The following is a 72,089-nucleotide window of genomic DNA, read 5'->3' on the forward strand; positions in this document are numbered from 1 at the left end:
GCCGAGCGGGTCATTATGCCGGCGCACGGCTGGCTTCCAAGTACTATCTTAGTGATTTAATTTCTCGCACCCACCAGAGTTGCTGTAGTTTGGGAGTATGCAAATTTAAATCTTTTGCTTTGGTGTTAGGTGGGTGAGAGTGGCAAACATTTGCGGAGATGTGTCCGGGGTGAGCGGACTGTTATTGACAGTTGTACAGGAAGTTCAGTGTTACTGATATGTTTTTCATCCAGAATTTTATTTAAGGAAAGAAAAATTGATAAAGGGTATGAAAAACGAGACGTTAAAAAAAAACCAATTACACACAAACGATGATACAAATAATGTTAATAGAATCTGTGACACTGTTGCTTTGTGTATTTCGATACAAGAAAGCACCAGCTATGACGACGTCTCAAAACATTTCTGTTAAGCAACTGCGATACTCACTATTAGAATTATTTTAGACTTACTTATTGCAACAATAATAGTAAAATTTTGTACAGCTTTCTCCCCGATAGATAATGTGGTATCTACATTTAATTCAAGTCTATGTTTTTCGTAAACAACTCGATGGGTACGTTTTGTTTGTGATGATCTCGAGTCCTTTATGTCTGGAGGGGAGCGTCCGGGATCACTGCTTAAGGTCGAAGTAATTCTAAATGTTCATTGACATTGTTTTGTTTGCTAGGAACAAGGACACGCCTGAGAGCATCAGAGTTAACTGTATGAAATAATTATTTTCATAAATTTACTTTACAAGTAGATATAATAGATGATAAGTTTTGCTTTAATACTTCTCTAACTTAAAAAATAATAGAACATCGACATTCAATCAAAGTTATCAATAATTAATTATTTGAAACTGTTTTGTATTGATTTACTACACTGATAGAGTGGAGTCCTGAAACGTTATTGTTTAAGAAAAAAACACAACTTTGGCGTGAGCAAAACATGATATTTGTAGTGAAGTTAAAAGCCGTAACAGAGAGTAACTAGCTTCGAATCCAAACTCATTGACGTGATAGATGGATGACGAATGCCTTTCTCGGAGGCCTTTCTGTTATTGCGGCGTGGCGGACGAGAACACGGGCGGAGTCGGGCGCGGTAACTACCGCTATTCATGAGCTCGAGTCATTCATCATTATATATAAAGGAAGAAACTTATTGACTAATGAATACAGATATAATTTTAACTGACTCTGCAAGTGTTGCTATGTCTACGTGTATATACTCTTACTACTTTATATTTTTTTTTTACGGTACAAAACACACATATTGAGATAGCCTCGAAGTAATTTCGAGACTTTCTTACGAGATACTAACTCAACGATACTACATTTTATAATAAATACTTATATATAGATAAATATTCAAGACCCAGGCCAATCAGAAAAAGTTCTTTTCTCATCACGCCCTGGCCGGGATTCGAACCCGGGACCTCCGGTGTCACAGACAAGCGTACTACCGCTGCGCCACAGAGGCCGTCTGAGGCTTTATATTTTGGATACAGAATTAGTTGACAAAATAACTATTGTACTTCTTTTTGAAACGTTTCATTGTTAATAACCGAAGTATAAAATGTATTTAAGTTTTAAACTGTATCTTTGAAATCTTAAAAAAAAAATTGGAATTAATACAATCTTTTATTTTGACGAAAAACGTCTTAATCTTAGGTTTATTCAGAATGCAGTGACTGAGATGATGTCCAACTGTTAACAGTTGATATAAATTAAACATGCAAAATATATAGCTTCAAGGTTTATTGACCTTGTTACCAATGATAATGAACTCAGAAATTAAATTCTTGTTTCGGAACCCAGGGCGCTGTTAGCGAGTTATAATGTCAGCCATTCATCCGGAGGCTTCATTAGTCGCGACCTCCATTCACTTCGCCTGGGTGCTGTGTGAGCTGTCTACGCATCAATGGAAGGTCACAAAACCTAAAGCTAGGTTAACAATTTTACTGACTTCCAATATACCTTCGGGATCATCGCCAGGAGAAAAAATAAAGCTTCGAAAACAGGATTGAAATATTGATTTTGTGTAATTGATTTAAACCTCAGGCTAAATTCGAAAATTAACTTTAACTCCTTGTTTTAATATATATACACTATGCCATATACTTCCTTACTAATATTAAAAAGAAAAAATATTTGTATTTTTGGTTGTAATAAACTCAAAAACTACTGAACCGATTTTGAAGAAATTTGTCACAGAGAAATTCTTAAGTAGTAACACGATAGTTGAAAATTCCTATGGGAGCGAAGCCCCGCACATGAACTAGTTTATGGATAAATAAAGGAATTGGTGCTACGACTACTCGTAGACTGCTACGACGTAGACATCGTTAACTGCTACGATGAAGCTTTTGTAGAGGGCGCTACGGTGTAGCCGATAATAAAAGATAATCAACGTAGGAGCTACACTATATTAGTCTAAAGCTTCTGTCCACCCCACCGGGAAAGTGATTTTATATACGTACGAGTATGACCTGAATATCGTTCTTACCGCCGCCTGTTTCCTGGAAGAGATGTAGTAGTTAATTGCATCACGTCGCATCGACCGCGGACTAGTTGATTAATTGGGTCACCAACTCACCGCGACCACCACGTATGATAGTTAAGTAGATAAATAGTTATATTTATTGTATTTAGAAGTTATTATGTTGTTAATGGATTTTTGAGAATTAAGATGTCGTATCTCGTATATAGACTTGTTTATAACCGTAATCTTATTTCCATCATGCCATTCAGCTCGATGTGATCTTTTAATTATATTGAGAATGTTGGTTCTGTCTGCCCCGTGAAGGATAAATACGTGATATATGTATGCAACGTCACAGTTACATTTCCAAATTCCGAATACGAGTGGCCAGCGCGAAAATGGAACGAAAACTTTCCGTTGATATATTTGGTGTAAAAATGTCGGGCGCACGAGAAATATGGGTCAGAGATATTTATAGGGCGTTTCATCAATAGTAAATAGTGTTAGGTGTAATAAAAAGCGTTTCTTTGAATGTAGCCAAATAAATAAACGCGGCAATCCGGAGTGCCGATACAAGGCGCGGCGTGCGGCGGCTAGCCCGGGTACAGTCTGCCGCACAAATGTTTGTCAGTAACATGATTTAACACAATGGACAGGCAGAGACAAGGCTGTCAGTTTTGGAAAGACTCGAAGGCTACTTTTAGCAACATGGGTCGGCTATAAAAGCCTCTTTTTTATTGACTTTTATGATCTGGTTGGTAAGAGAAGCGGCTGGCACTAAGTATAAAGTAAAGTGAATATCAATGAACCTTGGGCCCGAAGCATAACGCCTAAATACCTACTTTCATACAAGGCCATGTAATGAACAACAAAGAGTGGAAAGAAGACTGAGAAAGGTGAACAGGATGAGAGGGTGAGTGAGAAAGGTTGGAGGTGACGTAGCGGAGTGTACGGCGGCGCGGGCGGCGACGCGCGGCGGCTCCCGCGTAAATCACGGCACTCTTCGACAATTTATTTTTTGTAGCCGCTGGTGACACAGTCTAACTAAGTAGTAGTGAGCAAAGTACGCACATAAAAGGCGATTTTAAATTTAATATCATTCAATTTTTTTCTTTTAATTTTTATTGTGTACCAATGTGTGATTCAAGTTTCAATATTTACTTAACTGAACAATTGACATGTAATGACAATAAACATTATGTGGTTTTTATATATAAGACCCGCTCAAACACTATATTCATCTATATTCCGCATGCATTTATATTCTCAGACAAGTAATATCTATTTAAATTAAAGAGAGAATTAATGAGTATCTTTTGGAGAGGCATCTTAGTCTTCAAGATCGAAGACTGCCTACCCAATATTGAAAATAAAAGCAAATAAAAGAGTAAAATTAAAAAAAAGACCTGTCTATATGGGAGAAGAATAAAACATTTTTACAAAATTAATATACTTTTTAAAAGCTTTTATTTAGTTTGACTAGTATGTTAACAAATCTTTCAAGTATCACGTCTGCTAAACTTAATATTTGCTTATTTATTTTAAGAAGCATATGACAAGATGGCTATCTGTCATAAGTAACTTGAAGTGAGACTATGTGTCGGTAGACTGTGTCCGCCCCGCTGACGGAACACAGCGGGCCGTTGAGCACACACTATCCGGAATGTCCACATTTGTTTAACTCCAAGCGACGCCGCGTTTGAATTAAGAACGGGTTTATTTGGGAACGGCAAAAAGTATGCGTTTACACGAACACACACACCAAATGTATTTATTTATTGCTGCGCTTTATTCAGACAGGGAGAACTTGCTTTGGTTTGTTGACGAAGAAAAAAACAGCTTTGAAAAAAATCTGGTTTTTAATTTGGAGCGTATTTGGAAAAAATCGTTAATTATATTTTATAAACTGTATTAATGTGTGCGAACTGAAATGAATTAATTTATATGATGTTTTGTTTTTTTTTGTTTGTTAAATATCAATATATGGTAAAAAAACCGTAACGAAATGAAACTTTGTGCCATAAAATTGGTCAAGCATGACTCTTGAAGCAGCACAAGTTCTTTCTTTAAACTATTTTCAAAATTTATAGACATTAGCTGAAAGGCATAAATAAGACGTATGATGAGATATAGAAAGACTTTCTTATTAAAAAAACATTAACTAAGTATTTGATATTCGTAAGACATTAACAAATTAATTCAGGCAAAAGCAAAGCGACGCTTTCAAAATAACCCCCGTATAATACGATGCAGTGTATTTAGGGCACAATGTAAATGGGTCGGTTAGCCGCCGCCGCAATAACTTGCCTCCTTCAAACTATGGCGCGCGTCAGCGATCAAACGGTGATCTCGGCTTGTCGGGGGCGGCTGATCATTTCGGTTTGGAATAATGAGTCGTACAAGACTTGGATGTGATTACGTTGTTCTCTTTATCCTTCATAGAAAAGCAGAAATCCGATTGCATTAAACCGTTTGATTCAATCTTAAAAATCGGTAATCTGTCTGACTTCAGTCCCTGTTACAGCTTACTCGTACTCGGTCAGGTGCGTTGGTTTTTTTGACTGACCTCCACACCACAACCTATAGGATATTGTGATACATCTGTACTGATAACACAGGATTATCAGATAAACGACCCGCCCGCTTTGTTGTCGTCTAAAGAGGAAAAAAATTTTTTTCAAAATTCTCGCGGCTAATGGTAATTATATTTTCACCTTTTGTGGTTATACTCTATTTCGTATATAACATATTATATCCTGGAAGTGACGAAAACACGTAGAAAATACCAGCTGCTTTAGAAACGCCGCAAATAAAAACTTGCGCCGGGGTTGTTGAAAGAGTTTGATTGATTGACGGGACGGGTGGCCCAGGGCTCGCAAAATGAATAAATCGAAGTGTTTTGGGGGTCAGGCCAACCTTTCTCTATGCATCGATCATCGAACGCAACCGAAAAACATTCCATTGATTATTTCGTAATATTGAAAGAAATATTTAACTTAAACTTATGACCAAGTTATGTACGCGTCAAATAGCCAACGTATTGGACTGTATTAGAACAAGAAATTAATTTCTATAAATATCAGAAAGAACAAAAATATCGAGTTAATGCCAAAAATAGTAATGACAAAGTAATGTAACGATATCGTGACTGAAGACGGACTTGGCCGCTCAATACACTACGTTGGTTTTGTGACGAAGGTGTAGGCTGCAAATAGAAGCGGCACAGTGGGTCCCGCGGCTGATTTACGAAGCAATCGGGAGCTCGCTTTGAAAAACTCCGCAATATCCCTCGCCCCCGCCCCCCGCACCCCCGCGGCTCACCCCCGCGCGCCCCGCGCACATTGTGTCGGCATTATTTATGTCAAGTTGATAGTGACGACAAATGCCTGCGGGAATGGAGACAATACGAAGTGCCGAATGTACCTATAGGGAGCACTAACGTTAGCCCGCGGCTTCGGCGCGGGTGAGAGTTATCTTCGTTCGTTAGTTTCCAAAGAAAATGGAAAACGTTAGGTCGATCTGTGTAGGTACTACAAAGCAGGAATAGTTGTTATGACAAATGATGTTGTAATTTACGAATTATTAAATTCTCTCATCTACGTTTTGAGTATAAATTATAAAAAAAAACTTAAGATTCTTCTATATCTACATATATCTTATATATAAACTGAAATCTATGAATCTCAATTCGAAAGTTAGGTTAATTTAGGGATTAAGATTCAGTGATTATAGGAATTCGAGTTCTCTACACGATATAAAATGCGTGGGTGTATTACGTTAGGTATACATGTATAAACAAAGGGATAATCCACGGATGGGTAAGGTAACGATATTAAGATTGATAAAGGTTTAGGTCACTAGATCTTTGAGTATAAGATGATCTTGTTGGCTACGCTAGCAAAACATGCGATTGTTGAATGTGAAATAATCTAGTCTCACCATGAAATTTTATGATTTATACTTAAGTTAATTTTTCAAAATCATGTTACCTAACACCACTATTAGGTTTTAGTTTTTCGAGTTATCACGTCGTCAGTGCATGCAACTACATTTGTTTCAGCCAAAAGAAGATCAAAGTATTCTCTTATGAACCCCACAATAGCTTAAATGCCTTAGCTATCAAAGGTTTGAATATCCCGTCAATGTGAACAAGTATGCGACATCCCATCTGAGCGGTGTCGATCACTGCAGCTCCCGCCGCTATCATAATAGGATCGCGCGGACTTGACCGAGAACTGTTCGCTACATTTGCTCAAACATTACATCGTTTACAAACTCCATACATTCCTCTATCTGCCGCAAATGAACCTCTAATGCCACAAAATAAGGCGCTCGACACACGCACCTCCTCGAGCGCGGCGCCCGCCACTCTGCCGCGGCATTATCGGCTATATCGTATGTCGGCAGCGCCGTCATTCGAATCCTTTCTGACGTGAACGAAAATGATATTTTTTCACATAACATCCACTTTTTTCGCCCAAATCTCCCGGTTTATCCCGTAGATTACGTTCATATTAAATTATTTGAGCGGGGAGAGCGCAATTTTTGTTTTGAAAATATTCACGGAGACCGTGTTTAACGCGAGAGTAAATTCTCATCTAGTCACTATTTGAGATGGCCTTAGATTTAAGCAAGAACGCATGCAATTTGAAATCAAATTATTACATACATACATAAAATCACGCCTCTTTCCCGGAGGGGTAGGCAGAGACTACCTCTTTCCACTTGCAACGATCTCTGCATACTTACTTCGCTTCATCCACATTCATAACATTCACAACAAATTAATAAATAGAAATAATAGGGCCTCGCTTCCACCTTGCACAGTTCGAGATATTGACAAATTCCCTCGATCAAAATAATTTATTAACATTCTAAGTTCAAAGAAAATATCAAATTAAAAATACATTTTAGCAAAAACATATCAATTGGTGTGTTTCAATGTCAAATTAATATTTGTGCAACTAAAAGGGGGGTTTTTCAACAGTGGGGGGAAACAATCACTTCATACAATTGAACGTGAAATGAAATCGTAAAATATGGTTTCGTCTACAATTTGTCGTCGTTGAGTCGTTTTAGTGAACTTCATTTTATTATCGACTTCAATCCAATGTTACATTGCGCTGCTACTTACTTGGTATTTTTACGTTTAAAATTGACAAGTAAGTGCTAGGTTTGGTCTGAAAATGAAGTTTTTTTCTCTTAATAAAATATAATTAAACATGTCTCTTGCGTTTAGTCTGTTTTCTAGTAACGGCGCTAGAAGAACATTCTGCCTGCAGACGGGGCAGTAGCCCGCTGGTTTTCAGTCGCTCGGTGACCACGGATCATTGTAACACGATTCAAAACGTCCGAGATAAAATCAACGTACGTTAAATACCAGTATTATTTATAAGAAGTGTTTTCTGGCAATCGATGCGTGGAATTCCCAAACTCAAACTCACTCAGACAAAAATACCGAGATAATGTTAAAAAAATCTCACAAAACGCACTACAAGATATGAGATCTGTTGTTAGTCTAATTTTTTTTAAACATTTATTAAAAGACTGTATTCTAATGCATCTAACAATTGAGTGTAATCTTTGCAGGGGAACCTAACCCATAAAATAGGTCATAGTTGCACATTTAGTTGCCCCCATATTCCGGTTTCAAGACAATGTTTACCGTGTCGTAACTATGCGCAATTTAGCAGCGTAAAATTAGTTTACTTCTTTATCATCGCATTGTAAAGCAATTACTGCTAGCCGCGCCGCTCACCGCGCCGCTCGATGCACCGCTGTGCCCGCGACATTAATACCGCTATCACTAATGAGATCTTTGGAAATTAGCGGCATTCGCGTTCGATTGCGCGGCAATATCTGCGCGTACGTGACTGCGGCTTTGAGCACACTTTATGGGAGTAATGAGAAATTAAACCTTAGAAATTGCACCTGTTACAGAACATATTTGAAATGACTATTGAAGACCCCCAGTACTATATTGAGTTAATGTATAATATTGTACTACTTAATATCTTTACTTTGACCTAAGTTTATTGATGGAAGCGTGACAAAATATGACATTTGATATTTTGTGGCGGCAGCCATCTTGGACCGATTTCTTAGATAGAATTATATAGATAGATTCGAGTAAAATTTTAAACAAAATCGGTTCATCGCTTCAAAATAACGTTGTTTTGTTTACTTACCGCTGCACATAATGATATTATTTTATTTGAAATATTGCCAATAACTATGAGTATATGGACTCCAAGTAAGATCTGTAACAAATACCGTAGTTTCAACTGGCGCATCAGCGGTAAATGTACCGCGCAATTGTTCGCGTAGTGTCTGGTCACACTAAATATCTCTACGAATACAAGCTATACAATGATCATCATCATTTAATTTCTTAATTTATTACAAAAAATTAAATAAGCATACAGAGGTCGCTGGAGAAATCAATCGATAAATGAATAAACACAAAGATCCCTCCCGTTTAAGAATAAGATATAATTACTTAATTAGTTTTGTGAAGTCACGAATGTCACGATGAAAAGTCATTAATCACGTATCGTGTGGTTTCCGGCATTTTAGAATAGGACCACTCCATATCTTCCTCATGAATGTTGTAAAGGGCGACTAAGAAAAAGTCTAAGCAACTTGGGATATTTCTTGTAGGCGATGGGATAGCAATGTGTCGCTATTTGAATCTCAATTCCATTCCATCAATAAGTCATACAGCTGAACGTGATCTTTCGGTATTTTAAAGACTGTTGGACTCTCTCTAATATCTACCCCTCAAGGGATATAGACGTGATTATATATGTACATAAGTTACAAAGATCCTATTACAAAGGCAATTACTTCGTCATTATTTTATGTTTCCAAATCCAATCTCCACGTCTCATCTCTAAATCTAGAATAAAACGCACGTGTAAGTTACACGTGCGTAGGAAGCCGAAATTCAACCTGCTCGTTCCTTTGAAAACATGAGAAAAATTGGGACCAAAAGCTAGTTCATCATAGAATTCGTGTCTAAGTAGAATCTATGGAAAGCAGAACATTAACGTTTCCGAAAAGATTTACGTAGAATCTCGCGATATAGCTCGTATGTGATGTGCCACCGGCTTGATTCCCGCGCAGTCATTATCGCGCGCCAATTTGCGCCCATTCAGCTCGATGACGACGCGCAGTCCAAAGCGAATTACTGCAATTCCACGCAAAAATATCCACTTGCATCGATACATAAAATTATATGCGCCATTTCGGTAATACCACCATTATATCGGACTTAATGAATACACATTACAATAAAAAGTCGAAAGAAATTCAAGATTCGAAAAGACATAAGGCAGAGATCATTTCCCATTTCGAAAGGTAAATGAGAGTTTGTTTTGAAGACGCGGCGCGGGCAATAAAGACAAAAGGTGAAAGACATCGCGGGAATTGACAATGTCAGCTTTCCTGATCGGAGTTTTAAACTGAGAGATGCAAAATTACTTATATTTTTGTAGTCAAGTAAAAAGTTACCTAATCACAGGTTGGTTTCTTTGTAAACTGTAGCGGTTATCCTAAAATCCGTTCATCTGTTCAATTGTAGCCCTTTTGTGAAAATTGCAATGGAGCTTGACCTAGGCTCCAAATACAAACTGAACGAATAGGATAACTATTTGAACATCACTTTTATCAGTCTGGCACTAAATCAAAAGTTCCAACATTCGTTAATTTTGTCCGTTAATATTCAAGATTTTGATAAAATACTTACGTGCCCTTGTATAAATCTTGTGCCATTAATGTGTCATACCTAGCGATGGCTAAATCGACTAATCCCCTCCGCCGGGGCGGGGCGGGCACCGACGTACTTGCGCGATCAGCCCTGTAATTACAGGCGCGCCGCGACCCTTCCGGCACATAAATCGCGTCGCGCCGCGCCGCGCCGCAGGAGATAGCGACGCGAGCAAAAACCTTTCAGTGGTGCGATCAGGGCAACAAGGAAATGTAGCCACCACACTCTTCTGTTGTCTGTAAGCTCGGCGAGAAACTGGACTTCAATAAATCAAATCATAAAATAGACACTGCGCCACCTGTTATAAGTTGATATAAAAATCATGCAGATATTTTTCCATTTTATTTAAGAAACCCCGGCGTGAGTCGTGCGTTCATTGTCAATGTCAGTCTGTAATTACATTCTAAAAAAGTTTTACTAAAAATACAGCAACACGCAATTATCACGGGAAATCTTGACTGAAAAAGAATTGGGCCGTTTAGTAGCTTAACGAATGAGAAAATATGTTTTTCAAGAAAATATTTTGTTATTTTAATGAGCCTGTAACTATTCCGTAGAAGTAACAGTTCAGTTTAAAATATCTCCTGATTTCTCTGATCATTGGTTAACCCTAAAGGGCCACAAATAACTCATTTGGTTTGTCGTCGCATACTCGGGTTTAACATTTCTGCGATTCTATAATTTTTAAATTTGATAATATATTTATAATTTAGCTCCGGCACCCTTCAGATTAATAATATGTTAGAAAATAAAAGGTTTTAATAAAAAAAACTCGCAATCAAATTAGTCTAAATATATATTTCTTTTGATTTTTCCATATTTTTATTTAGTACCTAACCGAGTATCTAATTTTTATAACTGACGTCATGATAAACTCTAATTTTATATCAAAAGTGTTTCAGAAAGTTATGCTGACTTATCAGGTACAAGACAATTACTTGAATCATATTATTAAAACTAGTGACTCTTTCAAGCCTTAGATTAAAATCAGTAAATTATAAATTAACGATATTAATATCGCCGTATATTAATAACGACTAAATTAATTATAGATTCGATTAACTTAAGGGCCTATTCAATCAGTTTTAATGGTATAGTTAATTATTCAATTGTAATTAGATCAGCTTGCATATTCGATGGTTGTACATCAAGAATTCACTTTGCCTCGTCAACAAGTTAAGCGGCCGTCGTTAGCTCAATGGTACACGTGCCAAACTATCAATGCGAATTATATTATTAGCCGCTGAACGTGGTTTTCTTTTGAAGACTTTGTCTTCCCCGTAGGGGTGAAAGACATGATTTTATGTATGTATAGATATAAGATACTATAATATTTTTTTATTTTAATTAAAATATAAAAATGTAATTTTTTTATTTCATACATATAGTCACGTCATTATCCCTTGCGGGGTAGACAGAGCCAACAGCCTAGAAAATACTGGTAGGACACATTCTGCTGTTTGGCTTAATTATTGAATTGAGTTTCAAATGGTTGCTAGTTCATCGCCAAAATGAAGAATACCACGTCTTAAAATTTCAGGGGACAGCCTTATAAATTTGGGATTTTTATTTTAGACGATGGACTAACAATCTGTCATCAAATGAATCCCAATTCCGTTCTCTACAACCTCAATTCCATCATCACGCCTCCCTGGTGAACGTTCTCTTCGAGTTCGAAAGACGTAGCCGAAAGTCGCACTTAGCGACTTTCGGTTACCCTACGTCTTTCGCATAAAGAATAAAAACGAAAATACATATGTAGGTATATATGTATATATAATCCGAAAATAGTATTTCTGTCTGGTTGTTAGTGAACGAACGCTAGGTCGATAATGAGTGTTATAAATATACGCAAAAAAAAAAATTCAACTAGAAAAAGTATGTGATTCAGTTTACCGAGAAGTGACGATACATTTAATCCATTTGAATAAACAACTAGCAATAACACTGATATGCGCAATATTATTTCAAAATTCATAGCGGACCGCCGAACTCAATAGAATACGGAGCAGAAACATAAAAAATAATAATAACGATGTCGGAAACCTCTTGAAGTTGTTCAATTTGAAAGGTTAGCGGTTGAAAAGTTCCAGAGTCTAGATTTGAAGTGAGATAGGTTTCCAATAAGGGTACTGTGGTGACCCTGGCTGAGCCGCGCGGAAGCGGGCGGGGCGGCAGGGCTGGCGCCTATCATGTTGAACATTATCATGAGTAAAGTGAAGCAAAAGCGCAATTACAATCATTTCGTCTGTTGACTGCAAAGTTCAGGGGTTTGCTAAAGACGCAACTATTTATGCTGTGATAAGCCTTTATTTCACAGTCGGCTAAACGCCTGATTTGTTACCTATATTAAGAATATTTGATGCACTAGTATTTGGGTTTCTATGCTGTTTTCCCCAGACTTTGGCGGTATGTGTTAGATAAATAGATAAAACTCTTTATTGCACTATAAGAGTAAATCATACAAAACAGCATAACACAGACAGAGATGGAACAAAGGCGGACTTATCACTAATGCAATCTCTTCCAGTCAACCTTCGGGTGGAACCAAACGGGAGATTGGCGTTGGCGCAGAGCAAAATAAATAAATAAATAGAAAAGGTGGATAGAGGCGTTAGAGGAGGGGGATAGGTAAATTTCTACTCGGGCGGTTATCTTCTAGACTTATTATATACTTATACGCTTTTTCGTATAGTGAGGTACAAATTAAACTAAACCACTTTTGTCGACGTACTGACAGGTGTTATCTGAATTCTACATAAATATACCTACTAGATTTCTTGCCCTTCGAAACAAGCCCTACTAAGAAAAAAGTTTTCGATGAGTTGGGTTGGGTATATTTACATAGCCGGTAGCCCAAAGTGGTGTGAGGTGTCTTAGGTCTCAATGGTCGAGTAGCGGCCCCGAGGGTCTCACGGGGAGGAAGTCGGGGGAAGGAGGGGTAGGGATGTCACGTGGCGATCAATTTAGAGTTACGACTGGAATCAGCCGAGCTATCCCGTGACGTAACGATCATACGAACTCTATTTGTTTCCAGGAAAATCTATCTAACTTGGGAAATGGCTCGAAGAGATTGCCGATCCATAAGAGGAACGATTTATTTTAAAAAAATTGATTTTTTTTTAATTTATGGAGTACACCCGCAATTATGACAATAATACCACAATCTTCATGTAATCAACTCTATCGCTTAGTCAATGACTGACAGACTTTGCACAAACGTTGAATTAACTAATCAGCACGTCGCGTCGATTTAAATAAACTAATTGGATTTATTTGATTTAAGTAACCAATACAATGTAGCAAGTTTCTTAGTAATGCTTATATAAAAAAATTAACAATAATCTGTAAATCAGAACCCATATTTTAAAATGATTTTGCGTTTATTTATTATATAATTATCATTAAAAATTTATAGAGCCTTAAAGGTACAATAGGTAAACATAATGGTAATAGCATTTTTAGCCAGTCGACCTTTAAAAATAGCAAATAGATAAATAATCAGGTATCAATTTGGGAGAATATTACACAAATGTTTTATTTATAATCATACATGTATATGAATATAGATAAGCATACATAAATATTATTCACATGAGTAAGAAATGCTGTATCATTCCGCCGTTTGCTTTCTGATGAGGAAAGCATTGTTCGATTTTAAAAGGAATGTCAAAAAACCAAGTTTTTTAAGTTTGCGAATTATTAAATTTTTACATACATACATAAAATCACGCCTCTTTCCCGGAGGGGAAGGCAGAGACTACCTCTTTCCACTTGCCACGATCTCTGCATACTTCCTTCGCTTCATCTACATTCATAACTCTCGTCATGCAAGCTCGGCGGTATCGGGTACTTATTTAATTTTTGTAAGAAGATATAAAAATTATAGTGCATTTCATGAAAAGAACATAAATTTTAAAGACAAAATAAATTGTTTTGCAAAATGTAGTAGGTGCGGTCATTTTGGGAAATATTAAAGGATAGATGTTTCTCAGACAAAAAGACGCCGAGCGTCGGCGTCACTGACAACCCTTCCCTCATTCCGATGCAAATTGCCCTTTTTCTAAATTGCTTTATTAAATCGAAACGTGTTCTCCAATAATTGGGCAGCAGGTACCCGTGTCTACAATTTAGCAAAAAAGCGATACTCTCAGAATTTACCGTTTTTATTAAACGGGTTTTAATTAATTCGTGCAAATGCGCATGATATCGGTATGAGGTGGACTGGAACAAGCGAACATTGGCAACAGATACGATTTTATACACCCCTTGTCACATTGTATCTATATTTAAGAAGATATACGATTTACCCTGAATGAACTCTTTTCGACTTTGGTAACATTCAGTTTGAGTTTCTTTTTGTTACAATTGGATAAATAGCATCATTATTGAAATAAAATAATTTTTAAAATCAAGTGCTTATAATAAAGAATATTATTATAACTTATAACTAAGAAAGATTTTTCGGGAGTTTACACAATAGTGAAGTCTAGACCTGGTGAATAAAACAAAATTCTGAGAACTATCATTTTATGAAACAACCATAATTAATAATCTGGTATTGCAAGTACAGAACCCTTGTTAAACAATTTATATATTTTTTCACTTTGGAGCCCAGGGTCTACTTTTCGTACCTAAACTCTTGCAGTCGAGTATATTCGCCAATATTCAGTCTTCCTTCGCCACTTTCAACTTCCATAACTTTTAAACTAGTTGTCTTAGAATAAGCGCAGGTACTATGATCCAAAACAAAAAATAAATAATTGATATCTCTTGAAATAATTGGTCAAGACGCTGAAGGAATAAAATCGCTAACGGATTATTTTTATTTGGATTTAGGCCATTTATCCACAACTGTAATGATGTAACTATTATGAAACAGATGAATACATACTGTTTTTTTTTCATATTCATATAAAAAACACATTATGCGTGTTCATTATTGTATTTTCGAATCAAATCTATAATATTTTTCTCTCAATTTATTCTGTCATCATATTTTGTTTTGATGACGAGGTTCTATACCCGAGTCAGGTATCGTCGACGCTATCATTACATACCATTCCACTCTTCTTACATACATCATACAGTTTATTGTGGTTTAACAACATTGGTTGACGTCAAATAAATTACTTAAAACTAAGTTTACTGCCGCTTCCAAGGCGTCAGTGCAGAAGAAGCGGTAACAAACTGCACTGCAGCATTTTCTTCAACAACGTCAACTTCACAATATCAATTAAACTTAGAATAGAATGTGGTGCAGTGCAGATGACGTTATATCGGACATATATAGAACATATTCTACGCGTAAACATTACATGGCGCAGAAACTTGTTGTGGGTGTCCGATGCAATGAATGGAGTATGAACACCGCTCAGTTACTTCTGTCCCGGGCCCGTCGCACGCGCATCCCTATCAGTGCACACAACGGGTTCATGGCCAATCAACGCTTTTGTTTTGATTCAGATATTAGTCAATATTATTCTACAATCTTCACAGCTATCGCGCTGTCGCGCTAATGGCGGTGTCCTCGGTCGGCAGTCTCACAATTACTGTTTAAAGATGACAAGCCTATTCCGTTTGGCACACATTTCAATATAAAATTCAGAAATGCAAAGTGTAACCAAAGTTTTGGCAGACACTTATTGGAAATACCCGAACGAAAAATCAGTCTGATTGTACTTCGAAATAAGACCCTTATATGAGTGGTCAGAGATTGTAAAGCGAGGTCTAACTTCAGATTTTGCTAATTACTCTAATAGATTTTATTGACTTAATGGATCTCCTATTGGAATGTGGAAAAAAAGAGTTGACGATTGTAGAGTCTATTGAAAAGTGGAATCCAGATGGTACACCACAGTCGGTTTTGTGGAAAAATTGTGATTGCTGCTCAGCAACAAGTTATATGTTGCATGAACTTGCTTTCCATCTTGAAGTACAAAAGAAGTTCAAGACAAAGTAGATAGTAAAGCTCAGAGTGCGCTTTTACTCAGAGTGCGCTTTTTCCTGTACTCGTATGTTATATTATATCTAATGGAAATATGGAAAGGATAAAACTTGAGCATTGGAATTCTAACGTCGATTTTTAAATTTTATAATTATACCTTTGGTTAGAAATTATATAAGTAGCTATCTTTATTACAAAAATAATATCCCTAGAATTATACACGGATGTAGTTATCATAAATTTTGATTAAGAAACCTACGTTAATCGCTATGATAACTTTGATATATCCGAAGTAATTCTTGATTTAAAACATAAAAATAAAGAAGTTAAGAACAGTTATTTTTACAAAGTTGCATAACAATCAGCGACAAATCGTTCACCGAGAAGGGTTGACAAATCACATTATAATTGTGTGTATATTCAAGGCATTCGCATATTGATGTTTTTTGTAACAGTGACAATTATGCGTCCTTTCATAGGCTAGATACATAAATATTACATGAACAGTAACACAGGTTCATTATGTCAGTTCATCATTATTGTGTTTAAAACTTCCTGATCATTGAGCCTAAAAGTTACAACAGGTGGACATAACGCCAAAAGCATTGTCTGCATCCCATTTTTATAAAATGCTTTTGAACCAAAGTATATAATACTGTCACCTTCATTTTACGCAATTCTTGTATGCCATTGTTTTCCTTAAAACCCACACTGGCACTAAACTCTTTATTTTCGCACGATAGTTTGTCATACGCACTGTTTATAACATTCACTCTGAATGTCATCATGTTAACTATAGGTTTTATCACAGTGACACTGACGTATCCTTAAAAACTTATATTTTCGGGGATAGCTAGTTTGTGTATTTTCTACTTCTTTGTCGTATACTCTTGACAGAGCAGCTGTGGCCTATTCCACGCCACTTATCTTGAACAGATGCTGTATTTTATTCCTTTGCATTACTTCTTTATTTAATTTTGTAATTTCCTCAGGTGAGTGACTTGGCCTGATGCAATCGCAAGTGCGGTCGGCTGCAGTTCTGACAAGCTCACCGTGAATCCAGCCTCTAGCAGTCAGCGCCGGCCCTCGGTGGATCCCTAAGGCAGTCTCGTCCAAATCGTGGAAATTGGACTCCCACTCATATTTGAAGAGAGAACTTTGAAGATTCATTAAGTCGTGGCGAACAATTTGGAATTTATTTTACCAATTCATGCAGCTGACTGTACAGCCGACGTCAGGGAGACCTTACCCTGCTATTATTTTAAACTCCTTGAGTTTCTTTTATATAAACAAGGACTAATGTTTCTTTGTCTTTGTACAAAATATATGAATAGGTATTTATGAACTTCGTGTTAAGTTTGATTTGCAACTTTACACACCTAATTATTATCTTTTCATTCATTTTAATTTATAAAGTTCATAAAATTTAATTTATTTTATGAAAATGGCGAACTTTTTATGTGTGTAAATGATAGTTATTTAGAAATTAATAACATTAAGTATCTAGTTCCTAGTGAGACAATAATAATATGCCAAATATACTTTTTATTCTAAGTCTTGACGGATTTTTTATGATTAACATACATGGAGGTAAATACAAGCCTTTACGTACAAGTACAAGGATAAACCTTCTTTGATCATCTTAAAACAGCTCAGTAAATCTGCTTGCATTTGCCCTTCCATTATGCACATTTAAGCATTTCTTTTTTCTTTTCTGTAACTATTATATTCTGTCACATCGCAACATGTAACGAATGTTTTACACACAGGAATAAAAAGGATACAATGCCTCCAAAGAACATAATTATATACTTTACGAAATATAAAAATAGTGCAAAATAAGCACATTTTGTTCAGTTTGATAAGAATTTACTTATCATGTACAACAATGATAAGAAATGACATGTGCGGTTCGAAAATAGAATATGTCTCAGCAACAGCTGAAAATTTCGAATTACCTTGATTTTAAGTCAATATCAATCGTCAGAGAACCAGCAGTTTTAGGAACAAGATTCCCGAAAGCATTTTGATGATGACTTACTGAAAGTCAGGAATATTGGGTGGAATGCCTGTGAACTTAGACTGAATGGTAAGTAGGTTAATATATTTCGATTCAAATGAACTTTATTATGGCGTGACTAAGCATTCTTAATGAGACTTCTCATATTTGGTCGATTTAGTCACTTTGATTGATAATATAATTATACCTATATAGCGGCATTATTAAAATTAGGTACAAGTATGTAGCTGAAGTTTATCTAAATGCCGCCTATATGAAAACAAAAATAATAGTTTAAGCTGGTTCATCCAGTTATACTATACAGTTACTATGCTCAAATAGATAAACTACGGGGGCTCGTATTAAATTCTGATGCAACTTTCGTTCCCATAGCCACAATACCTGTACAATCAATGCTGTGCGGATGACATCATATCAGACAGATAGAACACAATCTACGCGTGAACATCACATGGAACGGTAACTCGTTTCGAGTGTAGTACGATATAATGAATGGTGCAGGAGCAGCGGCAGTTACTCCGCTCCGGCGCCCGCCGCGCACGCATCTCACTGATACCAACTATTGGTTACTATTATTACACGTGTTAAGAGCCATCATGATAACGGTGATCGTAGCTGTCATCGCGTTAATCGCGGCGTACTTGTTTGGCACAAGGTATCACGACTACTGGCTGAAGAAAGGCATCAAACATGACAAGCCTATCCCGTTCTTTGGCACTAACTTTAGTGTTACATTTGGATTGAAAAGTGTAACGCAAGTTTTCGCAGAAGCCTATCGAAAATATCCAACCGAAAAGGCCGTTGGGCTGTATTTCGAGTCAAGACCGATGTTAGTGGTCAGAGATCTGGAGATAGCCAAGCGAGTTCTCACTACGGATTTTGCCAATTATTACTCTCGCGGTCTAAATCATAATAAAGATGTGATCGAGCCCATGGCAAAGAATTTGTTCTTTGTTGACGGCGACACGTGGAGGCTACTACGGCAGCGCATGACTCCAGCCTTCACAAGCGGGAAACTGAAAGCTATGTTCCCTCTGATTGTAGAGCGCGCAGAAAAACTTCAGACACGGGCACTTCAAGCAGCCGCTGCGGGGAAACCGCTAGACGCGAGGGACCTCATGGCGCGCTACACCACCGACTTCATTGGCGCCTGTGGTTTCGGGCTAGATGCTGATTCGCTTAATGAGGAAGATTCGGCTTTCAGAAAGCTTGGTGTTAAAATTTTTAAACCAGATTTCAAAGATATTATCGTAATAGTAGTTAAACAGCTATTTCCAGAACTCTTCAAACATGCGAAGGTTCTTGGAAAAATCGAATTGGAAATTAATGCACTGGTGCATGAGATATTGACTAGGAGAAACTATGAGCCATCAGGCAGAAATGACTTCATAGATCTGCTATTGGAATGCAGAAAAAAGGGTTTGATGGTCGGGGAATCAATTGAAAAAAGGAAGCCAGATGGCACACCCCTGACGGTGTCGATGGAACTGGACGAAGCTCTGATTGCTGCTCAAGTATTCGTATTCTTCGCCGCCGGCTTTGAAACATCGTCATCAGCAACCAGTTACACACTGCATGAACTCGCTTACAACCCCCAAGTCCAGAAGAAAGTACAAGACGAAGTTGATCGAGTGTTAGCGAAACACAACAACAAATTGTCTTACGACGCCATCAGAGAGATGACCTATTTGGAGTGTACTTTCAAAGAGGTATAAATTGGGATTACATTTGCTAGAAATGTTAGTAATCAGGATTGTACATGTGGCCAATTGGTCAGATTATATTGTTTATTATATTTTAACCTGAGATTAGTTTCTTTGTAAAAATTGTGTGTTCTTATTAACGGTTAACGATAAACTTGCATAAATCTTTATTAATTCTCTATCAATATTTAAAATAAAAAAAAATTGATTCCAGGGCATGCGGATTTTCCCATCATTAGGATTCCTTCTGCGAGAGTGCATGGTCAAGACCGAGATCCCAGAACTAGGCATCACCCTGGATCCACGTATCCGAGTGGCGATTCCTCTGCAGGCCATCCAGACCGACCCGCAATACTTCGACAACCCTTGGGAGTTCCGTCCTGAACGGTTTATGGAAGAAAATTCTAGTGCCAATAAGTTTGATTACTTGCCTTTTGGCATAGGACCACGCGCTTGTATTGGTGAGCTTATTAGAAAAATCTAATTATAATTAATTACTATTGGTTTAAATTGATTATGATTTAATGACGGAATTGAAAATTCAGTCTCTTGGATTTATTTTTTTACACGTGTTCATCAAATGCGATAATTCACTTCATACTACTTATCGCGAGATTACTTTGATATTTTGTTATAGATTTATCAATGAATGTTTAGCAAGTCTGCTCCTGGTTCAACGTATAAAATATGAAACATAACGCAGAAACAAGTTTTTATACAAAGTAGGAAAACAACAAGCGGCAACGCGTTTACCGCGGCCGCGGCGTGTCCGCAATAATACGCCTGGCTTAGGGCAAGCGCGCATCGCGGATTTTTGCAGTTATTAATTAAACACGGCGATTTAATTTCTTTTCTGATATTTTAGTTACTTTTTTTAAATAAGGGGTATATGAGCCGTGATTATTTTTTTTTAAAAACATATAATTTTTTTTTGTATACGCGTTTGCGACTTGTGTAATGGATAATTTATTTTAAATTAACATTAATTAACCAAAACACAGCCTAATCAGATAATTTTCGTTTTTCATGCCCCGGCCGGTTTACAGATGCCGATAACTTACTATATTTCTTCCTTAATACTCGTACATTTTTCGATGAAGATTTTTCTACACTTTCCTGATCAGTGAGGGAAAGAACTAAAATAATAAAATGTTGTTCTCGTGATTGTCTTTGCTGCGCGGCGGGCCTTATGTCTACAAGATAATTAGAGGCCGCCTGCGACTTCCTCTACATGCGTACCTCTATTATCTGCCAGCCGGTTCCTACGGCTATCAATATCATTGGCATATTATCATGTTTTTTATCTTCGTCTCCAAGAGCAATTCATGGTCGGTCAGGCAGGTTGGTCGTGAAAACTATCACACTGACAGATAGTATTATTTTCGCGACAAAAGTATTTATGCATTTTGGTGCAATTGAAACGTCATTGCTTACTTATTTAGGTCTTGGGTTCGATTCCCGTAAAGTAAATATGAAAAATTATGTTTGTGATTCTGTCTTTATTCTGAAAAATCTTAAATAAAAATCTCTTCTAAAGCGTGACATCATGGCATTTATTACGTATTTGTATTTAAAAAATACGAACTCCCTTGAAGCTCAGTATGTGATGCATTTTCTTCGTGTGCTAGTTTATGTCGTTTTGTAATTATACATTTATTTCTTGCTAGGTGAGCGCCTCGGCCTGATGCAGTCCCTAGCAGGGCTGGCAGCAGTCCTGGCCAAGTTCACCGTGAAGCCAGCGCCCGCCAGCCAGCGCCGGCCGCCCGTGGACCCCAGGGGGGGCATCGTGCAAATCGTGAAGGATGGGATCCCACTCATATTTGAAGAGAGAACTGCGAGAGTTCATTAAATAATGGTATATTTTGGTATAACATTATTGTTTTTACCTTTTAAAAAAGAAAACCTATGTTTAAGACTGGCATTTTAATTAAATATTTTGTTTCGCATTTTAATTAAATAATTCATGAATTAAATGGGAAACTAAATTTATTTTTAGATGAATGATGATTTTTTTTTTGTAGATATTAAAAATATGCAAAAGCTTTGTACTTAGTTCTAGAGTTTATAAATACGTACGAGATATATTTTTATTACGATTAATTCAACGTTGGCGTTGGCCTCGGAAATGTCACTTCCTTTATTTTAATTCCTCTTTATTTATTTATAACTTTTAGTTCTAGTATTTATGAAGTATAAGGTTCATTTTTAAGTACAAACCTTACTATAGTCTTACTTAATTTGTAACATTTTATGAATAAAGCTATGTCATTTTTTTTCTGTTGTTGTTGTTTTCTGTAGTTCTGTAGTGTTTATGTCGTTGTACAAAAATAAGGTGAGTAGTCGTTAAGTATCCAGAAAATATAATTATAAAATATTTAATTGTAGATAAATGTATTGTTCTATTGTGTTGTGCATCAAATGTATTATTAGGCAAGAGTATTTTTAAGTGCAATTATTGTGATATTGTTTCTATTTGAGATTATTAAGTATAGTAATAGTGTGTGATGTTTTGAAATAAATATAGATAAATTTAATGAGAGTTTCATTCTATTCAATCATTTCGTTGCCAATATACCAAAGGAACACGAAATTAACTCGAATAACTATAAAAAGCCACATTTTATTTCAGTTTTATAAGTCAATATGAAAGCTGAAATAATATGTGATGAAGGACTTATGTACAAGGAAACGATTTCTTTAATTTTAATAATATATTTACAGGAACTTAGATAAAATATAAAAGTTGGTTTCCGGAAAATGGTATATTGAGAGATTTTCAGATTTCCAATTTTGTGAAGTATCTTATTAGCCGCCCGCCTCGGCAGGCAGGAGCGCCAGGGTGTGAGCACCACCACCGGCACCGCACTCCGGCACAATAACGCACCATGTAAGACTTGCCTTGGATCGTGACTCATTCCTATTCCTGTTTGTATGACATCCACATACAATCTTCACATATCATTGAGTACAATTAAAAAAAATTTGGAATTTCTCTCACTAACTTAGTCTGACTTACACATTATTATAAACAGGCATGATTTAGATTTGATTAAATCAAATTCTTGAATGATTTAAACCCTCTAGAATAAATAAGATGACGGGAAAGCAAAAAATTCTGAACTATCGCATACATATAGCGTCGAGTACGGCGAAGAACGTAGCGAACTTTTAACGCGGGCATTAAAAGCTAAACGTGGCATTCCTTTCTCTTCTTTTAGATAATGATGGCTCTGCTACCCCAAGAGATAATGACGTAAAGTTTTTATGTAAAAAATAAAAAATCTGCTCGTATCACCACGTCTATGCTTGCCCTTGTAGACAGAGCCAACAGTCACCTAACGACTGGAAGGCCATGCTTAATGATAGAATGTAGATTCAAATAGTGACAGGTTGCCATTCCATCGCCTAAAAGAAGAATACCAATGTTTGTTTTGTTAATCATAATGCTAAAAGTACTAGTAATGGCTTATGTAATAAAATAGCTCTACTTACGTGTGTATTGTGTAAATATTATAATTATTTGACCATCGGTGCGCCATTCGCACTGTTATCTATGTACAGTCATATCGCGACTCTGAACCGGTTAAATCCGCTTTTTTTCTTTGAAATCGATGAAAATACTAGCTTTAACATTGAGCGCTTCAAAGTCAGACTTAAGAAAAACTTAAAATAGTTTAAATATTTTTAAGATGACATTGAATTTTATGCAACCAAAAATGTGAGTTTCCTTATCACATTCTTTAAGGCAAGATCTACGGCAGCATGAAGCCTTTACGATGGCGATTTTTCTGGAATCAAAGCAAACAAAATGAAGTTAAAGAACCTATCTTTACATAAAGAAGAACATGCTCGATGTTTGAGTTATATCAAAGTATAATAAGTGAACCTCCATAAGAGATCAAAAAAAGAAATCAACATTATTGAAGGTACAATTGAGGTTATATTAACTATCCTACCTAACTTAATCAAAAATATTTTTACTAATGAATAAAGTTGGCGAAAAGTTTAACTATAACATAACATCACTATCACCAAATATTGACGTCGCAGGTGCGAGTCGTTATCAGAATCGCGAAATTTATCGATTATTGATAGCGACTTCTTCCTCACACCAGTATCTTATCAAAGGCACTTTGATGAATAATAATTTATTAATTATAAGGAGATTATATTTATGATACAATAAGTAAAGCGTGAAAACCAGCCAAGCGCGTGTCGGGCCAGCGCGATATAGGTGTCCGTAGTTCTACAACACAGAAAATCAACTAAATATTCATTCGAATTTATTTATACATGTGTTTCCCGTGTGGTTCCCGGCACCAATACAAAAAAGAATAGGACCACTCCATCTCTTTCCCATAGTTGTCATAAAAGGCGACTAAGGGATAGGCTTACAAACTTGGGATTCTTTTTTAGGCGACGGGCTAGCGACCTGCCACTATTTGAATCTCAATTCTATCATTAAGCCAAATAGCTGAACGTGGCCATTCAGTCTTTTCCAGATTGTTGGCTCTGTCTATCCCGCAAGGGATATAGAAGTGATTTTATGTATGTATGTATGTATGTATGTATGTTATTTATACATATATGTAGGTTCCTACTTTTGCACTAAACATTTATTGACAGATGTTAAGTACTCTGTAAGTATTCTGTTTTCTCTCTTCTATTCGGGTCCAAAATTGGGCTCCATAATAAAAGCAATGTTGGTTTACCACATACATATAATGACATCTATATTACTTGCAGGGTAGACAGAGATAACAGTCTTGAAACGCTTCATTCAGCTGTATGGCTTGATGGGATTGAGGCTCAAATAGTTGCAGGTTGCTAGCCCATCGCCTACAAGAAGAATCCAAAGTTTATTATTATGTAATTATCGTTGTTGGTGTAATTATCGTTTCACATAGATTTTGATGTATAAAATTTTGAATTTTGAATGTAAAATAAAATTATATGATATTTATGCTTTTAGGTAGGTGAAATATATGGAGCCATTATATTTCTCCTGTGCCCTAAACTACCCAGTTTTATACATGTTTTCCACATAATCTTAACATGATACACTGATAGCGCTGTCTGCGACGTCATTATCGTAACTTTTCGGTGAGTAATCAGGATGTCTGCTTTTTGTTTATTAATCTTCTGATTGCAATAGTTGATATAGTTTTAATCAATTATCAATTAATATCTTAATTATCAACAATGTATTAGAAAGTACCTATAAAAGGTCATTTAGTCGTCCCATCATGGTTAGTGTTCATACAACAAATATGTTCTGTTATTTATATTAAAGTAGTATTTGATATAAATAACAAAACTAATATAATCTAATTATATTTGTTGTGTATATTAAAATAGTATTCTTTTAATTAGCGATCGTACGCATGTCTGTGACACCGGAGGTCCCGGGTTCGAATCCCGGCCAGGGCACGATGAGAAAAGAACTTTTTCTGATTGGCCTGGGTCTTAGATGTTTATCTATATAAGTATATATTATAAAATATAATATTGTTGAGTTAGTATCTTGTAACACAGGTTTCGAACTTACTTCGGGGCTAACTCAATCTATGTAATTTGTCCCGTATATATTATTTAGTTTTTATAGTTTAATAGAATAGATTTATTTTCTTCAATCACTTATTGGCGTCACAACTTAAATCTAAATGTATTTACTACCACTTCCTCACATTATTTTCGGTTGCGTCCTCACCTTTTTGAAAAATTGTTGTTTTAGATTCTGGTACAGCTGATATTGAACCATAACAACTTAACTAAATAATAGGAAATATCGAAATGACGCCTTAACAAATGTTGTTCAACCTGATGAGCATCATTTGTTGGGTATAAAAATCGAAGATCTGGTACACCTGATGCAGAATCATAATATACCAGTTAAATCAACCGAATTATGGAAAAGACGTCTAAACAAAAGTTGTTCAACCTGATAAGCTTTTCTGTTAGCGTATAAAAATCAAAGATCTGGAACTCCTAATGCAGAACCATTATAAACCAGCTAAATCATCAGAATAATGGAATGACGTCTTAATAAAAGTTGTTAAACATAATGAGCATTTCTTTTGGCGAAAAAAATATGGAAGATCTGGATCATGTGATGTAGAAGCCAAAGTGACCAGCTACTCTGTGATATTATACCGAAATTTGAGTAAATATAATAACACGCAAACGGAGTTGCGGGCGTCATAGTACAAGAATATATCTACGACTCAGGTCAACTTTAGTAAGATGTTATTTATCTAAGAAAATGAACAAGGGTTTCAGCTTCAGAGACTAGAACGTAGAAACTACACCAACGAATGTCTTGTAATAAAGAATTTTATTAATTGAATAAATCACTGGGTTTTTTTAAAAATAAAATATACATTAATAAGCTAGGGAGCTGTAGCCAGCCTCCATTAAGAGGAGTTGCTCCCATAAGGTGTTGGTTTATATAGACACAGCACCTGGTCAGGTCCATCAATCCCCGATTGAACACTGGATTGACACTTAAAGAACTTACCAGATATGCCATCATCGCATACGAGGCTTTGCGTAACCAAATCTAAGTCCGTTTTTATTTTTGCTTTCCGAATTTTCAATTCAATTCAATTCAAATTCTTTATTTCTTTATAATCACTATATGCTTATCTTTCCCATGGATCTCGTAAAAGGCGACGAAGGGAAAGGCTAATAAACTATGTCATTTTATTAAGGCGATGTAGGAACCTGTCACTATTTCTATCTCAGTTCCATCCTGAACGTGGTTTTAGTCTTTTCAAGACTATTGGCTCTGTCTACCCCGCAAGAGATGTATACGTGTTTATATATATTTATGTAATCACATGACCTTAATTTTTTTTTTATATTTATATCAGGTACATACACCTTGGACTGTATTTGTAAACAAATACGGCGCGCCATCAAAAGTACGCTATTATGGACGATAACCATTGACCAGAGTCTTCGCGAAAACCACGTCATGCCACCAGCCAGATACTGAAAGTGATTAAGATAGTGTACCCCTGTAATCAGACATGTGCGGCCGGGAACAAAAACTATATCCGAATAAGCTCCAACATAGTACAATATAAGCAAGCGAGAGAAGTTCTCACTTAGTCTGGCTCGGCGCTCGTCGCGTAAACATCAACACTAATTAGTGTAATTGAAACCAAATAGCCAGTGGTGACAATGTTCGCGTTCATCGTCGCGGTGCTCGTGGTGATCGCCGCCTACTTGTTCGGCACCAGAACGCACAGCTACTGGCTCAATCGCGGCATCAAACATGACAAGCCTCTCCCGTTCTTTGGCACCAACGCCAGAGTTTTATTTGGGAAAAAAAGTATCACAGAAGTTTTGGCAGAGGCCTATTGGAAATACCCCAATGAAAAGGCGGTTGGTTTATATTTCGAACATAGGCCTGTGTTGGTTTTGAGAGATTTTGATGTCATCAAACGAGTATTAGTGACGGATTTTGCAAGCTATTACACACGAGGTGTGCTGAGTCAAAAAGAAGAGATCGAACCAATATTACGAAATCTGTTCTTTGCTGATGGCGACCTGTGGCGGCTGCTGCGGCAGAGAATGACCCCGGCCTTTACCAGCGGCAAGCTGAAGGCGATGTTCCCTCTGATTGTAGAACGTGCAGAAAAACTACAACTGCGTGCGTTAAATGCTGCAGCTGCGGGGAAACCCATCGATGCACGGGACCTCATGGCGCGCTACACCACTGACTTCATCGGAGCTTGTGGTTTCGGTCTCGACGCTGACTCACTCAATGATGAAGATTCACCTTTCAGGCAACTCGGTGTAAAGATTTTCAAACCGAAGCCTAAAGCTATTATCACCTTAATGTTAAAAAATTTGTTCCCACAGACCTTCAAACATTTTAAATTTTTCGGACAAGTTGAAGAAGAAATTAATGCCATTGTACGTCACATTTTAACTCAAAGGAATTATGAGCCATCAGGAAGGAATGATTTTATTGATTTGTTACTTGAATGTAGGAAAAAGGGTTTGATGGTGATGGAGTCTCTCGAAAAGAAGCAAGCAGACGGCACTCCAGCGAAGGTTTCCATGGAGCTGGACGAGGCTCTGATCGCTGCTCAAGTATTCGTATTCTTCGCCGCGGGTTTCGAAACATCTTCATCGGCAACCAGTTACACATTGCACCAACTGGCGTTCAATCCTGAAGTTCAGAAAAAAGCGCAAGATGATGTTGATCGCGTGCTGCAAAAGTATAACAACAAGTTATCTTACGATGCCATAAAAGAAATGACTTACTTGGAGTGTGTTTTCAAAGAGGTGAGAAAATTGTATGTTTTCCTAAGGTAATTCATAGGTTAAAATAATTACTGAGGTACACTTTGTTTTGCCTATACTAAGATACTAACAACAATAATATAAATAATGAGTGAAGAACTACTCATCGAAAACTCATATTCGAAAGGTCATTTATTAATTATTTAATATGTTTCAAAAGGTCGGTATAAAGTTAACGAAAGTGGGTGTGGCTTTATTCATAATGATATAAACAGGAAGGTCGATATGACACTGATATCAGAACAAACATAATTGTGACGTTTTTGTCATATTCAACTTGCTGTGATAAGAAACCTTTTAATCAATCTCACTGAGTATCTGTCGTTGAAATTAGCCATGAATTTGAAGGCAAGCCCGGAAAATTGGATGTATCTTAGCTTGTCTGTAACATGGAGCGGGCATAATAAATGTTTGCAGTATTGATTACCTACAAGGTAGACTATTCTGTTTACCCTGGGTGGATCAAAATTATTTAAAATTACCTATTTAAGAATTCCCAATTCTATCATTAAGCTAAATAGCTGAACGTGGCCATTCAGTCTTTTCAAGACCCTTGGCTCTGTCTACCCCGCGAGGGATATAGACGTGACCATATGTATGTATAACTTAGAAATCTGGGTGGTTATGCCAATTTAGGTATTATGTAGTGAGGTCGCAAATAAATAAAAATGTTTTTGATCTGTCGCAGGGCATGCGGATGTTCCCGTCCCTCGGCTACCTGATGCGGGAGTGTGCGGCGCCAAGAGCAGAGATCCCAGAACTGGGCATCACCGTGAACAACGGCGTCAAATTGGCCGTCCCCATACAGGCCCTACAGAACGACCCGCAGTACTTCGACAGCCCCAAGGAGTTCCGCCCGGAGCGGTTCGCCGAGGGAAACGCGGGCGCCAACAAGTTTGATTATTTACCGTTCGGCGCTGGACCGCGCGCTTGCATTGGTTAGTTCTACTTTTGAACTTTTATTTCATTTATTTATAAAGCGTTTTGTCTTTGTTCGGAGTTAAAAATTAAAAGGATATTATTATAATCCAAAAATGTCAAAGTATCAAAATTCTATATTTAATCTGTGTGATATTGTTTTTGTATTACTCAAAATTAATTATAATGGGTTTAAATTAAAACGAGTAAAAAACTTTAAAAAAAAATTGCATCAAATTTATCTTAACACTATTTGATAAACTATAAAGTTACTTGAGATACATTAACGAGCACTTTTATATTTGTCAATTTCGAGTGTAATAACTTTTCTGCTCTCTGTTCCGTACTTATTTATTGTTGAAAACGGTTATATTAATTCATTACATTAAGTGTATCAACTTTTCTATCAGTAAACAGGTTAATTTGATTTCAAAATGCTTTAATCTAATATTTTCAGGCGAGCGCCTGGGCCTTATGCAGTCGCTGGCTGGCTTGGCCGCTGTACTGGCGCGGTTCACGGTGAAGCCGGCGCCCGCCAGCCAGCGCTGGCCCGCCGTCGACCCCCGGGGGGGCATCGTACAGGTCGTCAAGGACGGCATCCCTCTAATCTTCCAGGAGCGAAACAGGAAGACCAACTGATAGTATTAAGTCGTGTAGATATAGAACTGTTATGATTCAGGAATTTGAGCACTGTCTGCTACGATAGTAATAGGCTTAATATAAGATATTTCTATTGTCTTATTCTTCCAATTTCTTTGGTATGCTATAATGTATTTAAAACTATAGGAATGATGCGCTATCCTCGTGTATCGCACGCAGTTTTCTGCGCAGTTGTGAAGTTGTAACGTAATTTTAAGAATGGAGATGAGAAATAAAAAATGTATGGTCTCACACCTGTCGGTGACATAGCATCACATTAATCAGTAGATGCCACTATTCTATGATTCTATGGTGATGTTGTTTCTTGACTTTATATCGATATGAGAAGTTGTTGAGGATTTTTTAATTAAATAAAAGTGATAGTGCAAGAATACTTTGCTCTACACAACTGTCACATCAGTTAAATTTCATTAAGGAAATAAATGTACACTTAATAGCGGCGACACATAACTTTCTATTAATTCAAACCAAAAACATTGGTTCAAGTTTATTTGCAGTTGCCTGTACTATGTAAATGGGCCTATTTAAAACCTATATCAGACACTATTCTCTCGCAGCACATCATACAATTATTATAATTGTGCTCTGTTGTTAGCACAACAATAAAAATTGTGTTGAGGAAAATATTAAACAGTATCATTTATTTTTATTTCCGTGTAGGAAACGTGAGCGGAGTCAAATTTTAAACGCAGCTTACCATTTTAGCTACAAATAGACTGATTTCAAATTATGTATTTTCTAAGTAGATGTTAAATAGCAATTTGCTATGAATTTGAAGTATTTTATATGAATAAAATATTATGACCTTTATGAGAACTTTTGATTTCACCCCGGGGTAACATTTCCTTCGCTAATTAAATAGAGAAGATTCATCCATTTGATATTATAATTCTATTAATAACATAAAGGGCAAAGTTTACCACAATTGTTGCCAAACTATTAGGCGAGTTTTCATAGAACTTAAGTAAATTATCTCATTTTCCAAAAAACAAGATGAAGGCGGAATATACGCATTTTAATGATACCAATAATGCTTGTGTTGTGAACAGAATATTATAGAAAAAATCAGATTTCAATGAGTCCTGTAAATGCAAAGATCTGTCTGTTACTTCTACAGCTAGTTGAGTTACTTTAAGATGATTTAATGAAATCAATGCGTATAAAATTAAAGTAAAAATCGAATATATATACATTAATATATATTTCTTTTTTAAATCTGATAGTGTAATTAAAGGAGAGAAACAGAAACCAAAAAAGCAATTTTTAGATGTCAGTATGTAGTAAGAACTCAATAATTTTGAACGCAGTTTTCACAATTACACATAATTAGGAGCGTTATTAAAAAGGGCTTTCCCCTTTTTAAGTTATGGAAAAAGGAAGTTATGGTGAATTGAATATACTTCAAACACTATTTAAAAACTTAAAAAAAGAGTTGAATGTGGTTCATATAAACGCATTTAATGAGTACTTATAGATAAAGCTAGACTTTTTCTATCTTCTGTTCTATTTTAATTTGTTTTATCGATAAAGACAAAAACACACTGCAGTATCTGTTGAATTTAATTTAAATAACACATTGAATATGGGCGTATAGAATTATCAATAAGTAATTGTAGTTTTACGCGAAAAACGATGCGATGTAGCTAGTTGTATGAATGTAGTTAATCATCGGAGGACATTTTTTTTTTCTGAAAATTACCGCCGACTTTTGAAACAGGACGACGGATTGTAACAAATTATAGTGAACGTGTAACCGTTAAAATAATGTTCAGCTAAATAGTCATACTTCCACAAAAGCACGATTACCAATTTGGGTTATATAATATCAATATTTACAAATCCAAACTGTTCTACAGCATGTAGATGCGGGGATTTACCGTAATATTTATAGATAGATTGAATCATTTTGGCTAAGTTTAATATTCCTAACTAAAGGTAATATTATCAATCACTATGCCTAATTGCCTTACTTAAAATAGAAATAAAATAGTGATATCATCATTACTATCAATAGACTGATAACTGTTCATGGATAATGATCTTTCCCCGAAAATTAAACGGATACGTTTTCTTTTGAATATCTACGAGCACAATCCACGTGGGTAGGTCAGGAATTTATCTGATCCAAAAATCTGTCGAAGACTATCATTTTCTTGGCGTCAGTCCCGTCCTTACCTCTACGAAGAGGACTCCAGGGTACCTCACTCATCACGAACCTGGAAAGGGGAAGACAGATTTTTACACGAAATGTTTACCGTTTGAACACGACCTTTGTAGGAAAACCTTACTCATATTACGAGTACATATTACACAATTAGGTATTTGTTTATAAATTTACTAGCGACCCGCTCCGGCTTCGCACGGGTGCAAAATTATAAATGTTATTTATAAGTTATACATAAAAACCTTCCTCTTGAATCACTCTACCTGTTACAAAAAACCGCATCAAAATCCGTTGCGTAATTTTAAAGATTTAAGCATACAGACAAACAGACTAAAATAGCGGCTTTGTTTTATACTATGTAGTGAAGCCCGTTCCTTTGACAACAATCTGCCTTATGGTAAGGAAGATAGATTTTAAGGTGAAAAAACGCGAGCTTAAATATTGCTTATTAACAATTGCCTCAATGGGGCGGTTTTGTTTGCCGTGTGGTTCCTGGCACTTTAAGATACTGTGCTGCCTTCATTGACGTCACACTTCATCAGCTAATCATAGTGAGAATTCGAGGCGCTCAACCAATAGCAGAGGAGTCTATGGAAGAATGTCGCACACCACTAAGCCTATCACAGCCGCATAAAATACTAAATCACGCAAGCAGATATTTCAAGGATACAATACTAAAACGATTCATTTTCCGAAGTTACTCATTTTGTAAAGTGACAAATTATTACGGTTGCATCCTCACCTCTCTGAAAACTTTTTTAAAAGTGCCCTGAAGTTCGTCTGTGACCACGATGTGACCACTCCCATAAGGTGTTGGTTTATATAGACACAGCACCTGGTCAGGTTCATCAATCCCCGATTGAACACTGTGTTGACGCTCAAAAGACTTACCAGATAAGCCATCGTCGCAGATGAGGCTTTGCGTACGCAAGTCTAAGTCCGTTTTATATTTTTGCTTTCCAAATTTTCAATTCAATTGAATTTCTTTATTACTTTATTTATTTCTTGTGCCGTGTGGTTCCCGGCACCAATACAAAAAAAAGACCACTCCATGTCTTTCCCTTGGATGTCGTAAAAGGCGATTAAGGGATAGGCTTACAAGCTTGGGATTTTTTTTGAGGGCGATGGGGTAGCGATCTGTCACTATTTAAATCTCAATTCTATCTATAAGCCAAATAGCTGAACGTGGCCATTCAGTCTTTTCAAGACTGTTGGCTTTGTCTACCCCACAAGGGACATAGACGTGACCATATGTATGTTTATTTCTTTACAATCATACGTCATATGTTAAAGTTCCGGAAACCACACGGAACTATATGCTTATCTTTCCCATGGATCTCGTAAAAGGCGACGAAGGGAAAGGCTAATAATATTTGTAAAGATGTAGCCACCTGTCACTATTTCAATCTCAGTTCCATCCTGAACGTGGTTTCAAACTTTTCATGACTATTGGCTCTGTCTACTCCGCAAGAGATGTGTACGTGTTTATATATATTTACGTAATCACATGAGCTTTAAATTTTTTTTTATATTGATATCAGGTACGATTATACACCTTCGACTGTAAACTGTAAACAAATACGGCGCGCCATCAAAAGTACGCTATTATGGACAGCACGAACGATAACCATTGACCAGAGTCTTCGCGAAAACCACGTCATGCCACCAGCCAGATACTGAAAGTGATTAAGATAGTGTACCCCTGTAATCAGACATGTGCGGCCGGGAACGAAAACTATATCCGAATAAGCTCCAACATAGTACAATATAAGCAAGCGAGAGAAGTTCTCACTTAGTCTGGCTCGGCGCTCGTCGCGTAAACATCAACACTAATTAGTGTAATTGAAACCAAATAGCCCGTGGTGACAATGTTCGCGTTCATCGTCGCGGTGCTCGTGGTGATCGCCGCCTACTTGTTCGGCACCAGAACGCACAGCTACTGGCTCAATCGCGGCATCAAACATGACAAGCCTCTCCCGTTCTTTGGCACCAACGCCAGAGTTTTATTTGGGAAAAAAAGTATCACAGAAGTTTTGGCAGAGGCCTATTGGAAATACCCCAATGAAAAGGCGGTTGGTTTATATTTCGAACATAGGCCTGTGTTGGTTTTGAGAGATTTTGATGTCATCAAACGAGTATTAGTGACGGATTTTGCAAGCTATTACACACGAGGTGTGCTGAGTCAAAAAGAAGAGATCGAACCAATATTACGAAATCTGTTCTTTGCTGATGGCGACCTGTGGCGGCTGCTGCGGCAGAGAATGACCCCGGCCTTTACCAGCGGCAAGCTGAAGGCGATGTTCCCTCTGATTGTAGAACGTGCAGAAAAACTACAACTGCGTGCGTTAAATGCTGCAGCTGCGGGGAAACCCATCGATGCACGGGACCTCATGGCGCGCTACACCACTGACTTCATCGGAGCTTGTGGTTTCGGTCTCGACGCTGACTCACTCAATGATGAAGATTCACCTTTCAGGCAACTCGGTGTAAAGATTTTCAAACCGAAGCCTAAAGCTATTATCACCTTAATGTTAAAAAATTTGTTCCCACAGACCTTCAAACATTTTAAATTTTTCGGACAAGTTGAAGAAGAAATTAATGCCATTGTACGTCACATTTTAACTCAAAGGAATTATGAGCCATCAGGAAGGAATGATTTTATTGATTTGTTACTTGAATGTAGGAAAAAGGGTTTGATGGTGATGGAGTCTCTCGAAAAGAAGCAACCAGACGGCACTCCAGCGAAGGTTTCCATGGAGCTGGACGAGGCTCTGATCGCTGCTCAAGTATTCGTATTCTTCGCCGCGGGTTTCGAAACATCTTCATCGGCAACCAGTTACACATTGCACCAACTGGCGTTCAATCCTGAGGTACAGAAAAAAGCGCAAGATGATGTTGATCGCGTGCTGCAAAAGTATAACAACAAGTTATCTTACGATGCCATAAAAGAGATGACTTACTTGGAGTGTGTTTTCAAAGAGGTGAGAAAATTTTCTGTTTTCCTAAGGTAATTCATAGGTTAAAATAATTACTGAGGTACACTTTGTTTGCCTATACTAAGATACTAACAACAATAATATAAATAATGAGTGAAGAACTACTCATCGAAAACTCAACTCGTCGATGAAATTCGAAAGGTCATTTAGTAATTATTTAATCTGTTACAAAAGGTCGGTATAAAGTTAACGAAAGTGGGTGTGGCTTTATTCACAATGATATAAACAGGAACGTCGATATGACACTGATATCAGAACAAACATAATTGTGACGTTTTTGTAATATTCAACTTGCTGTGATAAGAAACCTTTTTATCAATCTCACCGAGTATCTGACGTTGAAATTCGCCATGAATTTGAAGGCAAGTCCGGAAAATTGGATGTATCTTGGCTTGTCTGTAATATGGAGCGGGCATAATAAATGTTTGCAGCATTGATTACCTACAAGGTAGACAATTCTGTTTACCCTGGGTGGATCAACATTATTAAAAATTACCTATTTAAGAATTTTAGTTAAATATTAATATCGATTTAATAATTCACGATAACTTCAGAATCACTCAGTCTTTTCAAGACTGTTGGCTCTGTCTACCCCGCGAGGGATATAGACGTGATCATATGTATGTATAAATCAGAAATCTGGGTGGTTATGCCAATTTAGGTATTATGTAGTGAGGTCCAAAATAAATAAAAATGTTTTTGATCTGTCGCAGGGCATGCGGATGTTCCCGTCCCTCGGCTACCTGATGCGGGAGTGTGCGGCGCCAAGAGCAGAGATCCCAGAACTGGGCATCACCGTGAACAACGGCGTCAAATTGGCCGTCCCCATACAGGCCCTACAGAACGACCCGCAGTACTTCGACAGCCCCAAGGAGTTCCGCCCGGAGCGGTTCGCTGAGGGAAACGCGGGCGCTAACAAGTTCGATTACTTGCCGTTCGGCGCTGGACCGCGCGCTTGCATTGGTTAGTTCTAATTTTGAACTTTTATTTCATTTATTTATAAAGCGTTTAGTGTTTGTTCGAAGTTCAAAATGGAAAAGAAAAAAAGGATATATTATAATCCAAAAATGTCAAAGTATCAAAATTCTATATTTAATCTGTGTGATTTTGTTTTAGTATTACTCAAAATTAATTATAATGGATTTAAATTAAAACGGGTAAAAAACTAAAAAAAATTGCATTAAATTTAACTTAACACTTCATGATAAACTATAAAGTTACTTCAGATACATTAACGATCACTTTTATCCAAAATATCCAAAAAAGTAAAAAAATTCAAGTACTATTTTGTCATTTGTCAATTTTGAGTGTAGTAACTTTTCAGCTCTCTATTCCGTACTTATTGTTGAAGGCGTTTATATTATATCATTACATTAACTGCATCAACTGTTCCATCAGTAAACAGGTTAATTTGATTTCAAAATGCTTTAATCTTATATTTTCAGGCGAGCGCCTGGGCCTTATGCAGTCACTGGCTGGCTTGGCCGCGGTACTGGCGCGGTTCACGGTGAAGCCGGCGCCCGCCAGCCAGCGCTGGCCTGCTGTCGACCCCCGGGGGGGCATCGTACAGGTCGTCAAGGACGGCATCCCTCTAATCTTCCAGGAGCGAAACAGGAAGACCAACTGATAGTATTAAGTCGTGTAGATATAGAACTGTTATGATTCAGGAAATTGTCTGCTACGATAGAAATAGGCTTAATATAAGACATTTCTATTGTCTTATTCTTCCAATTTCTATGGTATGCTATAATGTATTTAAAACTATAGGAATGATGCGCTATCCTCGTGTATCGCACGCAGTTTTCTGCGCAGTTGTAAAGTTGTAACGTAATTTTAAGAATGGAGATGAAAAATAAAAAATGTATGGTTTCACACCTGTCGGTGACATCGCATCACATTAATCAGTAGATGCCACTTCTATAGTCTTATTCAGAATTCTATGATTCTATGGTGATGTTGTTTCTTGACTTCATATCGATATGAGAAGTGTTGAGGATTTTCTAATTAAATAAAAGTGATAGTCTAGAAGACTTTGCTCTACAAAACTGTCACATCAGTTAAATTTCATTAAGGAAATAAATGTACACTTAATAGCGGCGACACATAACTTTCTATTAATTCAAACCAAAAACATTGGTTCAAGTTTATTTGCAGTTGCCTGTACTATGTAAATGGGCCTATTTAAAACCTATATCAGACACTATTCTCTCGCAGCACATCATACAATTATTATAATTGTGCTCTGTTGTTAGCACAACAATAAAAATTGTGTTGAGGAAAATATTAAACAGTATCATTTATTTTTATTTCCGTGTAGGAAACGTGAGTGGAGTCATATTTTAAACGCAGCTTACCATTTTAGCTACAAATAGACTGATTTCAAATTATGTATTTTCTAAGTAGATGTTAAATAGCAATTTGCTATGAATTTGAAGTATTTTATATGAATAAAATATTATGACCTTTATGAGAACTTTTGATTTCACCCCGGGGTAACATTTCCTTCGCTAATTAAATAGAGAAGATTCATCCATTTGATATTATAATTCTATTAATAACATAAAGGGCAAAGTTTACCACAATTGTTGCCAAACTATTAGGCGAGTTTTCATAGAACTTAAGTAAATTATCTCATTTTCCAAAAAACAAGATGAAGGCGGAATATACGCATTTTAATGATACCAATAATGCTTGTGTTGTGAACAGAATATTATAGAAAAAATCAGATTTCAATGAGTCCTGTAAATGCAAAGATCTGTCTGTTACTTCTACAGCTAGTTGAGTTACTTTAAGATGATTTAATGAAATCAATGCGTATAAAATTAAAGTAAAAATCGAATATATATACATTAATATATATTTCTTTTTTAAATCTGATAGTGTAATTAAAGGAGAGAAACAGAAACCAAAAAAGCAATTTTTAGATGTCAGTATGTAGTAAGAACTCAATAATTTTGAACGCAGTTTTCACAATTACACATAATTAGGAGCGTTATTAAAAAGGGCTTTCCCCTTTTTAAGTTATGGAAAAAGGAAGTTATGGTGAATTGAATATACTTCAAACACTATTTAAAAACTTAAAAAAAGAGTTGAATGTGGTTCATATAAACGCATTTAATGAGTACTTATAGATAAAGCTAGACTTTTTCTATCTTCTGTTCTATTTTAATTTGTTTTATCGATAAAGACAAAAACACACTGCAGTATCTGTTGAATTTTATTAAAATAACACATTGAATATGGGCGTATAGAATTAACTATAAGTAATTATAGTTTCCCCTGGTTACGCGAAAAGCGACCTGCTCGCGTGCGGAGCCGCTAGCTATAGCTAGTTGTATGAATGCAGTTAATCATCGGAGGACATTTTCTTTTTTCTGAAAATTACCACCAACATGTGAAAACAGGACGACGGATTGGAACAAATTATAGTGAACGTGTTGACCGTAAATAATGTATAGCTAAATAGTCATTCTTCCACAAAAGCACGATTGCCAATTTTAGTTATATAATATCAATATTTTCAAATCCAAACTGTTCTACACCATGTAGGTGCGGAGATTTACCGTAATATTTATAGATTGAATCATTTTGGCTAAGTTTAATATTCCTAACTAAAGATAATATTATCACTATGCCTAATTGCCTAACTTAAAATAGAAATAAAATAGTGATATCATCATTACTATCACTAGACTGATAACTGTTCATGGATAATGATCTTTCCCCGAAAATTAAACGGATACGTTTGCTTTTGAATATCTACAATCCACGTGGGTAGGTCAGGAATTTATCTAATCCAAAAATCTGTCGAAGACTATCATTCTCTTGGCGTCGGTCCCGTCCTTACCTCTACGGAGAGGAGCTCCAGGGTACCTCACTCATCACGAACCTGGAAAGGGGAAGATAGATTTTTACACGAAAGGATTCCCGTTTGAACACAACCTTTGTAGGAAAACCTTTCTCATATTACATAATTATTACACAATTATGTATTTGTTTTTAAATCTGCCTTATGGTAAGGAAGATATGGTCTAAGGTGGAACACGCGAGCTTAAATATTGCTTATTAACAGCTGCCTTAATGGGGCGGTTTTGATTGCCGTGTGGTTCCTGGCACTTTAAGATACTGTGCTGCTTTCATTGACGTCACACTTCATCAGCTAATCATAGTGAGAATTCGACGCGCTCAACCAATAGCAGAGGAGTCTATGGCGACATCTCAAATGTCACCAAGCCTATCACAGCGCATATACTAAATCGCGCAAGCAAGGATTCACGGATAACAATACTAAAACGATTTATTTTCCGAAGTTACTCATTTTTTAAAGTGATAAATTATTATATTTTAACAGTTTTACGGATTTGCGCATAAATAGAACCTCTGACTCAACATGTCGGAGCACACTTACCAGGCACAACACCTAGCCTGGCGGGAGATGTGCTCTCGCTACAATACTTTATCTCTTTTCCAAGGATGAAAAGGTGACTAAGACAATAGCCGCACATTAATCAAGTGCAAGCTTCCGCGCTGGTTTGCTAGAGAGAGAAAAACATAAAGCTTCTCTTCCTCTTGCACACTGTAAAAGTCAATCAAGGGAAAGGCTAAAAAACTTAGGATTATTCTTTTAGGCGATGGGCTAGGAACGTGTCGCCATCTTAATCTCAATTTCATCACTTAGCCATCCTGTTAGACGTGAACTTTTAGTATTATGAGACTGTGGGCTCTATCTACCCCATAAGAAATAAAGACGTTGTGTATGTATGTCGAATTAGTGTCCTTTATTTAACTTACTTTGGACCGTGTTTAGTCTGTCTAATTGGTCATTTTGTTTGGTCATTGTGTTGTGCAAATCAAATAATTGTAAAACATAGTCATACTGCGCAGTAAGTATAGTTATTATTGCTGTGTCAGATGTCCGATATATGTAATCCTCATTGTACGTAATGTCGCGTCGTATTGTTTATTTAGCGGTGGGTGTGGTCCGGAGTGCGGGGCCGATAACTAAATTACTTTGTTATTTACATACATTCGAGTATATAGAGGACAATAAATATATATTTAGACTAGCGAGTGCCGTGTGGTTCCCGGCACCATTACAAAAAAGAATAGGACCACTCCATCTCTTTCCCATAGATGTCGTAAAAGGCGACTAATGGATAGGCTTACAAATTTGGGATTCTTTTTTGGGCGATGGGTTAGCAACCTGTCACTATTTGAATCTCAATTCTATCATTAAGCCAAATAGCTGATCGTGGCCATTCACTCTGTTCAAAACTGTTAGCTCTGTCTACTCCGCAAGGGATATAGACGTGACCATGTGTATGTATGTGTGTGTTAGACTAGCGACTGCTTGCGGCTCCACCCGCGTAACAAAAAATAATCCGGTAATTGCCGTCCCGATTCTGTTGTAATTGTTTCATCATAGTTTAATCAGTTTGGTCGTCAGGTCTCGGTACATTTTACTTGTAGAATCAGCAAATTATTTGACTTATAAACATGATGTTTTCCTCGTCGTTAGAACAGCTCAGATATAAGAGTAATATGTACAGTCGCCTCCAAAGAAACTTGACCCTGATTCTGGCTTATAAGGCTATATATATAGATTTTTCTCAGCAAATGCGAAGTTAAAGAAGCCTATCAGTTGTAATAACTTTATAGTCTTCCACATTTATTTAATTTCGCGTGGGAATTACGAGAAATTCCCTCTTTGTCTACATAGGCATCTGTCTAGTGAATATCAAATTTCAAGTCTTTAGACCTAACGTTTTGAACTGCGCGTTTATATATAAAATGTTCATGAAAAGTAAGTATTTAAACCAAAAATTACTCTTGCACCTTGGACTCTGATCGAGCGTGGCCGCAACCCATTCAGGGGTGGCACTTCTCAAGTAGAAAGTTTAGATTTCTCCATCATTTTGACGACAATCTCTGGTTCTATCTTCACATCCTACTTCTCATATATAAAATTCTCGTGTCACAGTGTTCGTTCCCGTACTCCTCCAAAACGGCTTGACCGATTCACATGAAATTTTGTGAGCATATTGAGTAGGTCTAAGAATCGGCCAACATTTATTTTTTATACCCCTTAGCGAACATTTTTTTAACAAGAAATTACTTATATAAATGCGAAAATTTGTATATGTGTAAAATATATATTAACTTTTTGGGCAAAAACTACTTATTGGATTTTGATGTTTAGTACACAGGTAGAATATAACCTGGAGCAACATATAGGGTACCTTCTTATCCTGAAATTCTTACGAGCAAAGCCCTGATGCGCAGCTGTTAGCTTTATAAAAGAAATTAAACAATAAGCTATGTATTTATATAATTGAAAAATATTAATGAAGTAACACTTTTTTCAACGTGGTTGCTCAAAATAGAGATCAATTGTATGAACACTATTGCATCAGCCGTGGAACAGGCGAGCAACTTTCACAAAAAACCTCACACACTACCTTGTCTAATTTGGACTTTGATCGCACGCTGTTATATAAATAAACCTGCGGATATTTTCGCATGAGTCAAAGTCCAAAGTCCATATTTCGAGTAAATATAACGCAACAGCCTTGACGATTTCATCATCATTGATGTTTTGTTCGCCGAAGCACGACGAGTAGTTTCCAAACCTGTCATGATATAATTTTGTTATTTATCTGTCTTATAGCATCCCTATTTAGCGTAGGTAAACCTGCTATAGCAAAACAGATTCATTATAATAAATATAATAAAGTCAAAGTGTCAAAGTATAAATATGACGTATAAAATACCTTAAAATATAATAAGTTTGAGTTGATTATTAAATACTCAGTGCGAAAATTTTTTATGATTTATATTTTAATAGGTTATATTTTCTTGTTTCGTACTTTATAGAGCGTGTTTTAGTAGTCGGGTCTTAGTTTCTTAACTTTATATTTATTATTAAAAGCAATCACCATTAAATCGCTCTTAAAATTTTTAATTCAATTCCTCTATTGCATTTAGGAACTAAAATAATTATGGTTAGCTACTTGTATAATATATAATTCTGACCAGAAAAGTTACATACCTACATAATCCTTTAGAAATTGGCTGATAATGAAGGATCTAATCAAAATACATGCATGTTATTAATATTCTTTTTATATTCTTTATAAGGCACACAACCAGATAACAAATAATACAGTATAGCATTTCATCTACATATTATTACTAAAATTGATCTATAATCCTAATAATACAATAATTTATGAACTTTTCAACACCGATTACGAAAAACAGGAAAATCAAAGTTCGCGACTCATCATGACTATTGTTATACTCGTATTATTATATTTGGATACTGATGGAGGCGTATCTTATCGGAAATATGATACTCGTAGGGGGTAAAGTTCAAATCGCGCGAAGTCCGCACTCTTGTTTTGACTGTCGCGGAGTGATTAAGTATACATTGATAACTACTGGTACATATTATCTTTTGCACACAAATAGGGAAAATTGCATACTTTATTGTAGTTTTCACAATTTAAACTATTTTTATTCATCTATACGTCTGTCTATCTATACGTTTGTACTCGTAACACACTAAAACTATTGTTCAGATTTGAATGCGGTTTTCTCAGATATGTGAGCTCGCCTAGAGAAAAAGAAGAATCCAAATTTTGCCAAGAAGCCAATTTTATATCGCTTAGTCGTTGGAGTGGTCCTATTATTTTTCTATCGGTGCTGGGAACCAAATATAAAAAAGGAATATTAATTAAATGGTTTCCCAAAACAAACGTGACAATTCCGAATTGGGTTTAAAACATCACCGTCGTCTTGAAATTTGTGCAAGCTTAAACAACTGTGAACAAGCTAACGCAAGCATGCTGAAACGACCACCACGAGGGTAAAGCCTCGTGTAGCCTTTATGACTACCATGTGCAGGGTTGACTGACCTTGTCAGTAATCAGTTTGGTAAACAAGCGTTTATATAAATCGCCAGAGGGTGGGTGTGGTAACTGCTACATTGTTGCGTTAAAGTCATCAATAGCTAATTACTATTTACTGCCAGGCGCGTGTCATAATGATTATTTCGTCTTATGACATTAACTTACTGATAGTCTTGAAGTTTAGCGTTGCAATTGCAATAGAATTATCAACTTATACACACGGCTTTGGCTTGAAAATTATTTCTATTAACCAATCATAAATTTAGTCCATTTATAAATCTCCTTTCGAAATGATATCAATTACGAGTACTATTCATTCCATGTTAATTTCAAGACATAATCCACTGTTATATTTTATGACTAGGGGTCAACAAATTTTATACAAATTCAGGCAAAAAGATGTAAAACTGCGAGCCAAAAATCACCGAGACTTCTCTTTATTCATCCACATGATCATTCAATTAATACATATAATTATTTGCAAAAAAATTTTGGTTCAGTTATAAGTGCGACTGTGAAGTGTTTAATGTTATGAGCCATATGTTGTCTTCGTCTGCTTCAGTTGATTTGAAATCCAAAGTCTATACAAATATATATAAAAAATGGTGTAGCAGTGAGTCTCAAAGCATGACAAGCAAATAAACAAACGAAACCAGATTCGCAGTCCGCGACTTTTTATGATTTCGATGTGCCATGAAAAAAAAAGATAATAAAGAGGCAAGGCTTTAACCTTTGCTCTGATACCAAACAAAAAACGAAAAAAAAAAACAACAACATGTAACGTTGTACGAAGTGACGATGATAGGAATGTGGGCGTGGACCGCTCCTGATAACCTCCTGTGTTTGTAAACATATCTTATTTGCAATTCGCTATCTATTAATTTATCGTCAGTCCCGGATGCGTCGGCTGGACTACGCCCTCGATGTGTCGCGAAGCAAGTGGGTATTACCCTCGGCGCGTGTGTGTGTGGCTTTGATTGCGTGGCTATTATTATCTTTTGTCTATTGTCTATTTTATAGGCGGCGGTTAAAAGGTCATGGATCCAAATCCAAAAAAATAATTAGATCTCCTGACCCCTTATCAGCCCAAACAACGATCCGAAGCTGATTAAAAGCTGATCACAAACCTTTTACAACTCTCCTGGCCTTTGGTCTGATTAGGTCCATACTTATTGGGTTGCCCGGAAAAAGGAAAAAGAGTCACCGGTGCCAGGCCGAAGTAGGATTCAAACCACGCCATACTTTGTCGCAAATATGTTTAAAATGAAAGGGTATATAGTGTAATGTGGCAGCAGAAACCACAACGAAGTTTCATATTACATCAGTCGCACAGCACATGGCATATGGGCCACTTATAAAATCATACTGCAGCTCGATTTCTAATGTCAATATCAGTGACAGGTTCTCATAAACGCCAAATCATATGATAGTATTCGAGAAACTTCTTCTTCATTCTGGCGTTTGTCCCGCTCCGAAGCGCGCTTCTTGCCGGGATTCTAGATTTGGTAAGTTCTAAGCACGAAGCGTCTCTCGTTCGACCCGAGTCCCGAGCAACCTTGGCAGGGGAACCTGACTTATATTTGATCACGGTTATACATCCAGTTCGGTTCCAGTAGAAAACTGTTTGTATTTCCACTAATTTTTAAGTTATTAACTCTTATCCATAATAACAGGAGAACAAACTTACAATATACAAGTTGTGGGATCAAGTTCGTTTCTCGAAGAGCCGTTACTTTTTACAATGCCTTACATTTAAATTCAAATTTTAAGGCCGCCATTATTAAATATTACAGCTCCTACACCTTTACCTTAATCCTAATTAAATCGTTTAGCATTTTTATACGTTCTTTTACGGTGGCTCGTGGCTCGGTGCAACGTTGAACGTTTTTCATGGTTTTTTTTTCTTCATTATAGCCACTTCAATCTTTGGTAATGTGTTAATTATTATTTTAAAACCCCTTACTTACTATGGCTATTGTTTCCCTACCCATATTAAGGCTATTGTTTCAATCGATCCTCTGTCTAATGTAAGTGAACTATTCATTATTATAGGACACTCCATACCACTTAATAATTGTCATATCGTTTGGTTCCACAACATTGACGTCAAGTCAAATAAATTACTTAAAACTAAGCTTACTGCCGCTTCCAAAGCTTCAGTGCAGAAGAAGCAGTAACAAACTACACTTCAGCATTTTCTTAAACAACGTCAACTTTAGAAGTATCCAAACTTAGAATATAAATGTGGACGAGAGAATACATTGTTCAGATTAATTGACTTATATGAGATTTTAAAAATCTATATATTTTTCTATGGATTGGCAATTTTAAATAGATTTATGTACAGACTGTACTGAATTTTGATTTAGGTTCAAATCAAACTACAATTCTTTACGAGGTTCCTGTGCCAAGTTCAAGCCAGATGTTTTTATCATTCAGGTAATCATCAGTCCTATAATAAGCCTTCTCACAAGTACTTTCTTTACATACTAACTACTTAGAGCAGTAGTCTGAATAAGCCACGATAGTTCAAGTCAGTAGACCAGCTTGCGAAGTAGTTTCCCGCGAGTTAGCAGCAGAGCACACAAGAGTCAGCGAGGCTGCTGTTTGCGCCGCCCCGGTTAAACGCCGACTCGTCTCCAATTTATTGTGTTTCTCCAAGTGCAGACATGTTTGACTACATAATTAGCGGGAGTTGATATTTAGAGGTTGCGCGCTTTATCGTGAGCAATAAAGAAAGTTTTTGGGTAAGAAAACATACAAGTAGTGTATTTGGGTACATTGGAATAGGGAGGTCTAGACTAACATTATCTTAATTAAAGCGGGGACGACCGCCTGAAACTTAGTGGACAAAAACTCGGGTACTACACATAAATAGGTACATAAAATAAATAGGTACATAAAATAAATAGGTACATAAAATAAATAGGTACATAAAATAAATAGGTACATAAAATCAAGTCTCTTTCCCGATGGGTTATATGCAGACTACATCTTTCCACTTGCCACGATCTCTGCATACTTCTTTCGATTCATCCACATTCATAACTCATTTCCTATAAGCTCGTCGGTACTCTTGACCAAATAATAAAAGACAAGTAATGAACTAGCAAAATGAACACTCTTTGAGCAACATTTCTCGTAAAAGAAGGCTGACAGATTATGAACTCAGTAATGGTAATAATGAGCGCGTGATGAGCCTGTGAGCGGGCCCCAGGGCCCGGCACGTGCGGAATATGAATTAACTTTCTGGCCTCTGTTCTATAAGGCAGACAAGACAACAGCCTCCGACGATGTTGAGTCTTATTCTAATGTAACGTATAGTTTGTACTGATTTTGTGTTTATGACCATAGAATCCATGACACAGCGCTCAGAGTAATATCCTTTGGTTACTTAATGAATCTACATGCCAAATTTTAAATGTCTAAGCCCAAGTCTAAGTGGCTTGGATTGTGCCACTATATGTTCGTCAGTCAATCAGCCAATATTCTATTATACTTAATGTATAGATATTAACTTAGATAGATTTGACCTTTTCTGTTAACTTCATACCGCTTTTATCTTAAATTATATTAATCTCGTTTCATATCAGTATATCTTGTCATACGAGTGGTATAGCCTATAGAGACTATTATAATTTGTTTTCTGCGCTATGTGTAGGTATTTCCATTATTACAAGTGAAAATCCATATATGAAGTTGACGTTGTTGAAGAAAATGCTGCAGTGCAGTTTGTTACCGCTTCTTCTGCACTGACGCCTTGGAAGCGGCAGTAAACTTATTTGACGTCAACCAATGTTGTTAAACCATACGTTTTGACAATTATTAAGTGATATGAAGTATCCTATAATAATGAATAAAAATTTTGAATTTGAATTTGTATGGTTTCACTGCTTAATCGAATGGACAGTTTTTTATGAAATTTCCTGTCATCATAGTTAAATGCTCTCTATTCAAATTTCTACAAGAATGGGAAAAATGGCACCGCTTAAAAACATAGAAACACGTCATGCTGATGATTGAAATAAAATGCATATTTGGGAAAAAATAATTCGAACAAACACAAGCTCTTGTGAGTAGACTTAAAAGTGCAGATATTGAATAGTAATTCATGTAATTTGCTGACAGGGGAGCTCCGCGAGTGTCATAGAAAATGGCACAAACAGACAAGTTGAGAGTTTAAGTCATGTGGCGGTGCGAGCGAGGGCGCGGCCGACACACGAAACTTTGGGCAAAGACAGACATTTCACTTTGTGTTCGTGTCTCATTGTACAATTGTAAATTATAAGTTTGTTTTTCAATGGAAATTGAAACAGGACTGTAAAAGAAGGCGTAGTAACCACCGAGCTTGCATGAAGAGAGTTATCAATGTGGATGAAGCGAAGGAAGTATGTAGAGATCGTGGCAAGTAGAAAGATGTAGTCTCTGCCTACCCCTCCGGGAAAGAGGCGTGATTTTATGTATGTATGTAAGAAGGCGTAGTGAGTCATGGTGAACGTGACCTCACTTATTTAAAAATGTAAGCTAATTGTCATCTTAATTCTGAGATTTATTTGACAGATTTATTTTTCTATAAATTTAATAATGGATCGATAATAGAATAATCCTAATTACATTATCAATGACTTTTTCTTACCTAAGTACATACGTGGAGCTAAGCTAAGTTGGAACTACGTTTATGTGGAGCTAAAAAGCAAACGAAGTATTTAAGGCAAGTATGTGGAGAGAAGAGGTCGCTGCCTACCCCCCATCTATTTATCCATTAAAATACAATCGGAATTGTTAGCCCCACAGAAAATCTTGCCACACAATATACTACATGGTCATTTATTTTATGATTGTAGCTTTTAACACATTATTATTAATTGTTTTCACTTAAGATATTATGATTTTAATTTATAATTATCGTGCCGTGTGGTTCTCGGCACAAATACAAAAAAGAATAGGACCATTCCATCCCTTTCCTATGGATGTTATAAAAGGCGACTAAGGTATAGGCTCATGAACTTGGGATTCTTTATAAGCGATGGGCTAGCAACCTGTCACTATTTGAATCTCAATTCTATCCTTAAGCCAAACAGCTGAACGAGGCCTACCAGCATTTTCAAGACTGTTGGCTCTATCTACACCGCAAGGAATAGAGACGTGATTATATGTATGCATGTATTATTTTTTTTCATATTTACGAAAATATTGAAGGAGTTGGATTGTTTACAAATGAATATCATGTTGAAAGTACAATGTATAAATACAAATTGTACTTTGACACTACGATAAGTTTTTTATAGGTCCTTCATATCTTATCAACGTTAATACTATCTTATCGTATGTAGACATAATAACAAACCTAATAAACTTAGTCACGTGTTTGATATATATGTATATAGACCCACATGTTATATACTAGCTTTGCCTATGAACTTCGTCTGCGTGAGAATTCGGATTTTAAGTCTCGCACACTTATGTTTGTATGTTACCGGTTGCAGCCTCCATGATATTATTTAGAGCCCAGGGTTCGCTTTCCAAATATTATTTCTCAACTTTGTCTCGTCTTCTGCAGCCCTAGTTTTAAATTTTGCTCCCTTATAATTTAAAGTGACGTCAAGCCAGTTTTAAGCCAAAGTCCTAAGTTACTATTGTAATAAAACAATACTTCGGAAATTTTCTTCTTGGGCATAAACTAACATACATTTTTGTTAAAACTCAACAGTCCTCAATATTGTTTTAACATAAATAACGTGTTCTATCTTTTGCCTGCAACTTAGTTCTCGTACAAATAAAACGAAAAATGTAGCCATGTTTGCCTTTCATTATTCATACAAAATTTGATCAAAATAGGTCTAGATCGTTTGCCCAAACAGGCAGACAGATCTGCGCATTAATACAGGTTAAACAACGTGAGGAAACCTGCACATACAGGTAACCGGACCAGGTTATCCTGCGAAGGTTGCCGAGGTTAGTTGGGAGTCGCTTCGTGTAAAAACCTGTCTTAACCATGCCAACCATAACCAACATCCAGGATCCATGGTCGAGGGGAGTACCCCAGGCTCCTCTCTAGAGTGGTGGGGATGTAACCGGGACAGTATCCAGAAGGAACAGTATAAAGTATCATCCATATTATACATGCATATATAAATAAACACAATGATCTACCGTTTTATTAGAAGTACATATGGATAGTGTATATCATAATAGTCGACTAGAGACAGCAAGCGAAACTTTTATAGTCACAGTCGCTTGTTTAGCTGTAACGGCCCCTGCGGGCGCGCGTCGGCAAACTCACACGGCGATGTTGTTGCTGAAGTATAGTCGGCAATACATCTAACTTCCAATTACTGTATTGTTCTTATTGTTTATAATTAATGTTTCCTTTTCATATTTTGAAAAAATAAAAATAAATATTTTCAATTTAATTTGTTTAAAATAAAATAGGTTAATATTATACTAACTGTTTCCCGCGACTGTAAGTATACAATGTCAATGTAACCAATGCTAACTTATTACGATGCCTCAGATACATTACTGCAAAGTTTCATTAAAACCTGTTCAGTTTTAGCGTGAACAAGTAACAAACAAACATATCGTAAGAAGTTGCAGAATACCGACCAGGAATTATGTACATGCAGTTTTGCTTTAAATAGTATCTGTACCCCAACGCGACGTATTTTATTAAAAAAATGTTACTTAATACATAAGTCTCCTTTATTATTACTTAATTTTTAACGGGAATATAAACTGTTTTAATTTTATTTCTTCTGTTCAAAATTATTATGTTCATAAATTCAGAAACACAATTCAAATTGTGGACAGGTGCAGTGATTGCAATCATAATGCATTCGACGAGATTAATTCTCGGCGTGAGACAGCCAGCGCGGGACACATTTGTCCCGACATTCCGACCATAGTATAAGTAAATACAGTACCACACCATTTCTTTATTACATACATATGGTCACGTCTATATCCCTTGCGGGGTAGACAGAGCCAACAGTCTTGAAAAGACTGAATGGCCACGTTCAGCTATTTGGCTTAATGATAGAATTGAGATTCAAATAGTGACAGGTTGCTAGCCCATCAAAAAAGAATCCCAAGTTTGTAAGCCTATATTATATACTTATTATATATATCTTTATTATATACATACAAAACAAAAGCAAAAACAACGCAAAATGCAATCAAAACAAATTTGTCTAGAGAAAGACGTCAAAGTCATTTCAAATATTAAAATGTCATTATTAATTTTTATAATTTTTTTTTTATACGTACATACATAAAATCACACCTCTTTTCCAGAGAAGTATATAAAGAGACTATATCTTACCACTAGCCACAATCTCAGATTGCCAAAAATCTAGAAAATATAGTATCGTTGAGTTAGTACGAGTATCTCATAACACAAGTCTCTCACTTACTTCGAGGCTGACTCAATCTGTGTAATCTGTCCCGTATATATTAATTTATTATAATTTAAATAATTAAGAAAGGCGGGCGTTAGCCTACTGCTTAGTCATTGCAATGAAGAGGGCGGTGCCGACAACTGTCTAGACTAGACGGGCTTATCACTGCGAAGCACTAACGACATTCCTGCACCTTCGGGAATCAGGAGCCCCGGGCGCTTGAGGGGCTCCTGGCTTTGCGAGATAGGGGAATGGTGGGAATACCGTTAAATTATAAGGTAAAAATATGTATGTATTGGCAAAAGGGGCGGTGACACGAAATATGATTTGTAGGGGATTTTCTCTTGATGTTGTCATAGCGTATTGCGGATTAAATTTTAAAAAAATGTTTGAATGTCACTCCACAGCTTGGGATCCTCTAAATGTGAATATTAATTGATCTTTAAAAATGGTAAAATTGGTCTTTAAAATTTATGCCTATAAGTACATATTTTTCCATATTCTTCTGATATTAAAATTTAAGAACAAGCTCATGTCGTTCGAGTTTAACCGGAGTGTACCTTTTTTATTTTGTTACGTTTATTTGTTTCCCCCAGAAAAGAGGTGCAACTTTATGTTTAACTGATGTGTTTCTTCCTGTCTTTGCATCTCTCGCTCTCTCTCTCTCTCATCTTTGTGTATTCCCAGTTGCACCCTCTGCCACTAAGAATTGCAAAATTTTAAAGGCTGGTGTTTGTGAGACTAATAAGTTAAGACCAGCCATATCGCTAAGACGGACCGCACTGATTGAGACAAGAACCGTAAACCAAGCTTATTGAGAACACCTGAGCGGTCTGGGGTCTGAGCAAGACAAGCAATTGGTAATTTGAATTATTCACTAAATATATTGTTGCACAAAGAAACTGACAATTATTATGATACTTTTGTACGGATCGAAACAATGGAGTTAATTTTGTATCTAATTTTCTATTAGCTAACAATTTGTAATGTACACGCTAAAACGAGAAATTATAAATTATAAACGTTATTCATATTTTTATATCCATATTGATATTGGTAATAAGAAAGTCCAAGAGAGTGAGTGATTTAACAATCAAGGTACCCAACTATTGCAGCTATAAATCTTTTCGCCATTACGTACTGTAGATACATGATAACTATCAATCTAATAACCTAGCGAAGTATTGAGCTATCGCGGTGGTTGTTACGCTGTGGAACATGATTTTTCGCACAAACATTACATTGTTCCAATCGCATTACTGAACAACCAAGCATGCTCGATGTGATGTAAATCATATTAACGAATTTCAAATTAAAACTCGGCGACATTTGTGGACTAGCCTCTATCCATACCAGTTTAGTGAAGGCAATAACTTCGGCAGCATGAGTATTTAGGAGAAAGACCGTTGTCTTCAGATGCTACCGTTTGTGTCGGCGATCTCGTGAACTGTACGACTTTTATTGGTTAGTGTCTGCGGCTCCGCGGTAAAGGTGTGTACAGTTGCGGCCAGATAACTTGACTCTCCAATAGTAATTTCTAAAGAATAGACAAATCCAACAAGTAATACTTCCTCATAAATTTTAAATAAAATTTCACATTTTCCATTTTTACTGTTTTTAAGGGAACTAAGCTCTTAACTTGGTTCATTTTATTTAGTGGCTGCCGTTTAAACTTTGTATGCTAAGACTACGCTTATTCTCAAATCTAGAAGCTCTAAGACGAATAATAACGAGTGACCACTGTCTTAAAATAATTATAGCGAAGCGAAGTTCGTTATTCGACCGGCACATAAGCCTTTCGCCAGATTTTGTAGTTTGTCTAGAGAATTGTGTCCTCTCCGCTGTTAAATCGAGGTGCAATACTTTGATTTGTTAATCTTTGACAGTGTAGACTTTTTTGTTATTGTTACGTTACGACATCATCGCCGTGACTTTATTTAGACCCTTCAGTGTGAAGGCTTTCTCTTAAGGCGTTACTTCAAGCTACATGAGGCTGGTAAGAGCGACGGCGACAAGCATTATATCACCGCCGGCAATTTAAACGTCCAGTCGGCTACAACGCGGAATAAATTCAACAAAGTGTCAAACAAGCGGCCAAGTTTCGCACCTGGGATCGCCGGCTTGGTACCTTGTGAGTGGCTCAAGTCACCGGCGGAAGCGTTTATAATTCAAATACATACATACATACATAAAATCACGCCTCTTTCCCGGAGGGGTAGGCAGAGACTACCTCTTTCCACTTGCCACGATCTCTGCATACTTCTTTCGCTTCGTCCACATTCATAACTCTCTTCATACAAGCTCGGCGGTTTCGGGTACTTTTGACCTGACCCTTTACCAGGACGTCCTTAATTTGATCAAGATACGTTCGTCTAGGTCTTCCCACTCCGACCTTTCCCTCCACACTCTCCTTGTATATCTGCTTAGTCAACCTGCTTTCATTCATCCTCTCCACATGACCGAACCATCTTAACATACCCTTTTCTATTCCTGTAACTACATCTTCTTTCACATCACAACATTCCCTTATCACGCTGTTCCTTATCCTGTCACTCAATTTCACACCCATCATACTCCTTAACGCTCTCATTTCCAATGCATTTATTCTGCTTTCGTGCTTCTTTTGCCATACCCAACTTTCACTCCCATACATTAATGTCGGGACCAACACGCCCCTGTGCACAGCCAGTCGAGCCTTTTTGGATAGTTTCTGACTGCTCATAAAGGCATGCAAAGCTCCATTCACCATGTTCCCCGCGTTCACTCTCCTTTCAATATCACTATCATACTTGCCATCTGATGTAAACTTTGATCCTAGATATACAAACTCTTTCACTTGCTCCACTTTTTCTCCTCCAATCAAAATATTACATGCTGTCATTTCTTTCTCCATTTCAAAAACCAGTGTTCTAGTTTTACTTACGTTCACTTTCATTCCTTTCTCTTTTAAAGCTTCATGCATACAGTTTACCATCTCCTGTAACTCCTCCGCTGATGACGCCAGTATAACCTGATCGTCGGCATAGAGCAGACATTTGACGAGTAACTCATTCATCCTTAATCCACTTTTAGACTCTTTCAAATCTGTCAAACAGCTATCCATAAATAGGTTGAACAGCCACGGTGACGCAACACATCCTTGCCTAACGCCTTTCTCAATCTTAAACCACTCAGTGTGCGCTCCGTTTATCCTGACACAAGCACTCGAATCCTCATATAAGGATTTCAGTGCTCGTATTAAGAGACTGCTCACCCCATGCATAGAAAGTGCTGACCACAATTCATTCCTCTCAACTCTGTCATAGGCCTTTTCCAGATCTACGAATGTGCAATAGACTTTTTGACTCTTGGCCAAAAACTTTTCGGCTATGCACCGCAAGGAAAAGACCTGATCAGTACATCCCATTCCCTTTCGAAATCCCGCTTGAGCATCCCATATTTTGTCATCAGTTTCATTCCTGACTCTATTAATCAATACCTTAGCATACAATTTGCCGACGACGCTAAGCAGGCTTATACCACGATAATTTTTGCAGTCCAGCTGTGACCCTTTTCCTTTGTAAAGTGGCACGATAACAGCCTTACACCAATCTTTTGGTACTCGGCCGCTTCTCCAACACAAATTGAAAAGGCAGTACAACTGACTAGCTACTACGCCTTTTCCTGCTTTAAGCATCTCGACCGACACTCTATCACACCCAGCAGCCTTTCCCGCTTTCATACTCTTAAGTGCTTCCACAATTTCGAACATTTCAATTTCGCCTTCCATCTCATTCTCTTTTTCTTCGCTATAGCAGAAATCTTTCTTATTTCCTTCCTTTTTTTCAAATAAACTTTCAAAATAGTCCTTCCATATCTTTAGTACACATTCTTCTCCTTTCACAACGCTACCATCCTGGCATCTGATCCTAGTCAGCTCTCTGGTTATAGTATTTCCTCGGGCTGACCTTACGGATTTCCAGAATACTTTCAGATTTGACTGAAAGTCTTCTGATAGCCTTTTATCAAAATCCTCTTTATACTCTTCTTTCTTTCTAATCACAGCTTTCTTAACCAAATCTTTCATTTTCTTATATTCCTTACGTGCTTCATTCACATCTTCATCTATAACCTCTTGCATTCTTAAGTTAGCTTTTGCTGCTAACAAATCCAGCCATGCTTTCTTCTTTAATCGCACAAGTTCTTGCACATCTTTACTCATCCACGCATTTTTGTGATTTTTTCCTTTCCTTCTTCTACTTACACCACACACTTCAACAGCTACTTTCACAATTCTTTCTTTAAGTTCCTTCCATCCATCTTCAATATCGCTCATTTCATCTAAATCTTCAAATTCATCCTTCAGTCTATTAATATACTTCTTACCTACATCCATATCTTGCAAATTTTCCACTTTTACTCTTTCCAAAGCGCTGGTTTGCTCCCTTACCCTGTGCCGCCAGCGATTGAAGATACCCCTTATCCGGGATATCACCAGTAAATGGTCCGAGTCAATGCCAGCACCGCGATATGCACGGGTATCCAGCACTTTGTTCTTCAATCTTTCATCTACAATCACAAAGTCTATCATACTTTTTAAAATACCTTCCACTCTTGTGTAGGTGTGGATCTCTTTATGTTGAAACATTGAGTTCGACACAAAAAGATCCCACTCTAGACAAATTTCTAATACACTTCTTCCATTATCATTCACCTTTTCGTCACCAAACGCACCAAGCACCTTTTCATATCCATCACGCTTTACACCCACCCATCCATTAAAATCACCTAACATAATAATCTTCTCATTTGGCTTGGTAACTTTCAATACTTCTCTTACACTATTCCAGATAGATCTTACAATATTCCTCGTTTTCGCTTTTTGCTGATGTTGTACCCCTCGAACCCACATCCCAAGGTGCATAAACACCTAGAACGAAGATCCGAGTGATTCCAACTTTCAGCCTAATCCATAGAAGACGAGGGCTGACACACTCATACTCATTCACGCACTCAGCCATTCGTGCAGAAAGAATTAGACCGACCCCTTGACAGCCTCGGCTGGTACTGGAAATTCCAGACCAATACGCCGTGTAAGGGCCGTGCTGCGTCGCGTCGCATCCTTTCCGCTTCGTTTCATTCACGCACAACACATCCAAACGTCTTTCATCCATCATCTGGCATACTTCCTCAATCTTATCCTTCATTCCTCCTCTTACATTCATCGTCGCAAAGCGGCTTTCAGCAGACCGCATACCGCTCCCGCCGGGAACGAGACGTGATGGGGTGCGGACACCATCGCCGCCATTTATATGCTTTTTAAGGTTCATAATGCGATTCCCACGAGACGCTAGGGAAAAATTTTGTCCGCCCCAGCAGAGCCCCGCATGCCAGGGTAAGGCTAGCCATTACCTGGGGGTCGCCCAACCCCATGGCGGAAGTGGCACGCTCGAGACTAGGCTCGCCCCTAGCCATGCATCCATCGGCGCGGCAGACCTTAGATTGGCAGGGATTTACATTAAAGAGGAATCCCAAGTCTATCCCTTAGTCGGCTCTTACGACATCCGTGGGAAAGAGATGGAGTGGTCCTATTCTTTTGTAATGGTGCCGGGAACCACACGGCACTGCCGGGAACCACACGGCAAATATAATTCAAATTATTACGTTTATTGTGAAATATAGCTTCCTGATTATCGGCTTCTGGTCTCGTTGGAATGTAGTGAAAACTGACGCAGTTGATATAACCCCTTCTCTTTCATTTTTGCGTATTTCAAGTTGCACCGTCCACAACTACGAGTACTATGCGTTTGTTTTCTACTAGAAAAGTAATTGATATCAATTTAACATTTTTGGATCATTAAAGAATCAAGAATTATATGTGTACTAAAAATATACGTTCAATGGAAAGCAGGTCTAAATAGCTAACATAAAAAACTTGATGTTTTGATAACAGGCCTTAGTACAAGAGCAAAAATAAAAAAATTGAATGACTTGTGACAAGTAAATCGTGACCCTTTCGTTTATATACAACCTGGTCGATACAAGTAGAACATGAATCAACTAGGGTGAGTATACGCAATATCCCATATACTGAATTGCCAATACATTCGACTAGCTGTAGTAGAGGAGATCTCATAGCGGTAACACCAAATGTAATGCAAGAGGCTATTCATGAAAATTATTTTTTTATATCACCGTCACGAAAACAAAGATTACATTTGTAATATCCGCTTGCCTCTCGCTCCTTGGCCCGCGACCGGGGTCAAGTTGTTTAAAAACGCCTTAGCTGTAACAGACAAAAAGTTGCGCGACGGCCGGCAAGTCCCCACGCTCCGACTTTTTAAGACATTTTGCGAAATTTGGTTTAAACTCCGCGGAAAAGCGTCGTTTGTGTGCAAAGTCACGCAACTGACGTCACGCGGCACGAACAGTTTAGAAGTTGTATTATTTTGAACAGATTATTGCACGAATAGAGACGATAATAAGACGTAGATGATCGAACGGTTATGGTGTCCAAAAAAAACGCGTGATGCTTAAAACGGTACAGGTTCTTTTCTTGCAGCAGTCAACCGCAAGTCAAGTTACCTGGCACGGGACTCTATGACGTTGTTAGAAGCTATAGTTTCCATTGAATTTGGGTGACTTGATAAGCTTGTACCAATTTTTTCCGACTTGTGTAGTGTACAACAGTTTATTAGCGAACCGATGCTTTTACGGTGAAGGACGTAATCGGAGATGCTTCGTGTAAAAACTTGACATATCGTGGTCACAGACGCAACTCCAAGAATAGATCGGGAGTAAAGAAAATGAGACGAAGAAATAATGGCGACAGATTTCATTTTAATCTATAAACTCTATTTATTCATCCATGAAAATATAATTACTCGTGATATATTGTGTGTCGCTTTTAGATAAGCCAATAATAACACGCTGTGACAGAAATGAATAAATAAATAAATTATGAACTGCGCTCACACTGCTCGCAGTCACCATATTTGAATTTTAAAGCAAATAATTTCGACTGGATTGAAAACTTCACGGCTCCAGAGAATAATTCAGCGGAGGTGGGCCCGGTCAACGCTCGCAATAACTCGAGTGCTACCAACAGATTCGGATTCACTCGAACCTTCTTTTCCTGGCGATAATCTCGGTTACATCGTCACCTCTCTAAAGAGTAGAGGTGCCACCTTTGACCGTCATGACTAATTTCTATAGTCCTTATCTATAACTGAAAATTTTCCTTGCCATTTTACTTTACCTGGCGTTATTTGCGATTATATCCTCATTCCTCTGGAAAGGACCTCTAACCATCATTCTGAATGATTGAGCTTTCGCCTGACCTTCACCCACAACTTTACAGAGGATCCTTACTCATATTGGATCATGGTTATAGTTGCCTGAATGTGTAAATTTTCTTATGATGTTTTCCTTCACCGAGCATCGGTTAGTACTCAAACTCATGTAAGTTACTTAGAAAAGAATCGTTATTACATGTTCGGAGTAGAATTTGAACCTGTGCCTCCATGTTTAACACCTTAACGGTTTGACCACCGGCGCACTAAAGGCTCTCTCGAATATCAAATAATATTCGTATCGCAGCGGACATCCGACCTCCGATACAATTTACATTCCTATACAATTCTATAGTTTTCCATGAACTGCTGTTATGTTCCTAGTTTCATAGCTACTATTTGTTGCAAATACTTTCCAAATAGCATGTATGTATGCGGAAAAAAAGGATTTATTTCAAATAAAAGGTGAAAAGTTTTGTAACATTGTTCCGATGTATTTTTTTAAAAAACCCGCTACTATACAATCCCTGTAGAAATAAATAACCGTAATTGAGTTTGGTTAACAGTGAGAGAGATATGGTTTCGTTTAGTTTTGTTTTTCAAATTGTACGATAGATTGTATGTTCTGTAAACAAGATGGAGATCATTTTATCATTTATTATGTACGTAAATGTTTATTATAGAAATAAAAACATTACGCTTTCATCAATATGGAACTCTTCCACTGATGCGAAAAGGAGTAGAATGAAAATAATTAAATCGCCTTTGCATAGCAGAGGGTACGTACACAAAATATAGTGACCATACATACATACATATAATCACGTCTATATCCCTTGCGGGGTAGTCACAGTTAACAGTCTTGAAAAGACTGATAGGCACATTGAGCTATTTGACTTAATGATAGAATTGAGATTAAATAGTGAAAAGTCAAGGTAAGTCAAATAGGTTGCTAGCCCGTGGCCTAAAATAAGAATCCCAAGTTTATAAGCCTATCCCGTGGTCGCCTTTTACAACATCTATAGGAACCACACGGCTACAGATAGTGACCACTTTAAGTCATAAAAATTGTTACATTTGGCAAGAATGAAGCTAAAATATCAGCATTCCCGTTACAAAGTACGCGCAGTAAAAGAGTTTTGTATACCATGCGTAATACTACTACAGCGTCGTAAACACAATAGCGTAATTACACCCTGCTACTGGCTATAGAGACACGAAAATAATAGCATTTGTGCGCACGGCCCGGATCCGACGCCCGTGAACTCGTCCGGCGAGCTCGTCCGGTTGAATTCGTCAGTTGGACACATACACCAACGATCAAATAGATAAGCAATCATCTCTTGTATTAGAGAAGAAGAATCGTCATAGTTTCGTGAACATTTCTAAATGACGTTTAAAATCTTGGTAGTACATTGTGAAGGACTTGTCAATGTATCTTATTTATTAACTCCACAAGAACCAATCTTATCAAACAATAGAAGATAATTTTATATATAGAGTGTACAAATATGAGCTATATTTATTAACGCTTACCATTATAAATCCGTGCTCAACTTGGTACAAAAAGAATCTGTTTAAATTGATCCCTTACTAAATAGATAAATTTCAATGTACAGTCGCTTGTAGAGAAATCTTACCACCCTATTAATACAAACCAAAATACACGTAATAGTATGGAAGGTCAGGTTTCTGTTTCGTTGACTGTGCTATTAGGGTTTACAATTATAACAATTATTACAATTAGAACTTATTATAATTGGCTCGATTGACCTTACAATCAATCAAAAAAAAAGCGAAAAAGCAGTAGATTTGTAACCTACCTGTATGTTTATCTGTGGTAACTGTAGTCTTTATGTAAATCATTCGCTGTAACTCATTCCTCGGCTGAGCTCGACGCGCTGAGGGGCTCTTGTTGCTGTAAAGAGTCATGTTGCTTCTCTTAGTGAGCACAGAGGTTGTACGTTATAAGGAGTACCAAACAATCCTAATAGATTTTATAGAAAAAGATCTCGGCATTTCCACCATAGCGTATTCTCAAATCCATTTTGCAGTTGTACTTAAGCGTCATATGTCGGACAGCATTTTTTCTTACAGCCCGTGCCACTTACTAGACCATTTAATTACACACGTTCAATCCAGTCTGTCCGAGTCGGTCAGACCTACTCGTAGGTCGGACGAAGTCGGGCCGCATGCACGCTGTATGGGCCCAAACACAATATTCTGCAAAAAAGGCATAAAAAAGGTCTGATATTCTGTGAAATGTACTTATTATTTATATTACCTACACAAATTTTGTGCAAATTTAGCAACGGTTGGATAATTGACTGATAATAATCCGCCTTGTAATATCTGGTCATAAAAACATTATTATGAATTTCTGTATTAATATAATCAGCAGCACACTTCACTCGGGTCGCGACCCACAAATAGATAGTGATTCCCTGATTATATAAAGTTGACTTAGCAAAGTCTTTGTTGTCTGACTGATTGTGCCTTCTAAAGTAATGACGCTATATTTAATTAACTTTTATCTTGCTGTTAATGACTGATTACAGCAGAACGCTCGGCTGAAATTACTGTGTGTATGAAGAATTTGCCATGTGTTGCTAAGGGGTCACAGCTTTTCTTTAGTCCAAAAATTTGAATTTAGCAACTTTTAGCTAGAGCTAAAACTTTTAGAATTCTTATTTTTACCTTTCGCCAAGATGTCCTCGACTTGATCTAGGAACGTTTGTCTTTCCTAAAATTGGTAAAGAAATAAATATAAAATATTATGTTTGTTTACCACCTCAATTCAGACAACTGTCTAACTACTGTATTAGTTTGTGTCAATATGAACTACAACGTTGTCAACCACGCGATCCGCCCGCTAGATCCGCCCGCTAGATCCGCCCGCTAGGTCCGCCCGCTAGATCCGCCCGCTAGATCCGCCCGCTAGGTCCGCCCGCTAGATCCGCCCGCTAGATCCGCCCGCTAGATCCGCCCGCTAGGTCCGCCCGCTAGATCCGCCCGCTAGATCCGCCCGCTAGGTCCGCCCGCTAGATCCGCCCGCTAGGTCCGCCCGCTAGGTCGACATAGTTGCAAGTTTATGTTCGCGATCGCCACACATATTGTTTCCGAGTGACTGCTGAATACACTAGTCTTATATCGAGGGCAGTATGAAGGAAATTCAATTTTTTGATGAGATACTTGTATCAACTTTATTTCCGTTCTGTAAGGAAGAAAAGTTTCGCTCCATTAAAATGTGATGATTGATAATGACCTTATGTTACGATATAATAATGACTGAAATATAATGATTAAGATGACGAAGAAAAAAATAGGTGAAGCTTATGTTTGTTTGTAATATATTTATTACACAGATTTTTTTTCAGTTACAAGAAATATTATACCTGTAATTCCAGTATTTTATAGATGAAATTGCAACCAGTAATACGCAATGAGAGAGAAATGAATGTCTATGAAATCTTCACGTCTAAATGTAAAATGAATATTTTAATTTCATTATTCGTAACCCGTTTCAAGCTCGGAGTAATAACATGAAAAAATGTATAAAGAGATCTTCGTGTACGTGTATGTAGTTAACGTAAACGCGTTTTCATTTCCGCGCGGCCAGTGTGTTAGGTTTTTACTCTTATTTGCGCGCTCCGAGAAATGTGGGATGCATTTAAAAGCGAATGAATCTTATTATTTGGCGTTTTTTGTGAGTAAAAGATATTTTATGTCGAAAGAGATTTGTATTTTATGTCATTTCTGTCATGTATCGGCGACAATAAAGAAAACGGATTTTTCTTTATAGATACTTAATTCATAACATTTTAGGAGCGACACGTTATAACACATTAAAAGATAAAGTACTTTTGCCTTGTGCTACACGCAATATACAAGCTGGTTAGGGTTCCTCTTATCTCTTTATAGATTGTTGTCATATACAATCAATGCGTTTCCTTTCGGAATAAAGCAGCTGATGAAAATGCCAAAAGGAGGTGGATGATAACTAGAATTGAAAAATACGAGAAGTAATGTTTTCCGTTTGGCCAAATTGTTGACTGGTAGATAATACTTTTGGTATTTAGTCTATTAGTACATTTAAAAAAAAAACTAGATTCGCGGCTCCGACTGCGTAAAACGAAAAGTCGTGTTATCCGGCGTTCCCAAGCGAATTTCCAAAAATTATTGCTTAGTGAAAGTAGGAAACTTACAATCTCTCTGCATGCTAAATTTCAGCTAGATCAGTCCATTGTCTTGGGCTGTGCGTTGATAGATCTGTCAGTCACCTTTGCTTTTTATATGTATAATAAATAAACTGATAAAGTTGATGACTGTGCGACGAACATTTCACAAGTAAAACAAAATTATCTCTAAACCGAAAGTTTAAAGAGATCGCCCCGGCATCGTCACAAACGTGAGTGCGTTTTAATTCCCTCGCGTAATTCTGCGACGTTTTATTTTCGCGCTGCACTTTTTCGGTTAGCGGGCGAATAAATGTAGAATGTCTACGTACATTTTATTACTTTAATATGTCAAAAAATATTTATTATCTTCAATCATTACTTTTTATAATATTGCAATTAAATTTATTAATACATACTTCAACTACAAAAATATGTCTACCCAATTTACATAAAATTTGAAATTTAGAGTTTAAAATTCAAGGTCAATCGCTACATTTTAAGTGGACAAGTAAATTTATGCATATTTGACGATTACGGACACTACATTAACATCTCCGTTTTAAGATATTCAAAATTTGGTCCTTGAATGTGCGAAGAGGCAGGCCTGTCTCAATGTTACAGTCAGCTTTGCGTTATAAATTCCTTTCGTTAATCTGTCCTCCGTAATGAGTAAAGAGTAGAGTAATGAGTATGGAGGAAGTGGCAGAGGTCTGTGAGAATCGTAGTAACTAGAAATCCATACTCTCTGCCTATCCCAATGAGAGACAAGCAGGATGGTATGTATGTAAATGTGTTTAAAATAAATGTGGGTTTATATGTTTTCACTTCATAAAAAAGATTAAAAATTGGACACAGATGTGGGGATATTATATAAATATAATTATTACAAAATAAATATGACTAATATAATATACCTACATGTATTCATATTTATTCAGATTTATATTAGATTATACATTACAACCAGACACAACACAATACAATATTATAATCTGATTTAATAATTAAGCAATGTTTCGGCTGCCATATACCATGGAGCACTAGAATCTATTAAAATTTTATACATATTCCTAACGTGCCGGTTTTCTACATAGTGATTTTTAGTACATTTTATACGAAAAGCCGGCCTTATTCAGGTGTTTGTTATGCAGCCGTGGGAGTCGCTCGTTACGCCGCGTGTGGGGTACAAAGACGGTGTTTTTGCGCAAATTCGGCGGCTTTAATGACACCTTTTTGTCTTAATGAACGAAAAACTGAGCCGTGTGGGTTGTCTTTTCGTGCGTATGTTGTTGAATGATTAATGCGAGTTTACTGCTATAGCAACGTGCGTTAGGGTTTCTTATAACACGTCTAGCTGGATGGCTTAGTGATGGAATTGAGTAGAAGATAAAGTAATCGGTAAGAGATAAGTTTAAAAGCTATATAAGTGCTATTTATCTGTCCCTTGTAATTTTTTAAACCATGAATATATGTTTAATTGCTAACTGACTTTACTCGGTTTTCAGGTGACAGCTGGATAAATAACAATATTAAGGTACGCTATCATTATCAACTAAGCTCGTGCATGTGAAATGAAACATTTAGACAATATGAATTATTTCAGTAGGTCATTACTTCACAAGCTGCGCGAAATAATTAGCAGATCGGCATTTTAAAACGCCTATAAAAGTTGTATAAGGCAATTAAAACTGGCTGCTTGCGCGCTATGATTAATGGGGTCTGTAGCCGCCTGATAAACTACAGATTGCTTTTTGACTCTTTAAAAAAATATTTACTTTATTCTATTTGGCAAAAATAATCAGATTCTTTGTTGTAAAGTTAACCTAAAGGTTAAAATTTCACTGCAGATATACCAACAATGATCACTTTTTTTAGCAAATAGCTTAGGTTTTTTTTGTTATACTTATGTGGATTTTTCGGTACTTATAAAAAGTGATTTTTCTGTCTATCTATCTATCAATATTTGCAAATGCTCGTTGGATTTCCTCATTACCTACTTCTCAGAGGTCATAGAGAAGTTGCTTCGTGTTAATTACCCTAGAACTACTGAATATCCCACTATATAGTGTAATATAGCGCAATTTAGTATATTTTATTTTTAATTTAACTAAAATAAAATATGTGTTTAGATACAATAAAATGAAATAAATAAAAAGTTAGCAGAGTTAACTTTATTATTACCAAATAGCCTGATTTTCACTTAAAAAATGCATCTGCACAATATCTGGTCAAATCATGTCATAAAATGATGCACAATATCTGGTCAAATCATATCATAAAATGATTGAACCCACAAATGTATCATGAAATTTAATAGCACAGCGAAGGAGCAGCCATCCGGTAGTTGCCTCGAGCTACTGAAGGGTCACAAATTTCACATACGGTAGAGCTCAGCTCACATATAACCAGAAATTATTCAAATTCAATTGGTTTATTGAGCGAATATTATGTCCGAGCGGCGGGGAAGTAGTTAGTGGGAATGCAATTCAATTTTGGGGCCGAAATTCAATATCACGTGCCCTCATATAGATGAGAGGGTGCGAAAATGTTTATAATTATAACATTTCGTAAACAATTATCTAATGTTAGCTACATTAGTGTGTTTTTTATCAGCCTTTCAAAGGAATTTGAACCAAAAAACTAATAATATGAACAAAGCAAATCAAAAGTTTCTAAAGCATACAATATAATTTTAGACAGAATCATTGTTATTATATTTTTCAAATGATTTCTACAGCGTTTTACTAAGAATAGTAAACGATCTTTTTTATTATGCCATTAATATAAAACTAAACCCTCAAAGTGATTATTTGCCCTTTCGAGTATTTAAGTAATTACTTCTCCGTAAGAAATCAGCAACGCATGATTCACGCCACATTTCTCGAAGTGCGCAGCCAACCGAAGCCGTACAAACACAGTGTTTGAGCTCAACATCTCGTGATATCCTCAAATTTCTGTAGATTAAATGTAACGCTCGTGAAATATGTTAATAATGTATTCCGTTTATGTTTGAGTTCCGGATAGGTCCACGGCCTGAGCGTCGTAAAATATTCATTAGTCAGGCGTCGCGGCGAATGACGGTCCTTCGAAATTTGATATTTCTTAGCGGGATTGAACAAGACGCGCCGGCAGTCAACAGCCCAGCTGTTGAATAAAAAGCTATTCTTATTTAAGATCTACATCTTGTTGGTAAGGTATGAAAAAGTAGGGATTGTTTTCAGTTTAGAACGTTGACATGGATAAGCCACTTCAAAACATTACACTCTATAGTTAAGTTTGCCATTGTATGCAGCTTGTGGCCTTTCAGTCTTTTTAAGACTGTTGGCTCCGTCTACCCCGTAAGGTACATAGACGTGATTATGTGTATGTATACAGCTTGGTAGAACCTTGTCACTGAAATCATTATTTAAGTATTTTTACCGGTTGTGAATTTCCCGAAAATAAGTTGAAATAACAATCTCAAAAAGGAATTTAAAAATTGGTGCTTAAATGCGAAATTAGAAAAATGTACTAAACTTGAACACAGTGTTCTACCTCCCCGTTCGCATATATATTTATATTCTCGATTCAATTACGAGATATTCAAGTCCAGAGGAAAGTTAAAACAAAGTGGAGATGAAGTAATATGACTTCACTTAGTGTTTTAATCTCGGGTTTAAAAGTTAATACGACGACGTCGTTATAGTTGGTCTGCCTTCCCAGAAATGAGACTATTTCTTCAGTTTTATTTAATTTTGGTTTTATTTTAACTCTACTTAGGGAGGATATTCAATTCATACACCTTTTAAACGGTGATAAATGTGGATGAAGCTGTAGAAATATACCGAGAGAGTGGTAAGAGAAAAGATGTATGGTCTCTGCTTACCTCCCTGTTAACGAGCCTTGTTTGTATGTGTGATAAAAGGGTGGTATTCGGAGAAGCCATAACCATAGAGTGTGCAATAGCAATATAAATATAAAATGAGTATAAAGGAATTAAAAAATCCGAGGACGTGGAAATAAATAGTCTCTGAACATAGTAGATACCTTCATCGCCAGTCCGACATTGCAAGTGATTTATTTCTTTTATAACTACAATGTATTTTTTCATGTAAGTAAATTTTTGTGCAATGGAATATTACAAACAAATAAAGTAGCTTAAGTATTATCATAAGATAATAAAAGATATACATAGGTAGTATATTATGAGATAATATGTATGGATTTAGGTATGTTTTCTTGTCAGACTCGATGGACTAAAACAAAAATACTTAGTATATTTACTCGTGACGAGTATAATTTTAACTACTTTTATATAACAAAGACATCTGGATTCTGGCAGACAAATAGATATGATTCTTTGTGTGAGCTGGTTGACTGGAAGAAATCCTTCATAGGAATTAGTCCGCTATGGTGCATTTTATTATATCATATTATGTACTACTAAAAATTTGTTATGTACAGTAAATTATTTGCAAACAAACAGATACCTATATAAACGCACGGAGTGTTACACAAGGCGACACTCCAAAAACTTGAGTAAAAAATAAAAATAGACACTAAAAGGATGTCTCAACCCCTCACATCATCCCCTGGCCCCTGTCATCCCCTGATCCTCATGTCGCCAAACGTGATTATTTTACATTCCCCTGCTTGACGTGATTTAATTTCAAGACCATCTTCGGGGGAAATATTTAACACTTGACATCTTTATTGATAACTGTAATACTTTTAGTAATAATTTTGGCACAGTCAGCAGCATTTGATTATTTTCTTACAAGAAGATCAGATTCCAAATTGCCAATGAGAATTAATATCTGTAGGTTTCGATGCTCTTACGGCGAGAGGAAAAGATCATGTGGAAAACTAGATAAAAAATGGGTTAAGTTTCTCTGCAAACGGAGGTCAGACGGGAGGCTTTTCCTATAAAAACCTGACAAAAATTGTAAGGACCATCGTATAAGGCGCATAACAGTGTCAAGAGATGTGTGGTTGTATCTGAGACATCTGGAGAATAAAGTTTCTATGGTGATGCCAGAGTTAACCACAATCTTTTAACGCATTTACTCGTACAGGAATCTTCCAAAAATATTATTGAATTTTAAGTATGCCACTGCATGCTTCTTACGTAAAAAGATGTAATCTCTGCCTACTCCTCTAAGAAATGGCTTCATTATATCTAAATATACATATAAAAACATAGTTGAAGAACAATTCGAACCAATAATAATAACAAAATTATTGGCGATAACTCGAAATGACCGAAACAATTCAGCTTCCGACTTTGAAAGTTATCCAAGTTTGTCCGCGGCCAACTCTTACGGAAAATATCTCAATGGAGCCGAGTCACGAGGTACAGTCTCCAGCATATCGATCTATCCAAATTCACTGCAAATTTCCCACTATTACCGCGTCATAGAATTCCATGTAGGTAAGCAGATATGCGATTGACTGTACCTTCTTTGGGTCCATCACGCGATGTTATCGATTTCGACTTATCTGACCAACTCTGAAAAGAGCAAATTGTGACTTAGAAGTTTTATGAACTTTGTTCATGCATTTTGTTTTGTTTAAGGCTTATTGGTTTCAGCAAGGTAAGACAAGTGACTTTTCTTTTATTTTCATGCCATAATATTTATTTTAATAAAAGTTTGTGACAATTGCAAGTTAATATAAGTTATTATTTTAAAAATTAAGTGTCGTTTAGTTAGTATCTCGTATACACAAGCTTAGAACTTACTCCTAGGTTTATCGGTTATCGGTTTAATTGGTCCAAAAAATGCAAAAAAATACATGCTGGCTAGGGTCTTTCTTACACGTTTTCATAATGTTCACGTTATTTTATTTATTTTCAGCTACAATTCCAACTTTCGAAATCCAAAGTCGTGATTGGACAAAGTTATCATTTAATAAGATTTGCAGTAAGACATCTCACGACACTTGGTCGAACGTTCAGATATAGGGAAACTAAAAGCCCGGGATTAAACTATGAGCGGCGGGGGGAGGGGAAGAGAGGGGGAGGGGGGATTAAAGACTGGTTATTAAATAAGTTGGGTCCAAAGTGCAGACCGGCTTACCCCGGGAGACGGCGAGGCGCCTTGGAGGCGGTAATTCCCGCACTTCTCATAAATAGCTGGTCGGTTTCAATTGAGCTGATGTAACTTGACTTTTCAAGCATACGTACAGTCAACAAAAACGTTATTAGTAAACAGTGCTGCCGTGCATTTACAACAAGGAAATACGAATAATAGTCCTGAATATATTCAAGAGTACATTAACTGACCGATTGACTGACAGGTCAATGCACAGTCCAGATTGTGGTGAAGATATTTATTGTGTTGACATTATTGTGTGATGTATCGACACAATTTGCTCTACTGCACCGCCTCGGGGTATGCTCACCTCACACTACATGAACAGGTCATCGTAACCTACAATTTGTATATATATATAATATAGTTAATTTTGTAAATATTAGTTAAACATAACTTGCATGCTAGTCTAGTAGTAAAGGAAAGATAAAATGTGTACAAACTTCTCTCCCTGCGTGGATTGTAAGGCTTTGAAGGCTCGAGCAAATCAAAAGGTTAAAGAAAAGCATTTTTTATGTTAAAATATTCGTTACAAGGTAAATAAATTCCAACGCAACGACGTTAGCGGAAGAAACAGTATATTTCCAATTAATTTCATTTTCCCCATGATATTTTTATAGTCTGTTATTTTACCGATGTTTACATTTGGTGGGAGAAATTAGCTCGTTTTCACTTGATACTCAGAAAAGTCAGATTGAACATATTAAAATGTCAATTATATTATTCAGTTTTTTTTTTTCATCACAACACAACAATACCGGACATCAAACTCGAGACCTCACGACTCAGAGGAGAAATATGTACATTACCATTGCGCCAAACAGTTAAGTTCGTGTTATTAGCTTCAAACCGAAGTTACAACTGTCAAGTACCTTCCAGTTCCAACCAGAACTTGCCAATCGCAGGGTGGTCGCGGTTTCTGCGCTCTGTGCTGTCCAGATGTTCGAGTTTAGCGGTAAGTTTACTAAAGGTGGAACGAACACTGTTGATAAGTACGAAATTTGACTTAGAAATTGGTGAGGAGAGCCGACCATGAATTAATCGTGAAGGCTGGTAGAAGATGAATTTATTGATTTATAGGAGGAAACTTTCGGCCAATTAGTATTCCACACGGCAACCACACGGTTACTACTACTTTTTGAATCTCAATTCTATCATTAAGATAGAATTGAGATTCAAAAAGTGACAGGTTGCTAGCCCATCGCCTAAAAAAGAATCCCAAGATTGTAAGCCTATCCCTTAGTCTAAATTAATTTAATCTAAATCTATCTATTAATTACTTTAATCTAAACTTCTTTGTAACTAAAGACCACTGGGCTTGAGGTTTGGTTTATCCACAGGAGTATGTAAGGCTCAACATTTCGCAAAACAAACCTTTAGGAAACAGGCAGCAAAGAGGTAGTAAATCAATGTATTTTATATAAAAAAAAAGTATATACTAAAAACAACTTTCAACTGAAATTGTTCCTAAACCATACTTCTACAGGATATAGAACAATATAAGTCCTATTTGTAGACCAGCAGCGATTGTTTTAAAGTCCCAGCGTTCAGCTCCCTAGTCCCGATATGGGAATGTTTGAGTTCTGGGGATTTCCCGCCAATCCGTGTTCATTTGGTGGAAGCGCACTTCGGCGAACCGTTTCTAAATATTAGCTGAATTTTGATGTAGCGCATTCATCCACACTCGCCTACAAAAAAATTATCGAAAGGTTGCGTGTATGTAGGTAAGTATTTTCAAATTCCAGATAAACGTGACTTTTTAGTGTTGTAAAGGCTCTTGGTTTTGACTACCCCGTAAAAATGAAGACGTCTGTATTTCATACTTTTCAGAACAATCAAATTAACTGAGAAATAGTAAAAATATTGTAAAACTCAATGAATTGTATTTTAGTTTTTATTTGTGTCAAATAATGAAATAGCTAAGCAAATCCCTGATATCAATAGGGTTCACTGTTAATATGAACTGATTTTCACTGTATCCGATACCTATTTCTTATGTAAAAACCTGACTGACCAACCCAATCTAGGATAATATAAAGATGTGCCCGGGACTAATGCTAGGAGGAAGAAAATCCATCCCTATAGAGACATAGAAATATTCACGTCGTTATCAATTACGGGCAGACAGAGCCTATATACCTAATACTATCTTGTTATCTCAATATATCTTAACACAAACCCCGCAACCAGAATGTAAAGGATGGGAGCTAATCCAAGTTTCTATAATGCATTTCAGTTCACGTAAATTTTATTTTAAAAGTTATCGGGTTACCGTTTTATATAATATTGAAATAATAACAAAGTTGGCGTTGTATATCAAAAGTTGCTCCATTCCGCGCTGCTGTATAAAATTGCGATAAATAATGGAGTTGTTAAGTCCGCGCGGTTCACACAACTTATTTAATAACTCGACGGGGCCCCGTACTCGATAGTCCGACTATAAGTGTTAGCAATGATAACTATCTGAATAGATGCGTAAACAAAACTTAGTAAAATAAAAAACTGTCGAATCCTTAAGTCCCCTCTAAAAATGTGTGGAGTAGAACAAGACAAACTTATATACCGTGAAATACACGGTATATAAGTTTGTCTTTTTCTACTGCAGATGCTTCGTAAATGCAACAATGAAATCCTTTTTCTTAGTAAATACCTCGTCTAAGTACCTACTCTGTAATTAAATCATCTTTAACATACAGCCAAAAAATATAAAAAAAGATCATTATAAAAATGGAATTCTAGAATGATATGAGTTAACTAAATTCTATTCTATTCCTTGAAAATTGTAAGGAAGCTTACAAATGGGAATCCGAAATTACCCATGGGAATGAAGGAAAACGAAAGTGGGTACGCAAAGCTAGGAGATACGTTTATACAACAAGTGTCTAACTCGATATCTTCTCTGCCTTCTGCTTTTTGATGTTAGTCACATGCCTTTTTAAAAGTCATTGCTTTAATTATTATTTTATAGTTAAATTATACGAAGTGACATATGCAACCTTAGCAAAGGAACTTAATCCATAATGGATCGTAATTCAGTATCTATTTCGATGTTCATCAGTGGGCCAATGTTCGGGGCAGGTCCGCACTCGGCTCGAGAGGAATGCTCGGTTTTGTTCCAATTTGTGATTGTAGTTCGACTCGGTGTTCCAGCTTGAGAGCCCGGTTCTAGCTGTTAGCTGGAACGAAACGAAATGAGCTGTATTCGCTGCTATTTTCACGCTAAATTATTTAAAAGTGCGCATGCAATTGTAGAAGTAAATCAAGAGAATAAACTTGAAATTTTCTTTTAGGCGATGGGCTAGCAACCTTTTTTGAATCTCAATTTCATTATACAGCTTGAGTGGCGTTTGTGACTTTTCGTAAGTGTTAGCTCTGTCTACCCCATAAAGTTAAAATCGTGATTATATTACGTATTTATGTATCTAGAAACAAAAAAAAAAAACAGTACGACCTCAGTATTTTTAATTTTATAGCTAACTATAGCCGCTGTTCCAGGTCCAATATAAATATTCCTGAAGTTGTGTTGGTCGCCCGACGCGACGGTGGCGCCACCTGGACCTGGATTGATGAAATGCAGCTTATTAAAGCTGATGAATATGTACGCCGTACCCGTCGCCGCTCTGTGCCCGTTTCACTGCAGTAGTTTGTGAAACAAATACTCGTAAAGTTAACGTTGTTTTATAGATACTGCCAACCTGATATTGAAACAGGTTCAGTTTCTGACTTTTTTGAATTTAACATAACTTTGCATGAGCTAATTCTGAAGTAAGTTCAATAATTGTGTTATGAAATTCTCTCTCAACACAATCAAACTGTCGTCATCCTCCTTGCGTCAGTTACTCTTTTTATGTAATAGAATAGAATAGATTTATTTTCAAAATTGGATACAAGGTATCACTTATTTGACGTCACATCACTTAAATCTAATTATAACTACTGGCGCTTCCAAAGCTCATGTGTAGGAGAAGCGGTGGAACAAACTACAGCGCAGCATTTCCACCGGTACTTTTCAACTAATGGATAACGTTCTCAAAACAGTTTTTCTGCCGCTTCTTCTACACTTGTTCTTTGCAAGCGTTCATAACTTCTTTTTCTTCTTTGTGTTTGATGTGATTATGTGACCTAGTATTCTATTTTGAAAATAAATCCTATTCTATTTCATTTGGCTTTTGCTTCTTCAATTATATGTTATCAGACAGTCATGTCTCGCGTTAATTTAATTACATAAATAATTTCTTTTCCGTCTTTTCCAGCTCATTAGCCGGCAGATATTGTGGCAACGAGTTAATTTCATTACGGGAGGC

General features: G+C 36.7%; 3 protein-coding genes across 3 annotated transcripts; all 3 read left to right on the forward strand.

The window, feature by feature from the left end:
* The first annotated feature begins 18,674 nt into the window (after window positions 1-18,674).
* LOC106136127 (cytochrome P450 6B7) lies at window positions 18,675-22,438 on the forward strand. Its single transcript, XM_013336582.2, has 3 exons — window positions 18,675-19,910; window positions 20,119-20,365; window positions 21,572-22,438. Exons 1-3 carry the CDS (start codon window positions 18,690-18,692, stop codon window positions 21,751-21,753), a joined length of 1,650 nt encoding a protein of 549 aa, XP_013192036.1. The 5' UTR covers window positions 18,675-18,689; the 3' UTR covers window positions 21,754-22,438.
* A 4,452-nt stretch (window positions 22,439-26,890) lies between these two features.
* Window positions 26,891-30,608, forward strand: LOC106136124 (cytochrome P450 6B7). The gene is made up of 3 exons (XM_013336578.2): window positions 26,891-28,202; window positions 28,909-29,158; window positions 29,596-30,608. Exons 1-3 carry the CDS (start codon window positions 27,090-27,092, stop codon window positions 29,775-29,777), a joined length of 1,545 nt encoding a protein of 514 aa, XP_013192032.1. The 5' UTR covers window positions 26,891-27,089; the 3' UTR covers window positions 29,778-30,608.
* Window positions 30,609-33,566: 2,958 nt separating this feature from the next.
* Window positions 33,567-37,425, forward strand: LOC106136125 (cytochrome P450 6B7). Its single transcript, XM_013336580.2, has 3 exons — window positions 33,567-34,943; window positions 35,672-35,921; window positions 36,404-37,425. Exons 1-3 carry the CDS (start codon window positions 33,831-33,833, stop codon window positions 36,583-36,585), a joined length of 1,545 nt encoding a protein of 514 aa, XP_013192034.2. The 5' UTR covers window positions 33,567-33,830; the 3' UTR covers window positions 36,586-37,425.
* Window positions 37,426-72,089: the final 34,664 nt, after the last annotated feature.

Source organism: Amyelois transitella, chromosome 16, assembly GCF_032362555.1.
Source record: "Amyelois transitella isolate CPQ chromosome 16, ilAmyTran1.1, whole genome shotgun sequence".
NCBI classification, from domain to species: domain Eukaryota; kingdom Metazoa; phylum Arthropoda; class Insecta; order Lepidoptera; family Pyralidae; genus Amyelois; species Amyelois transitella.

Excerpts from the sequence above, each read along its gene's own strand:
- LOC106136127 (XM_013336582.2), top strand. The coding sequence starts at position 18,690 with ATGAATGGTGCAGGAGCAGCGGCAGTTACTCCGCTCCGGCGCCCGCCG. Across the intron at positions 19,911-20,118 it reads TGGAGTGTACTTTCAAAGAG|GGCATGCGGATTTTCCCATC; the intron begins GTATAAATTGGG and ends AATTGATTCCAG. Across the intron at positions 20,366-21,571 it reads AGGACCACGCGCTTGTATTG|GTGAGCGCCTCGGCCTGATG; the intron begins GTGAGCTTATTA and ends ATTTCTTGCTAG.
- LOC106136124 (XM_013336578.2), top strand. The coding sequence starts at position 27,090 with ATGTTCGCGTTCATCGTCGCGGTGCTCGTGGTGATCGCCGCCTACTTG. Across the intron at positions 28,203-28,908 it reads TGGAGTGTGTTTTCAAAGAG|GGCATGCGGATGTTCCCGTC; the intron begins GTGAGAAAATTG and ends GATCTGTCGCAG. Across the intron at positions 29,159-29,595 it reads TGGACCGCGCGCTTGCATTG|GCGAGCGCCTGGGCCTTATG; the intron begins GTTAGTTCTACT and ends TAATATTTTCAG.
- LOC106136125 (XM_013336580.2), top strand. The coding sequence starts at position 33,831 with ATGTTCGCGTTCATCGTCGCGGTGCTCGTGGTGATCGCCGCCTACTTG. Across the intron at positions 34,944-35,671 it reads TGGAGTGTGTTTTCAAAGAG|GGCATGCGGATGTTCCCGTC; the intron begins GTGAGAAAATTT and ends GATCTGTCGCAG. Across the intron at positions 35,922-36,403 it reads TGGACCGCGCGCTTGCATTG|GCGAGCGCCTGGGCCTTATG; the intron begins GTTAGTTCTAAT and ends TTATATTTTCAG.